This window comes from Danaus plexippus, chromosome 8, assembly GCF_018135715.1.
Source record: "Danaus plexippus chromosome 8, MEX_DaPlex, whole genome shotgun sequence".
Taxonomy (NCBI): domain Eukaryota; kingdom Metazoa; phylum Arthropoda; class Insecta; order Lepidoptera; family Nymphalidae; genus Danaus; species Danaus plexippus.
In genome coordinates, this window is record NC_083542.1 from 9,136,159 (window position 1) to 9,208,247 (window position 72,089).

General features: G+C 28.7%; 1 protein-coding gene across 2 annotated transcripts; it reads left to right on the forward strand.

The window, feature by feature from the left end:
• Window positions 1–9,336: 9,336 nt before the first annotated feature.
• On the forward strand, window positions 9,337–49,938 carry LOC116775506 (uncharacterized). Of its 2 annotated transcripts, XM_061521348.1 has the most exons (7): window positions 9,337–9,538; window positions 20,017–20,189; window positions 21,754–21,940; window positions 22,141–22,280; window positions 22,832–23,051; window positions 23,159–23,259; window positions 49,605–49,938. In XM_061521348.1, the coding sequence occupies exons 1-6, from the start codon at window positions 9,487–9,489 to the stop codon at window positions 23,245–23,247; spliced, it is 861 nt and encodes a 286-aa protein (XP_061377332.1). In that variant the 5' UTR covers window positions 9,337–9,486; the 3' UTR covers window positions 23,248–23,259; window positions 49,605–49,938. The 2 variants fall into 2 exon arrangements, with proteins under 2 accessions (XP_061377332.1, XP_032524283.2); XM_032668392.2 differs by lacking the exon at window positions 49,605–49,938 and having other exon boundaries at window positions 23,159–26,314.
• Window positions 49,939–72,089: the final 22,151 nt, after the last annotated feature.

A 72,089-nucleotide genomic window follows, 5' to 3' on the forward strand; every position in this document is an offset into this window, starting at 1 on the left:
GTGCTCTAAACATATAAAACTGAATTCATACGTTTTTTTATAATTCGTCCCACATAAGATTGTTAGGGATCAAATAAAAGAGAATATTGGAATCAAAAATGTTTAAACCAACATACTAAGTACGACGACGGTTAATTAAATCTTCTATCGAACCTCATCCAACGTTTCAAATATTAATATATGTACAAAGAACAGATAAATTCTCGTTTACTTTCAATATGGTTGTTTAAATCCAATAACCTTAAATGTATTAATCTATAACATTACAAGACTTTTCATTGGCTAACGTAAGTCTTGCCGTTTTATCTTAAATAAGTTATCTTCAAGTGTTTAAGTTGAAATTTGTGTTCTTATTTAGTTAAGATGATAATGCAGTCCGAAAGAGGAATAAGATAATAACATCCTGATGGAAAATGCAAAGTAAGTGAGTTCGGATTCGTTTGTTTCGTTGCTATAAGATTTTCAGCTAATAATGATAGTGAGAGTCGGAAAATAGTACATTCGAAACGCGTCCATGAAAATCCATATACAACGATATCTGTATTAAGATAGTAAAATTTCAATTTGAATATTTATCACAAAATCGTTACAAATCAAAATTTTATCTGATTATTAATGATATCTAAGATTTTCAGTTCAACTCACTTTTTCAGATACTACTCGTTTTTTATTGTCAGTCTGACAGACACTTTCATCTCTTCTGCCCGTGATCACGGTTGCTGTAAAGGAACCGAAGCAGCGTTTCATTTATAACATTATTACTTAACATTACAAATATTTTTATACAAAAAAGGATTTTGTCAAAATAGAAATTAAGACATGAACTTCTTTAAATAAAATTAATAAAAAATAAATTTAACCTAAGCATAATATGGTATCATTTTAACCGATCCATACTTCACGTGAAAGCATTGTTCAACTATACATTTACTGTATGTATACTCGTATGGTCATTTACCCTAATTAATTAATTAATTACAAAAGCATCACTTTGCGGTTAGTTGTGATTTAATTTCTTTATCTGTCTATAAATCTATCATGTACAATAATGTCGATTAAACCAATTATATCGATTTTATGATGGTTGTTGTGTTAAATTTAATTGATATATCTTTGTCGATGGCTTAACATTATTATTTTTAATTTAGAAGTAATCGTTGTTTATTATAAACCTATGTTTATCAGTCCCTTTCCTACAAAAAGCAAGGAACAACGATAATTTTCATTTATAACATTGGTAAATATTTAGTTGTTTACATAAACAACATTACCAAATAAGATCATTTAAAACGACAAAGAAATACTTCTCGATGGGTCAGTGAGTTGCAAAATGTTTATAACGATCCCTACAAATATATTTATCAGAATTGACCGCTTGGTAAAACTGTAGTATAAACAAATAAAAATAAATTACAAACTTTGTTGTGTTATATTAATAATTTAATAATGAATGATTACATTTAAATGATACTAAAACTAGACGAAATTATATCTGTTATTGTTATTATATTACTGAAAACGAAGTTTAAAAATTACAATAATTATTGAAAAGAATTCTTTAAAATATTTTTACACGCTGATTACTAAGAAAGAAATGAGATTATTGGTTAAAAATACTTAAAACATTTAATATATGCTTAAGTTTCACGTTGTAAGGTAAGTCAAAACAAATAAGATACTCGTATCAATTATATAGAAGCATCTTTGTTTATTTAATTTTCTTAATAATTAAGACTGAAATATAATAAATTATTAATAGTGCTGCATAGTATTCGTACGTTTTCGTAATGAACCGCACCAAAAAAGTGTAAAGTGTAAATTTTGTGAAAAATATTACGATAAAATATATACGATAAATCCAATATATTATTTTATTCCTTAAATTTGATTTCAGTACAATTTTAATAAAATGCTCTTTAAAATGATCCGAATAAAGAAAATTGTATCGAAACTGCGACACGAGTTCAATTTCAATCTATGACTGGTCATAAAGCGGGACTTGTGACTGAGTTCAAGCTCGGGGCTTACGATCGTCCACACTACCTCTAGAATAGGCTTCACACAGAAGCTCTGATTACATATTCACGGCTATAAATGTGACGTAGCTGAGCTACTTCTGATTTAAAATTAAATTTGTTACTGATTTGATTTAAAGCTTTAGCTGACCTTTTGAAATTACTATTGAATTATTTATGTTTTCTCTATTGAGAGAAATAATTAAAATATTTGAAACTAGTTAAAGAAACTTTGATTTCCTAAGAATAATGCAGTTAATGAATTTAGTGATGGCAAGCAATTATATTGCCTCCGTTAGTTTTAAAAGTGCATATTTACATCATCTATCAATATGTAACAGTTAAGGACAATCTGTGTTACAAAAATCCTTAATTGTCTATAGTCAAACAAAATTAAAAAAAAAAAAAAAAAATTATATAAGCGTATGAGAAAGCTATTGTTATTATGTACGAGTCACAATCTGCACGATAAATTGAAATAAATTAAATAAAAATTAATAAAGTTTCACTAAGATTTGGTTTTTTGTAACAACTTAAAAAAAATACTGAATTCAATTGTGTGTTTCTTATAATGATTTCTTCGAATATTAACTGATGTTGACGTTATTGTTTTGGTAGAAAATGCTTTTGCATTAATCTCATACAGTTTTTATTGATATTAATGCAATAAGTTTTGAAAAATAATATATAAAAATCCAATATTTGGCTATTTTCAAAATTCTTAGAATATGAAGCTTAAAATATGAAGCTATTATCAAAATTCTTATTTGCATTTTGCTAGGTCAAACTTCTGTGGACGTTGTATATAAATATTAGACAAATTATTTTCGTTGTTTTTCAAAATATTTACTACTACTAAAATCTAACGTCCCTGATGTTGCGGTGTGTGTTTCCTTTCAGTAAAATTTTGTATGTCGACCTAAAATATAAACTTGACTACCTATAAAAAATGTATATATTAAAGAAATGAGACCCTACTATAAAACTACACTTTAATGTACCACCTTTAAAAATACCTTTCAAACATTTAAATGAAACTAGTATTATTCGGATTTACTACGCGGATTTTATTATTTAAAAACTACATAATCCCGACACCTCGTCTGCCCGTGATCACGGTTGCTGCAAAGTAACCGAAACGTCGGGATTATGTAGTTTTTAAATAATAAAATCCGCGTAGTAAATCCGAATAATACTAGTTTCATTTAAATGAATACTCGCGAAAATCTTAGATCTCATTACCTTTCAAACATGTTGCATTTTATTAAAGCAGTAAAGTAGAAATACTAAATATTGTTGAATTTTATTTTCCAGCTACAGTTGTATCTGTTGCATCCGTTTTGTTACAAAATTAAAAAAAAATTGTGTAAATATATTAATAATAGGTCGTTCAGTACAACCAATTAAACAATTAACAGAGATAGTAATTGATTCAATTATTGGCTTTTATCATATAAAGGAATATAATTGTGACTATAAATTAAACACCTACTCGTACAACAAGCAATAAATAAATCATCGTTCTATAAATTTCATTGAGACAAGGTTGACTATTAACTATTAATGGCATCAATGTCTGCTTTCAGCTAAAACTCTAGTTTACAGTTCGAAGAAAATAATTTAGAAACTTTTATTTAAGTTTGTATAGCATCAATATTGGTACGTTAAAGAAAGACATTTAGATCCTCTAAATATAATTTTTTCTTATAGCCCTTTATTATTTATTAAATCGAAGGTTTATTTGTATCCGTAATTGTAACCGGTTGCAAATACCGTGACGTCATGCGGTAGTAGTAAAAAAGCTTATAATTTTTGCAGGCAACACCACGGCTGTGATATTATAAATTATTCTTAACACGTCAATTCCTAACACCAAAAGGACAAGGGTTCACGATTATCAATCTTTGTGGAGCCCTTAAAAGGTTTGAAAATAACGACAATTTCTGTTCTTCAACTCTACTTCATCATAAAAATGTTATAAAGTAATTTATTTTGAGGAGCCTTGGTTTACGTACTACGTTTACTCTTATTTTAGGCATCCCTTATGATTATCTTAGAGTTGAAGCAATTTAGCTTATACTTAATAAAATTTAAAAGTTATTCTAAATATACTTCTTTCTTATTAATCGAATAAGAAGGCAAAAAAATGTGAGTGCACTTCATGCCTACAATTAATAATATAATTGAATCAAAAAAATGCAAGTAGAAAAGTTTTTAAGAAACTATTTGTCTAGCTGTATGACCCTTCAACGCAATCTTATCAGTTTTGATATAAATATATTTACCAATTAATTAATTTATTTTTACATTTTGTTATATCCAAAACAAATGTAGTTTATTTTAAAAGAATTTTATGCGTAATAAGCATTTTTAGGGTTACATTAATTTAACCTAAAAAAATTAATCTAGGTTTTACAAAGTTAGCAACTACGAAACTAGATGCGTACTAGACTCAATGATGTTTTTAGGTTTCTATGTTGAACTTTGATAAGGATCTGATTAATTGGATATTAATTCTAAGGATTTTAAGATAAGGCGCTTCTATTTAGGACAATCCTGTTACAATACTTGGGTTACAATACAATACAATCTATCTACTCACACTACCAGTGGCTGGCGATATATTGTTAGGATATTAATACCCTCGACTTTGAGACACGTGACTTGCAAGGTTGGCGAACGACATACGCCGATAATGAAGTTGGTGTTGAAAAACCAGATTGTTATGAAGGGTTAGAGAATTATCGACTCCTCGTATTATTAACAAGTAAGACCAAAAGAATCAAGAAAATAAGTAAACATATTCAAAACTATCAAGTTGCTTGCTAAAGATTTGACGCATAGTATTTGGAAAGGCAAATAAATATAACATCGCAAAATACAATAAAGAAATTAATGTATGAAAAATAGTTATACAGTACAATCAAATCCTAACTAGACAAAACAATAAGACTAATAAATGTTCAATAGTTGCATAAATATAGGTTACGTTAATATAAATATTGAATGAATCGGAATCGGAATCGGATATTGGTAATCTATTAAAAATCAACATGTTAATTAATTTGTATATTGAACGATAGATTATAAAATTAAGAACGATAATAATATAGTGTACACAAAAAACATTCAAAATTGTTTATAATATTAAATGAGAATACCAACGTATTTTTTTTTTTCCAATTGGTTGACTTAACTAGAATTCATTGAAGTAGGATAATTTTATTTTAAGTTTCTTTTAATATTAATTTTTTTCTCGCTTTTGTATTTAATGTTAGGATACCGAATTTACGAGAGTCTTATGTATCAGTTCTTTGTATTTAAAGAAACAAAAGCCTGATGTAGTTGTTAACCTCTATACAAGGGAAAATTCCGTAACATATCTTATAATTATAAAAAGTTCTTTTTCTATATTTCAGGTCAATAAAAGAGATGATAGTAAGAGAAAATAAAACTTGCTGTTTTGTAAAGTTATCCATTTATAATATGATCTTATTTATTCCAATAAACAATCTCTAACACGCATCGTCATTGGGGTGAACGTAACTGGTCCGCCAACTGGCCACTTAGCAAAAGTTGAATGTGATTGTAAAATTTACTCTCAATCAATTGAGGATGCGGTGTCAGAATGCAGTTGCTTGATAGGTTCTGAATATATTTATACCAGAGAAAACGAATGATTTCTAGTGATAAATTCATCAATACTACTAAAATTTAAAACCTATTCTTCTGGAAAATAAAATTAAAATCGGTCATTTGAGCGGCTTAAATTTTTTATTCAATATATAATTCCATTTAATACGAGCACAATATTTTTAAAATAATAATGAATCATATTTATGCATCTCCTTTTTATTCTGAATATTAAATTACACGTCATATTTTTATTTTTTTATGTCTAAATGACTAGTTATTTCTTACTGTCTCACAACATATGGTAAAAACTTTTTACAGTTAAAAATGATAGCGAAATGTAAAATGTATTTAAAAAAAAAAAGTAATTTTGTTATTAATATAAATACAGTAAGTTACTTGGATTGGGGGTACTCATAAATCATAGATGGTCATGAAACAAATCTAGTGAGGACAGCGCTTGCTCTCCGTTCACACTACAATGCATTGCTCACAATTGCTCTGATTACGTATTCACTGCGATTTTCGTGACGAAGTCAAACTACATTTGATTTGGCTGTCGATTTGACAGTGTTCAAATCAGTACCAGTCTTGTTGTTCAACCATAGAAAAAAAATGTTAAGGGTCGTGATTTGGTAAGAATTAAAGACACGAGCTAGTGTGCAATATGCATGCGTACACATTATGTGTTGTGTATATGAATTATTTGCTTACTTCGAGATGCACATATATCTTGGAAGGATGTAGTAAAGGAATAACTTATCAGGTCACCTTTAAATTGCCTCAATAGTTTACTATGGAACATTCATATAACGACCTGTATAGGGATTCAAAAAATAACAATCACAATTTGACTTTTATTGACATTTAAAATAGATAAATATGCATATTAAATCTTTAAAGTTGTTTTTTTATTTATTTTGAGGCGTTTTATAAAAAAAAAATGTAACTTAAGAAGGAAAATAAAAGGTGGCAAAATGTTCTATCGGCATACCTGATTGCTGATATTATCAATTTATCTTCAAAATATCTTTCGAAATTACGTGTGGAATTTTGGGGGAACTTTAATTTGGTAAATCGACCACCGTGTAATTAATGGCACAAGATAGCAAAAGGGCACACTGACTTAAAATATCGTTATATACAATCAACCTATTATTTATCAAATTTAGTGTGTTTATATATTGTTTAAATTCCAATACTTTATCAATAATAATAATAATAATTTAAATATAAATCTATCAAAAAGAGTGTAGTGTTCAAAAACAATGCTCATGATTTTTATCCTTTGTATAGTAAATAAGTTGAAATTAATTTATGTATATTTGTTATAAATATATTCTTCTTATTTATGAGCCATTAAATGGCACAAAACTTTAATCCAGAGATCCGTTAAGAATAGACACCTTTGTGATCATAAAAAAACATATTTGGCTGTCGTTCGTGGATTTGTGTATCTGTTGTACCTTTTATACATCTTGACGCCGATATCTCATACATTAACTGAAATGCATTACATTCCGCTAGGTGATCATACAGATAATTAACGTGTACATGGTACAAGTCATTGTGTTTCTTGCGCATAATTTGACAGTCACCTTATTCAGAAAAATGAAAGTACAGTATCCTTAAAATATATTAAATTCCTTTCTGGTATTGTTACTGAATACTGAAGAGATTGTCGTATTTCTTCCTGTGGGGCCGTGGTTTCGCTTTAATAGTTTATACAATAGACTAAAATGTGTTTTCAAGTCATATTAATTATTTTATTCAATTTTGGACAATTTAAATTTTTAGCGCTTTGTGGTTTGTTGGCTTTTGGTTGGAATTCTCTCTCGCATATACAATTTTCGCCACATCCTAATATAAAAAAAAAAACAGGGAGTTATTATATATTGTTACAATTTTAATTCCATTGATTGAACTGGATATTTTGTATTTAATGAAACTAATATTTTTCGGATGAACTACGCGTGATTTATTTTTGTAAAAAACTACATACTCCCGACGTTTCGGTTACTTTACAGCAACCGTGATCACGGGCAGACGAGATGTATTGTATTTAATCTTACTGACAGTTATCTATATTTTTTAATGTGTTAAATTAATGAACGCTTTTTATGTACAGTTTAATTTTTTTCAGTTATTGTAATTTTATGATAAACTTACAATTTATGTATTTGAAATAGTCGATTTTAATAGGGCTCCTAATTATATATTTTATCAGCATTAAAAAGTGATTTATATTTACAAAAATAATAAAATTAAATAATTAGAAATTTTAATTATAGCTCCCTATGAAATTATATACTGTTAAGCTATACCGTTATAATTGCCCCAATTACGGAGGCTTTATTACTTTTTACGTCTACGGCAGTTTCACACAAAATGAGCAAATTGTATCGTGCCGTCTTGCAAGTTAATCACGGACATGGGATTAAATATGTTTTAGATGTCCACGTGCCATGAACTTGTTATAAGGAAATGTGTGTTTTTTATTTAAATACTTTAACAATTAATCTTGGTTTAACTTGCTTTCACGAGTGAACAGTACGAGAGTGATTGTATAAATTAATAAAACTATTTAATCAAACAACAAGTAGTATGATAAATATTTGTAAATAATTGTATGTTGTAAAATAGACACGCATATAGTTAAAATCTTAATAGTAATAGGCATGTTACCTCATGGCGCTACAGATATAAAGCTATTTTACCACACAACCTGTTGCGTCCTGAGAACTAACTTATGAAAGTTTGATAAATACTGATGTTTATCTATTTATTAATTTATATACAATATTAATTTCTATTAGGACATTAAATATCAGGAATATTTGTTCGTATCGTTGTAATTTAAATTTTTACCAAAACAGTTTTTAGTTCCATCTACTAGAGGTTTAATTTTTTTTTTATTAATTTTTTTATGCAATGGCATAAAACGAGAAGAGGATGATATTAACATTATATTAAAATTTTTCATCGCTATGTTTGTGATGAATTGATCTCAAAAAAATAACAGAAATTATAACAAGTTTTGTTTATTAATCCATGAAGACTTTAGGTATTTATGTCTGATATGTGATTGAAAGTTGTGGTAAAAAGCAAAGTATCTGAGATTTGAGATGGTAGAATCCCTGTAACTTCGTAAGTTTTTTTCACTTAAATTTCATAAATAAAGATATATTTAAAAAGTTTTTGAGGTAAAATTAAGGAAAATGATTTTTTTTTATGTTCCAAACTAACCTATCGGTTGGTAAGACTGTTTCACTTACATTTAGGTACGCATGCATTTGTCTAATTTTCCACTTAAAAATCTTACTAAGATCTAAAACGTAATATAAACATAATATTTTATAAGAAAAGCCTTTTATATACATAAACTTTCTCTAAACGTTTGTCTTAAACACAAATAAAATACTCTAAGACAACTCTTGTATGTCGCAACCTAAACAAAGTGGTGTTGAATTTCCAAAGTAAGAAGGCATTTTATTTCTCTCATACAATATATCCTTCTAACACATTTCTCTTTTTGCAGTAACATTTAGGAGGCTAGTCTTCAATAACTCGAGTGGCGGCTATTACGTACGAAAAAGCAGACAACAACAATGACATTTATCTAATTACGGGATCGTGATAACGGATGTAAAGGGGAAGGGGCGGGGTGCAGTGAAGCTGGGCCGCAGTCGGCTCTTAGCGTTTGTCGGCATCAGACGTCCACGAGATCTCGTTCGATCGAAGCTCTTAAACTAACCGCGATTTTGGAATGGCTGTGATTAGTGAATAAATGGTTAAATGCGCATAGTTGATTCTGTATAATGTGATGTGAATTAAGTGAATGTATAAACATATGAAAATGACCGTTCTTCTTGTTTTTGGACTCTTTGTTGGTAAGTTTTCTTCAAAATATGTGGAGAGAGCAAAATTTTTTTACTATTAAATAAGTTATCACTTGAAAATATTATTAAAAAATCAATGAAAAGAACTATATATATATATATTGTATACTACTTACATTGACTTTTTTATATTAATTTGTTTATATTACGGTATAATTACCTAATATAACTAATAAAAAAAAATGTAAAAATTTTAGATTATAAACTTATGTGGCGAACTATTCTTTAGTACTGAGATAAATTCAAGTCCTATACCATAAGAAGGATTACAAGTATAATTGTTTCTAGCATCAATTAATGATATTATCAAACAAAATAAGGTACCTTTTACTATAACATAAATGTTGTAATAAATTTCGTCCAATTAACACGAACATTTGTTTCTGAAAGAATGTAAATCAAAGTATGAATAATTATTGCGTTGTCAAAGCTACGAGGACTAACGCTACGTCTAAAGAGGTTAAAAGTCATGAAATATGTGCCGACCCCAAGCCAAGCCGTTTTATATTAATCTCCAAAACGCTAACGAAAAGTTAGTTATTTTCATAAATTAATAACTGCATTATATTTTAACTGGCAACTAGATTGCTAATTGATTTTTATAATATAGATCCAATATTAAAACAAAGGGTTTTTCAATAACCTTTTAATGTAATTTAAGATATTTTTTTTCAATACGAAACAATATTTATCGTATAATTTTTTTATTCTCATTTAATAAAGAGCACTTGTGAGTACTCCCTAATATTAAATTCCCGAAAATCCTTATCTTTTCCCATTTCATTTTACATGAGTCGTAATGAAATGTTTTCTTTTATTGAAATAAATTCACGGCAAGAGTTTGATCTCAATTAATTTATTTGCTTCCTCTTTTCGTTTAACAACTATTGTTTTAAAATATCTTTAATAATTAAAAGAGTTTATATTAAGACTTGTTTGACAAAAAATGTGTTTAATGTGTTGTAATTATATAAATTATGGTCATAGATTGTGATAACTAATTTTAAGTATCTTAGATAATGATTGTTACATTCAGCTGACATTTTAATTTATTTTAAAATTGCATATTTTTTATAAGCAAAATTGTAAGGTTTAAAAATTTTATCCTGATCTGAGTTATTGCTTGCAGAGTTTAATATTTTTTTAGTTTTTCATAACGGATTTTTGAAATTACTTCAATAGTTACTAAAACAAAAAAAATCGAGTGGCCAATAGCTATTGAAGACAAGTAATTTGTTTCTCATCTTGTCTATCCATTAGAATGAAAAGACAACGCAGTAACCTTCATGTTGAAGAGACATATGTACATAGATAATATCAAGTAAGGATTTTCTTACGAGTCTATGTTAAGATTTTACTTAAAGCTATTATTGCTTAGGGATAAAATATCAACTCACATTTTAAAATAAATGACAACCTATTAACACCGAATCATGGCTTTGCATTAATGGTGACTTCTTATAAAATATTTAAAAAAACTTCTTTTTTATTCAAATCCTAATACCTTTTAAGCCTAGAAGATATAACGCGAACAGATTTAGATTTATGTACAATTTTTAATTTATTAATTATGCTATGAAATAAAGAAAAACCGGACTATATTACCATTAAGTATCTAGAGGTAATTTTAACATGTTATCAAGCAATATTAATAAGTGGAGTATTAGTTGGTGGGCTAACAGCTAGTTAATTAGCTCCGGTAATTTTAATTAATATTAAAATATTATAAAATCATATGAAATGATACAATATTTTAAAACGTCTATTACTTAATGGATGTTTGTTCTTTAAGGTGCAGAGAAGGCTTTATAGATTTAAATTCAAAAATTCGTAACTAATATATAATTCATTTAAAATTTCAATACTATGAAATAAAATAGAAATATTGAAGCCCAATCGCGTTAAGAAATATCATTACCATAATCATACTTTCCCATTATGCTTATTTTATGATCCTCCTATCTAAGGCACAAGACGCTCCTATATCAGGCACAATATACTATCTATAATAGTTGATGAAAGGCCTTAGAGGTTGTGTATGTCATTTGGAAAGCAATGTCGTGTCCAGAAATTAGATTCCCGATGTCTGAATTATTGGAATATAACTATGTTTTAATGTTTGAAACTTGATAGGAATAATTAGCAATGTAGTCTCAAATATTAATAAAGCGAATCTTGCCTTATCTTTGCTACATGCTGTGTATCGTACGTAGACGAGTAGTCTATGTTCGTGCATACACTAGTCATGTATAGATTATATTTTGTTATTAACGACTAGCTGTTCTCTTTAACATCCTGCCTGATTAGCTTGCTTGCGTTGAGTTCGATTACGATGAAATTTGAAAATTTTCCGTCTCATTTAACTATTCCCATTTGGTTTTCTCATCCCAAGCGGAGGTTTCAATTTCTGGTCTTCTAAAATGGGAATATGACGTCGATAATTTTGTTCTTACCCTTACATTACTCAAAATCTGTTGAGCGATGCGCTCAATTTGCCGTCTGCGCCATAAAATTAAATTATGGAATATTTAATTTTGCCAAAATCGTATTCATCAAGTACATGGAATATGATGTATATTTACACACAATTTTATAATAAGAATATGTAGATCTTTTTATCACAATATATGTAAAGCTTTATATTTTTTGAGTACCCGTAAAAAACGCAAGAAAAATTAGATCTGTAATATAGATTTTCTTTCACTAAACGAGGTTCTTTTAATAAATATTAACTAGAGTGCATAGTATGAGTTACATGAAACGTGCATTCTCTTACATTTCTTAAATAAATCAAGAAAATTTTATTGAATCGTAGCCAGAGAAACGAAGGCATCGTCAAGATTGGAGGTCTTTGATATGACTGAAACTAGGTTACAGTCTAGATCTCAGATTTGATTACTAACAAGTTTATGATATTGATGAAACTTCGAGATTAACTTTCAAAGATTGTGAGTTGCGAAGACACGCATATTTGATTGTCGTATTTGTAAAGTTTACAAATTGAAGCTTATTGTAACATAGCAACTTAATAAGGCAAAATAAATTCTGAAAAGCTACCCTAAGTAATGATGATTGACGACTTTATCTAGAGGAAATATAATAACGAATAAAAAAGATAAACAATAGTATTTCATAAAAATTCCTCTTTGAAAATCCGATAAGAGTGACCTTTTGCTGCTGAATTGGCTTTTAGCTTTGTTCGTGGCTTGAATACTACGGATATCGACTTCTTACGGAACATGTAATAGGTTATTCTCAGCGGAGCTTTCAAAATAATAACATCATAATATATTTTTCTTTATATCTTCTAGGCCTAGTAACGAAAACGTAAGTGTCAAATGTGTATTTGAATTATGAATTATTTCGATTATGAATTATATTATATCAATATTTTAATTCTAACGGTTTGGTCTTCTCTTTCATTTCTCATTATTGACTGTGTTTTTAAATTATAAGGAAAATAAACAACGTTATACAAAAACCTATTGACATTAACATTTTTTTTATAATTAAATAATATTTTTAACCAAATATACATTTTCTTTTGATGAAAGCAAAAGTATTGAGGCCCAAGAAAAATAAAACAAAAAAAATTATTACGAATGTGAATAAATGTCAAATCCAAATTAGTTCCGTCTTCAAAGTAAAATGACTAACGATTTTCTATAAAATTACGTTAAACAGCACTCATGAAACGCGTGGAGAATGACGTGTAAAAGTCAAGAGTGTTTGAAATAAAACTTTTCTGTCATAAAGTTCTGCCTTACACCAAACTGAATAAATATGGATTTGAAATTTTTCTCAAAATCTTCGTAAAAAATAAATAGTATTTTAAAATCTGTATGCCTCTTATGGGCTAAAGATTTGGTTTTATCTCGTATTTCATTTATATTTATGCACTTTTTTGTGGTTGAATATAAAATACGTTAAAAAATACTTAGTGTGTATAAATAACTTTAAAAAAATTTCGATGCCAATATTTCAATACGGAATAAAAATTATAACCCCTTCAAGATATATTGATATGGATAAACAGGGATAATTTCCTTAAGGTCTATTTTTCAGTACTGTAAGCACCAAACATCATTACATTTGAATATATGATAAGCAATAATCTGGTCATTAGCATAATTTTGAATATCATATTACAATATAGAAAGCTTTTTTCTTTATTATTCAGAAATGTGATGACTTGTATCTATTGGCTCACGGCGTCTACAGATATCAGTCAGTAATAATATCACGTGATTATAAAAATCATATTTATATTATACATAAATATTTATGATACTTTGCATCTTAAAATGTATAAGATGGTAACAATCTTAGAACTGCAAATATATTTGTTATGCAAAGCCGGCTTACGCAATGGGACATGCTCTCAGGATCCTGGAGCTCTCGTAAGCCCGGATTAGCAATGGCCACCGTTTATTTAAAACAGAGGAAGCCAATGATAAGAGCTTACAATTAGCTAATACTAATGTATTTTTAATGAGTATAGACTAAAATGCTAGGGAAGTTATTTTACATAGCAGTTCATTCCCTTTTTATTCAAAAAAGAATTGAGAGTTTAATTTGTTTTTTACATATAATTCTTGGAATTGCTGTCAAAGTGGTTTCCATATCATCCACATATATTTTATGAATATTTTCTTCTTATTTCTTATTGTATGAATTCTATATCGTTTCGCAGACCGCAGCCTACGTAGAAAATACATTAATACGTTTTAACTTTTATATTTCCATATACATTTATATATGAAAGTGTTTATTTAATTGTTTTTTTATATATAATTAAACTAGGTATCACTTTATAGGGAAAATGAGTATTGTATGATTAAAACAGTCATCATATTATAATTTAATCAGCACATTGTCGAGTATAATAACAACAGAGGTGTAATTCAATTTATTTAATGTTGGTTACTTGTTTCCCATACATTAAATATAGTTTTAGTTACATTTAGGTAAAACTGAATAGCTGACTCACGAGTACTTCAAAGACTTTATATTAAATAAAGCATGAAATAAAATTGTATACAAACTCACATACTATAAATATCTTGTGAATCTATTCAGATACAAAGGTTCCATTTTCTTCTATATTTTCCTTTGCATGTACCTTCCAAGGCGTCGATGCGAATCATTTATTGGTTACTCTTCAAAATAAATATTTCTTAAAAGAAATTCTTGGTATCTGATTTCATTAATTTTGAGAAAAAAGAATTGTATATTGTATAATACTACATAATATTATATTTATAATAGTATAATATATATACTATACGTGACATTATAATATCCACTTGACCTTTAAGATAAATAAGAATTACTTACTGAGGCCGTAATGATGCTCTCTTAACTATAATTGTGAGTAGACCCAAATTATTGTCAAAGTCACACAATGAACCCATTAAAGGGAAAAGTTGAAGCGTTTTTGTTACAACTGCAGGATGTCCGATTTAAGAGGAAATTTATTTGAAAGATTTATTCTCATTAAAATTAATTAAAAATTGATGGTAGTGATTTTACAATATAATTATAACATCAATATTTAAACTATTCTATTTATTATGTAAATTAAATGCATTAACAGTCAATATGAATTAAGTAATTTAATTAATGCCGGTTCATATGTGATTTTTTTTTATCGTTTATTGTTACAAATAAATGATAGGTATTTTTAGGATTTGTAACATATATTTGTAAGGATTTATTGATAAATATATATTTTTTCTTATGAAATTATTTTTTTATCCAAGAATAAGAAACTCAATAGAAAAATCTATTATGATTTATACTGATTTTATATGACCTCAGTTTTCCTACGGTATATATCATGTAGTTACTATTTTCGAAATGGGACGACTAAAAAAATTTTAAGATTATTCAAATACAAATGGATGAGTCGTAATTTGTTATGATGACTGATTTGCTTTGTAACGATTGTCCATTTATTTTCTAATCCTTCCCCTTTTCCCACCCTTTCAGATTTCCCAGCCTTTCCTCTTCTTCTTCCCCAAATAAGGCTGGCAATGCATCTGCAAAATTTACTGCGGATGTCCATGGGTGACAGCACTACCTCCATTAGGTAGACCGTCTGCTCGTTTTCCCCCTTTGACATAAAAAAATATCGCATTTTGTTACCTTAAACAAACAATAATAACAAAAACGTAATCGTATAAGTTTTTCTTCAAAAACAATCAATTTTAGGGACTAAAGCTTAAAACAAAACGAACGTAACCCGTAGCAACTTTCAGGGATACTCATATTTTATGTATAAAATGTTACCATAAAATAGTAATATTAAAAGTATAAATTATATAGTATGTTTTATTATAATTTTAAATAAGATAATCGTTCAAGTCCCTTCAGAAAGATTAAAACTCCTGCATTTAATAGTTAATATGAAATTATTCGATAGAATTCCTGAACGGTATTTGCCATTATGATTACAGTTTAAACAAACTCTAACAGTTTCATTCAAGAGACTTGAACAATTCTGAATTCAAAATTTTGTCGGAGTTTTGACGTTGTTAGTGAAAATTAGGTATTTCAACAATACTTTTTTTGTATTGAAATATGCTGAACAAAGTTCGGATGAGAAAATTCTAAACTTGATTAACAATTTGTAAAATTCCTGGGTACTTTTAATATTTTGAAAATAAAGAATTTTGGTGATAAAGCTGTCCATAAGTCCATTAAAATCAATTATCATTGCGGTCATGTTGAATATATGTATAGGAAAATAAGGACATTTCTTTTTAAAGGTATCCGAAAAAATAAAATATTTCACTAGTAGTATTGGAGGTTCGTATTTTTTAGGATATAAATGGCAGATAATAGTCAAAACTACGGTAACATCCTAGAATAGTCCTGTTGCTAGGCAATGATCAGGATAAAGTTATGTATCAAAAAAAGAACAATACTTTATTCAAATACTTAAAAAGTATAAATTTACACGTGTTATATTCATGTTTATTTAAATATTTTCCTGTCTTGAATATGAAAGGAAAATTCATTACGTCTTATCCCTACTATGCTTTATGAATTTTTTATTTTTGTATAAGCGTTAAAAGCCGTAGAAGGAAATAACCAGCCTCTTGCATATTACATGGAGTTAAATAGAGGTGTTTTAAACGACTTAAGATGTAGGTCAATGTACTATATTTTGCTTCTACTATTATAAAATCCTATTTTACTTTCTAGAAGCTGATATTATATGCAATCTAGAAATACTAACTCAGTAAATACACAATCGTAATGTATTTTTTTTTTGTATTCGATTTAAATTGATTTTTTAGTGAACGCACTGTAAGGTGACGGGCTATTTCTACCTCGTATAATTTAGTAAATAACGGATTGAGAAGCTTCGTATTTATTGTGAGTAATAGCTAAGAAACTAATTACATCAACAATTGTATTATCGCATCGAAAATAAACATACTACAATGTCACAAATTATGGGGGTCAAAAAAATTCATCAGAATACATAAAAATCTAATTCTACTGATGATCTTAGTAAGTATGTATAGCAAGTATAAATACTTTCATTACGTTGGAATTGTAAAATTAAACACCAGATGCTTTACTTTCAAAATACAGTAGGTTTTGAATTTTTTTTTTAATTTGAATTAGGGGCCACAAAAGGCGTCGGTTAATTTTGGTTTTGTGTGAAAGCTGGATCGGTATTTAAAAGACCTTTTGAAAATTCAATTTTATCTTCAAGAATTCTGAATTTTGTTAAAAAATGCACGAAAAACTAAACGGCCTAAAGTTTGGATCGTAATTCTATTGATAAAATCCTTTTACATTTTTTTTAACGCTTTATATATACGAAAGTTGTTTCAAAAATATTTATTTCCGTGTTTTACAAGATAGTGTACAACGAAAATTGCTTGTGTAGGCGTTATTGCTTGCAAATTTTCTATATGAAAGATTCATAAAGACTTTAAAAAAAAAAATGTGATAATTGTAAATAGTTTTCAGAATACAAATTTTTAAATATTAATTATTACAAATGTACTTCAGACTAGAAAAAAAAAAACAAAATCGTTAAAAACAAAAAGTATCTTTAGAATATATTCCAATAATTATGAGAAAACTCATATGCTCATTTTATAAATTTTTGATAATCTTTACTTAAAAACTAAATATATTAAAAGAAAGATTTCAAATACCAAAGGTGAACATAAAAGAAGAGATATTGCTTTAAAAAGCATCTTAAGAAAATGGGACATTATAATTTTTCCTTAACTTTTAAGATTCGTAATAAAAAATAATATAAAAAAGTTCCGGCACAATGATTAAGACTTAAAATACTTAAACATATTTGTTCCATGTATATCAGTTTATTGTACTAATATGACATACACATCTTAAATAGCACAAATGAGAAACGTATTTTATAAAAAATAAAGCTCATTATCGGAAAAAAGATAATTACATACATTAAGTAATTCTCTCAAAGTGGAATATACATAAATGGGTCTTAAAATTATCTGCGTTCAACTGAGCTTCTATAAGTCTCTTTCATCTTACACGAGCATCTCTGTATGATTTCATATATGAAATTAGACTCATTGAATGGTAGTTAATTAGTAGTTGAATTAGAGGTGTCTGCGATGATACATATATTGAAGTGCCCAGTAATTGTTACTTTAAAACTAACCTTTCTTGCATTTGTCTTCGTTGGGCTCTTTTTAATTATAGGGTTGTTACTCAATCAGCTAACTTTTGCAATTTCCATTGTATAATAGAGAACATGTTGATGAATAATTATGTAGGGTTCTATTAAATAAATCTTTAAAAAATACCAAATGGTTTTATTTTGTCTGAAGTCACGATTATTGCCAAATAAAGATATGTAATATATAAAAATATACACCTAAAAGAGATCCATTTGCCTGAACTAAGACATTAAAAAGATAATACTCAGATAAATGAGCAAATGAATAAGTGAGTTACTTTATGCCGCCTTCACGTTTTAATTGTCTAATTTTAATAAGACTATCATCTTGAAACTTTGCATACATATCAATGTCAATGTTAGCGAGAACCACCTACAGTGCTTGTGATAACGCAAAAATTACTGAGTCAAATAAAATGTTTCACACTAATGGAGAACAATTTAAAAGTTAATTTATGCCAAAAGCGTGTTAATGAAGGTACAATACAATAAAATAAGAAAACCTTTATTCACTGACCATTTCCAGTTGATCAGTTTGTCTATAGACATAGATCTCTCCCACGTTCTTCCACCTTTCTGTTTCCCTGGTTATTCTTCTCCATCATTTTGCCAAGTCGTCCTCCCATCTTTTAGTTTGGCATCATCGTTGCCTTTTTCATTCCCCGGATACCATTCTATTTCATCCTTAGTTTAATTTTCTTTATCAGTTTTCATTATATGCAAAAAATCCGTCCAAGTTTTTTTAATTTTTGTCCAACGTCCCTTACCTTTTTTTGCTTTATTTTTAGATTTGTCTATGTATAATGTATGTAGTTTTAAGCACACTACTTTCGATGCCGTATTGGCAGACTTATCGTTTCTGGTTGTTTTGTTAGTGGGAGGTACTAACAATTGAAAATTATAGGATACTAAAAATATCATGCCAAAAGGAATAAATTCGTATACTGAGAATTTTATACAGTTCTGTCATCATTTATTTGTCGTGCAATTTCTGTATGTGTCATGTGCAAGTGGGTGTCGGGATATTATTTAATTAAATTATTATTGAAAACTTCCTATATATTAATACATCACGTTTATGTGACCTACTGGTCAATTAAAGTAATATTAATAAGAAACATATATCATCTGCTTTACTTACTTTTTTTATGTATTTATATAATTAAAAAAATACAAAAAATAATTAAATAATCCAATTTCAATATATCAATGAAAATATGTTATATGTCTATATTCGTTTGCGAGGCTTGATTTATTTCATCTAAAATGTAATTAACTTTTAGCGTGTATTGAAAAGTACTTTATGTCACATGTACATAATACTCGTTGATTAAATTTATTTACACTCATATCTTATGGCGAAACAAAAAATTTATTGGGTAAATAATACAGCGTAATATTTTTTTTTTTGTTATTTATTTAAGTTTTAAATAATTCTAGTTTTTGTTACATTCATTATTCGCAATTCCATAATTAAAAAAGTTTCAAACTATGCACTTCAGTAAACACGACAGTTTCCAATTCCTATTAATATTTTGCACCGTTTTGCAGTATTTGTAAACGATTGGTACATCTACGGGTTTTTGGTTAGTAAGCTCACTTTTTTTATTCAAAATAATTGAGCTTTTTCATATTTATTATTTTATAGATTCGTATATTAAGATTGAATCACAAGTTATACATGTATCACTCAGTTTATTATAAATGCAGCATACGATCGTTGTTTCTTCAGTTTTTAGTTGTATTTATACGTAAATATTAACAAAATATTTCTTTGCAGTGATAGTTACAGCACACAATATCACTTATTTGGAGGTGCCCCAATATGGTGACCCACGACGCGATGCCGACCTTATTTGCCACTATGTCAACGAAAAGGGTGACCCACCACTCCACTCTGTGAAGTGGTACAGAGACAACAACGAGATATTTCGTTTCACACCCGAACAACAGGTAAATATCATAATTGATTTCGTTGCGAAGGAAAGCTGTAATTATATTATTGATACACTCCACAAATACTATGAAATATTAACGCGAGTTCCTATTTTTTTTTTAAACATATCGTTAAATTGTATAAATAAACCGTTACCCACTAAATGTGTGAGTCGGATTGAAGCACGCCCCATTAACCAGTGATATGAACACAAAGAACAATCTTGATTTTAACAAGGTTGAGAACATATGAAATTATTATGAAAAATGTATTTATTATTAAGCGCCTACAAAATTGGAGGTAAAAAAAAATCTTTATACATTCAAACATGTTCGCGACGTAACCAAAACAAATATAAAGAAAAATTTTAATTCCAATCACAACCAAACAATATATGAATACCAATTAATTTGTTCAATACTACTGATTTATATGTTCATATTGCAAATATCAATACGATAGCTATATTTATAGCGATATGTGGGGCTTATTTGAATGCGATTATCATATACATTTATTTGTGGTCTTACCAACCCAAATGTTGTTATTAATATCACATTATGAGGTAGGATTTGGAATATCTTCTTCGATGATGCCATAACAAGCTATAATAAACTTTATGAAATACAAAATGCAGTGTAAATTCTAAACTGTAATAGGACTTCTTATATTCATATAAAGATATGAATGACTGATAAGTAAACCGTATAAAAATTTAAAAAGAAAAACTATAGTTATTAAATAAAGTGCATTTAATATATATTTTTTTATTGTATTTTATTTTGTTATACGACAACCACCGCACACAACGAAAAAAGTTGTTTGAAATTCTTACTATATACATACATATTTATGTATGCAATTTCATTTAGATTAAAAATTCATTATGATGAACAAGAAATTATGCTCGTGCCAATTTTTTTATAAGTTGGGAGCTTGTTTGAACAAAGGAAGATTGCTATTTATAAATGCAATAAAGTAAAACGAGTGAAATAAAATGCAGGCTCCAGATCTTAGGTACCAACCATTCTAACGTTTATCATTTATATTTTATGTGAAATATTACTTATTTTCTCCACAGTATTTATTTGTATAGATGTCAAAGGAAATAAGTTTGTGGCATGATATAACATACAACAATAAAAATATTGTAAAGGCAACAAACAAAATTATATTACTTTTAGATGTTACGACAACATAATATTTTTTAATTGGATACAAAAAAGATATAATTCAATATTCCGTAGTGCTTTGAAAAATTTTAATATATTCTTTGTCTGTAATCCTTATCAAATCATGTTACTTTTATTATTATATCAATTTTATGAAACTCGGAGGACAAATATAGCAGTAATTCAAGGACAAAAAATTTTACCTTCATCCTTTGGAACATAAGAGTTACATTTAATTTATAAATTAATGGCACGAAAGACTAATGCAAGTATAAGCTTGACATTAGTTATAATGGTGTTAAAAATATAATCATAGTATTAGCAATTGCCACATTACCTGTTTTCATTACATTACATTACACGTTAGCTATTTCATGTATTGTTTTCTTTAAAATCAACTTTCCACAAGCCTCCAACCCGAACATTCAATACGACGGCTGGTGGTGTGTCTCGTGGTTTCTGCAACATGCACAGCTGTTCCATCAGTGTGGTACTACCAAAGAAATACAACACCAGGATTTCTTTCACTTGCGAGGTTTCCACCGAGGGACCGCGGTTTGCTGTTGTTAATCAGACCAAGTATCTGACGGTTGCTGGTAAGTTTATTGATTCAAAAATCATGTAATATATTGAGCATTAGAAGTAATGCTGTATACGAGTATACCATCAGGATTTATGAACCACTAGAATAATATATATAACTATTGCCTAAACTTAAAATAATATATATAAATATTGCTTATATAAATATTGCTTAAACTGTTAATATTTATTGTTTTATTTGTCAAAATGCCAGTAACTCTAAAAGAGGATCCCGTCATAACTGGAGCTTCGGGAAGCGTTCAACAGGGTGAAGATGTTCTTTTGAACTGTTCCACCAAGCCAGCGATGCCACCAGCAAATATTGTTTGGTTTATAGACGGAAGGCCTGAAAAGGTGTGTAGAAATACTTGTCTCGGTTCAGAGGCCGTGTGTAATAAATTATATTTTGAAAATATATTGAAATGTTTTACTTGCTGAAGTCAAAAAGGCTAACATTTTAATACGTATTTAAAAATATATTAATGTTCGTTTGTTACTCGATAACGACAGGCAAAAAGATTACAATTATAAAGAATATAATTTCGCATAAAAGTATTTTTTTTTATTACAGAGTTTATTTTAAATTAAATACTTTTCTGCAGGAAATATTATAAAACGAATGTGAATCTGGTTCGGATAGCTTGTAACGCAAATCATTAATATTTTCTACGGCGTGTTTTTCTTTATCGTTAAAACGACATCGATAACAAATAACCGTACTGAAAAATGAAAGCGTCTAATTTATGTTACAATATAAAAACGTTTATAAAATTAATTTTTATTACCTTTTTGATATATTATATTTTTTCCACAATCTTTGATAATTGTTTTATATCCTGTCTGTCCAATTATTATTAATGAAAAATAAAATATGATAGATGTTATGAGTTTTAATATTTGTTTAGCACGAGCCTTGGATAAATGATAACACTGAAGAATCGTCGGCTGATGAATTCGGTCTTCGGTCCAGTTGGCGGGCGCTCAGAGTGAGAGCGACCACTATCAAAGGTTACATCACTGTGCGGTGTGAAGCTACACAACCCACCAGGCCGCCTTACACACGCTCGTCGAATGCAACTCTTAACATAGCCCGTTCACCTCACCTGTCTATGTATACTGCGTCTGGTATGTACTTTGTGGTTAGCATTGCTATGTTTGTGAAATGTCTATAAATATTCAATAGTGGCGTAATTTTAATTATTTCATAAACTGATTGTAACTTTTGCCGGCAGGTTCCAGTGTCACCCAAGCTATCGGAGTTGCAACTGTATGTCTGTCACTACACATATTCTCTAAATTCAGTGCCTTGTGTAAAGTGTAGTCGATGATAGAGGTTGGTGATTGTAAAAACGATTAGCCTTTAGTTAGATACATTTTTCACCCACGTCAAGGACAATTTGTAAATATTAATAACGTTGTAAAATTTTTATTACCCTATATTTACATCCTATATATATTTTTTTGTTTTGGATTACTGAACTCAATGTAAATAAAATAATCGAAAACAATTTTAAGTAACCGCTTGCAGATTACAAAATTAAAATAAACCTAAACAATGTATAATGAGATAAATGTTTTTGAAAAGAGTTTCCTTTTTAATTTATCTGTTTTGTTTGTTTTTATTGCTATCAAAAGCTTTTAGTCTGAAGCCCCGGGCTCTTACAAAAGAAACTCTATTAAGATCAACTCGATCCAAACGGTGCCATTTTGTTGTTTTATTATTATTATTATTGCACTTGTATCCCTTTTGTTTGATACCATGACGTGTTAATTAAAAATATATTAATGTAAATCATTCCAACCCGTATTATAACACCGAAAAACTATTGCAGTAACTTTTCTCATATTAATGCGTAACTTCTAAATGTATTCCTGACGTGGGCGAAAATAACAATAAAGAAATATATAAATGAAAATTAAATTATTCTATAAATATAGCAAGCACTGAATTTCGATGTTTTATTACACGTAAATTTTGTAATTATATTTACATATGTTGCGGCGAGCCGGTGTTGGAATTACTGTAATGTAAAGATATAAATGTTTTTAATATGCTAATTCTAATTTGCAACGAGATGTTCACTTGTTTATTTTTAAGATTTATAGATGTAAATATTTGTTTAAGATGTTTAATTTAAATGTAGCCATCTAATGATTCATATTCAAAAATTTTGTTCCAATATGAAAAACACAAGGAAAGTATTTATTCTTATCATTGCTATTAGGGTTAATGATCAGGATTCATTTCTATTAAATTATTGGCTTACGGTTATAGCTTGTTATAATTTACTATTCATAACTCGACCCACAAGCGTGCGATATGTTAAAATTACTTAATTCTATTAAAAAACATACAATATTTGCATACCAGGTCACATTGAATTTATCCGTCCGCAAGCAAAATTTTTCATTATCAAATTTCGAATAAAACAGGCAAAGGAACAATCGTGATAGCACAAAAAAAATGTTTCTAATTTTAATCTCTTTATTTCTTTACTGATAGTCATCCAATATATCTTCTTTAATAACAACTGTGTTGATAATGTTCGTATTACTGCAAAACATTGAAGTAGCTGAAATTTCAAATAAAATGCCTTTTAATAATACTGAACCCAATTTATATTTTGAAAGATTCAATTCCAAGAGCTAGTAACATTTTTGATCGAACACACTGGTTGTGTAAGCATTTGAGAAACTTCTATATAAATCTACAAAGAAATTGCTTACTGAAAAGAAAATTCCTGTCATAAATGCAAGTATTTTTGGGTTTTGTAACATATGTTATGGAATTGTCGGAATACAATGCATTTTAATGTTTTACTTCTAAAACGTTTGTTCGTATACATTCGATTTAGAATATAAAGTGCTGTTTACAATGTTATTTACGTGCGCGAACTATGTACAATTTTAAAAGATATTTTCGTCAATTTTTAAGTCATGATCAAAATTTTTAAAAGCAGAATGCAAGCAAAGTAGAAAATGTTATGTTATGTTTCGAACGGTTTTCTTTGCTTTTTTAGTTTCATAATAACAAGAAATAATAAGAGCAACTTATTAGTCTTAAGCGGTAAAACTGTGCGGATCTTGTTTATATATTTCAACAAAATACCTTAATTCGTTTGACCTTTCGATGGCTGAGGGCGGTCATCTATTAGTTGGAACACTCAATGTTTTCAGGGCAATGAATCTAAACTCAATATAATATACGTAAAGACACACTTTTATTATTACTAAGTTTATATATGCAGAATAGAAACAAGTAAAGCGTTCTATGTTGTAATATGTGACGGTCTGAGATAACTTCCTATACATTACGAAGACGCCATATTAAAAGTACGCACGACTGAGAGAAAGTTGGATATACACAAGATATTCTTTATGTCTTAGTTATAAATTGTGAACTCCACTATCATTCAAATGTTAACGAAAAATAAATTAAGGGTCGAGTTACCATCGTGCCAAAATCTAAATTTAAATACAAATTTACTGTAAATACAATTTATGTAAATCCATTAAAATAGAAATTAATACGTCTTAACTAATATAAGGTTGAATTATGTTTGAATATAAGATGGAGATAAATTACTGAAATTTAAATTTAGGTCCTAAAAAATTAAATTTATTTTTTAATACACGATCCAGTAACATTATTTGTGAAGTGATCTAACTAATTGGCATTATTATAATATAATTTATTAGGAAATCGTTAAATTTCTAAAAAAAATGCATTAGTTAGCAACAAATCTTATATTATTTAGAGATGAAAAAATGTGATAAAACTGTTATTTCTAACAAAAAGTATGCACACAAACGATGTTGAAGGTTAAGAGAGATTGACCGATGGTTGCGGTGGATTCAGGTCATGACCCAAGAGTCCAATATTTGCACCAAGATACGCATATTTGCCCTGGACCCCGAGTAGGTACGACTCGGCTTAACATTGTAATATATTAATATATTACGTGATACGTTTCATTTAATAAATATTAATATATAAACATACATATGTATGTACTTTAGTAATTTATCTCTAATAAATGTCATGTGTTCTAATTTGTGTGTACCGTGTTTTGTTTTATCATGTGATCGTCTTTTTGATGCGTATAGTCAATTTCTAGCACTATCAAATTGTTCTGTGATACATGTGTTTATTAGTTTGTATAAAATACGGACTATTCAACCATTTGCTGAATAAACAAAACACGTAAATTTAATTACAATTCTTTGACAGGCTACATGTTTATAGTCTGTTACATATGTTATAGTCCGTTATATTTATAATGTAACACTGTATCTAACTCATTGTCAGATGGTTGAGTAGACTTATGTACTTGTGTATTACATAATATATATTCTTAATGGCGGCAAATAAAATTCAACTAAATAAAGGTCATTTTATTGCACAACTACATTTGTATTTAGAAAGAAGGATTCAAAGTGTCACACGGAGCCGTTGCATTAAGCAATTGAAAAGCTTATTAATATTAAATAAAAAACTTAACTTTCATTTCATAAGAGACATACATTTTATGTTCAAAATATATTTTCTTCACAAATAAATATAATATTATATGTGACTCTACGAGACGTTTGAAATAGCATTTTGAGATGGTATCGTGCGAGCCAGCGCTGTAGGGAAGCCATTAGAGAAACAACGATAAAGCCCGATTAAGCCCGTCTTTGGCTTTAATAAATTTTCCACGAATTGTCCTTGAGATAAGTAAAAACGTATTTGATAGTTTCATCTTCTTTATTACTCTGAAATCATTCTGATAAACTGATTTATGTTATATTAACGCATATTGTTTTGGAATTCTCAAGGCACTCTTGGAACAGAAATGCTTTTAGAGATAAACATAAACACAATTTATACGAAACATAAAATTTGAATTTGAGTTTTATTCGTTGCTCAAAATGTGTTATTATTGAAAATATATATACTTTTAATAAATAGACTCTGCAATGTAATTAATATTACAGTTTTCATTTATCAGTTATCATGAGAAATTTAATTTCACATACTTCTTAAAATATTTTAAGCCTCTTTTCATTGTATTCTCCCCTTATACATCAAACGACTAAAATGAGACAGTGTTACTTTTTGTCTTTGTTTATATTAATGATGTTAGTTACTCTGTTGGGTTTGTTGAGAACAATTCAAAAAAAATATTCATGAATTAAAAAAATCGTTTCATCTTTTCCACTTATCGAAACGAACGAATTTTATAAGCACTGTTTTTAATCTCTTAAATAAAACATATTCCTTTTTAGGCCATCAATGATATAATTAATAAAATACTTTAAGATTTCTTTTATTTTATTTTATTTAATAATAACCATATAACAAAATGTAATATTTTCCTGTTAGATCATCTATTACTTTCTATTGAGTTTGAGGCCTCTCGAAGATTATTATCGCTGCCATAAGAGCCACATGTGGCGATCGTATCTACACAATGTGTATATTTCGATGGAGAATATTTCTCACAAAAATTTCTTTTACATATCTTTTATACTTGAGTACATTGTAACGCAATCGAATGCCCAACAAAGCCCACATATTTCCGGGAATTTTTTATTTCTCTTTAGAAGTGAAATGGTAAGTTCCGTTAAATAAAAGATCATCCTTCATATTACAACGTATCATTTCCACATTCAGATTCACAAACACATACACATTCAGATTTGCTTAAATGTAATGATAATTTTAAAACAATAATTTTTTTGTGTATAAATTTTTTACTATTCATCCAAATTTGCAATTGGAGCCAAGGATGACTTATATGGCTTAAATTTACCAAAAATTTATATAATTGAAATAGTTTGAAGTCTAATATCTACGTTAAAATTAAAGAAATATGTCGTATATACAATAATAAAGATACTGGCCATTTAGCAGGTAATCTAGGGATAAACTAGAAATAAAACAATATAATCTAAAATATAAATTAATACGTTATTAGACTGCTTGACGAATATAAAATAATTAAAAAGTTTATTTTGATAACTTAATTACAATGGTCATGCATATAGTACAAATTAAATTGACAGAAAAATTACCTTATTTCATTTAAAAGTGACAAATATTGCCTCTTTACATTAACTCACTGTTCTAAAAAGTAGAGAAAAAATATTTTTTGTTAATATCTTCACGACACATTTATTTCTTATTCAATTTCCTTTCATTATATCTAAATTGCATTATATCCAAATAATAAATCTTGCGAAAATAAAGTTTTGATAGTATTAGAGCTTTTCTGTCTCAGAAAAATGTAAAGGAGAAATTAAGGATAATTGAACAAAAACCATCTGAAGGAACTGCGTTCGAATACATTCCTCGTAACTATAGAAAAATGTAATGAGTTAGATAAATGATAGATAAAAACATAAATTTAGGTAAAATATTTTGTCGTTTTATAAAAGTTATAATAATTCAAAGTAGAAAGAATTTTATTCATAAAACTAAAGTCTTTGTTCTTACTTCTCTTTTTAATTTCTTAACTTCTTTCTCAATAAACTTGATCTGTCTATTAATTATTCTTATTGTTTTTATAAAACAATCGTTCTGTTGAGTAAAGTCATAAAATAAAAGGTTCTTAACGAGGAACATTATTCCTTTCCACTTTACCTGCATAAATGTTGAAATATTTTTCTAAGCTATTTTGAATTCTTTATGACAAAAATGCTATCTAAGCGAAAGGGGTCGCAACTTCAAATAAAAGAAAATGCGAGGATAAAATTTTATAACTTTGTAGCAGGCCGCATTGACTTCGTTCACTTGACAATTGAAAAACATTTCCCTTTCTTTTCCTTTTATTCTATAAAAGAAAAGAAAAACAAATGTTAAAAGTTTTATACTCTAACATATTAAAATAATTTTTATATTGTCGTTTTTAAACCTTTGAATATAAAATATTTTATGACTTGACAGCACCTCGGTTTAAAATAAAGTTAAAATTCAAATTTATTAGAAGCTAGAAAAATTTCGTCATGCAAGATTTAAAAAGTAAATTCCCACTTCTTATATAACCACTTCTGACCTAATCCAACAGAACAACATAAAAATGTTAACAAACGTATATGGAACGGTCTGCAATAAAATTCTATACCTAGCACGTTTCCACATGCATTTTTAAATTTATGGGTAACGTAGCACGTCCTTCTTATACCTTCATATAGGAGGCGTTAAAGATTCTGGAAGAATAATAAGATATAAATAATAAGAAACTGAAATTTTTTATATTATTGTTAACAAAGCGTAAAAAAAACTTGTCAAAGTATGTCAATTATATCAATACTTTTAAAATTCAAGTAGATTTCAAATTTTGTTTAATTTTATTAAATCCTGTTATGGACTTAGGTAGATTTATTATTAAATACTTGCCATACCTGTTTAATACTCTCCTGTAATAATAATATATGTTCACAGGCGATTATTCATAGAATAAGACCGCAGCATTAATATAAAATGACAACTCGCAAGGCGTTCTATAGACCAGTTAGAAGGCAAGTTGGCACATTTTCGATTCTATTTAAAATCGCTGAATTCTTAATAAACAGCTCCGTGAATGTTATTCAGTGCGATGTCGTTTTAATTTTCACACCTTAAATTGTGTAATGCTTGTTTTGTAATCTTATGTGAAACCTCTTGAAAACACCTACAAGATTATTTGAATAAAATGGGTTTCTGTTGTTTATTACGCGGTCGTGTATTTTAATTTGTTGCGGTTAGCTGGAGTTAATTGAAAATAACCTAACTATAAGAACCCCTTGGAATAAGTTTTGGTGATTAGTTCTTATAAATCAAATGAAATTTCGTAAGATATTTGTTTTTAGCTTATCATATGTCAAGCAGCCGATCATAATTCATACTATTTGTGGTGTGCATATCTATTTTAAGTTATAGAGCTTCCAATAAGTACAGTCTTTCAAGCAGCTTTGAGAAGCTCTTCAGGTGCCCATGTCGATCAAACCTTTTATAGTTACGCCAAGTCTGATTAAGCACCAACCTCATACACACCCGATCATTAACACTCTCACCCGATTCTCAAATCAGCTATCGTATTAATGTCATCTCCAGCTTATTTTTTTTTATGAGAAAGTGGCAATCGGTCACATGGCCTACTTGATGAGCAGTAGTCACCGTCGCCCATGGACATCAGTAGCATATCTTACATTGCCCGTCTTGGTTGTTGAAGAAGAGGGAGGGTTGAGCATAAGGAGATGGCAGGAAAGGGTGGGAACAGGGAAAGGGAAACTAGTTCTCTCACATCATCAGACGAAACGCAGCCATTAAAGACTACTTCACGCCGATCCTCTGTGAGAGGGTGGTACTGGCCCGGTGGATCCAGCCCATGTTCGAGCCCTTTACCACAGCTAGGCTCAACAATTATAGGCTTATCGAAGTGTCAACAATGTATGTATATGGCCTTAATTCTTAAATATTATCCAAATGAATCAAAAATTGGGATGAATGAAATATTAAATAAAAACAGTAGGAGTAGGAAATTTTATTGAACGAACATTTCCTTGTCCTCAGTTCTATCAGTTTTTGTATGAGTTTATCTTGTCAACAAAATACTTCCTAATAGGTTTAATTCATCAATCTTGATATAAAATTATTAAAAATTGTGATAAAAATTCGTTATACAATTTTTGTTTAATGTTGACAGTTAAAAGTTAAATGCAGTTTTGTAAAGTCAATGGTTAACCATAACGTCGGCAAAGAAAATAATATTTACTTCTATCGAAATAAATTATAAAAGACATCAAAAGGAACATACGCTACAAGCGGATATAGAGTAGAGGATTGAAGTGTAAAGTGAATTGAAACTTTTAGGTAGAATAACCAATTCTGTCACGAGTGACTTTTATTTGTCAACACGCTATTAGAAATATTAAAACTATAAAATATAGCGGGTCTGTATATGTTTATTACGTCATTTCTTTTGACAAGTTAAACAATTTTACTTTTCAGGGCTTGGATTCTTCCCGATGAAACAATGACAGATTTATGATGAAACATTTTGTGGCAATCGTAATAACATTTACACTTGTCCAATCATAACTTTGTTTCTTAGCTGAATTCTGAAAAGTAAGACAATAATTTATAAAAAGTGATATAAAACTACTGGATAAAAAATATGTTTTGGTAATGTACATTTTTTTATCCTCTTTATTTAAGAAAATCGAGTAACCGGAAAAATCTTATTATTATTTAATTATGTTTATAAATTTCGTAACAGTTAAATTTTCTACTTTTAATAAGCCTTTGAGTTTATAATAAATAATAGTTGTCTCAGTTGTTGTATTCGATTCTTTCGACTGAGCCTTTTTGATAAATTATAAAAAACTAAATAGTTGAAATTTTTGTCTTCTGAAAAGAAAAAGTTATTGGCATAAATGTGGTGGGGTTAGAAGTTCTAAATTTTATACAGCAGTAAGTATTAATTTTAAAAATGTGAATACTTAATTTAATGTTAAAATGCTTTCAATTCCTTTTTTTTTGTTAGTGTGTTTTCAAAATTACAAAATAAATAAAAGACTTGATATTTTTAAAGAAAAAAAAAACTAAAGTGAAAATTTAGTTCTGTTATTATGAGAAGGAACGAGACAAGTACACAATAACTTAAAAAGTCCCATCATTCTAGTTTCCCGTCCCTTTAAGGTGATGGAGCGTAAGATAAACATGAAGCTACTTTTGAGGTACCTCAGCAATTAGTTTAGAGATGATACATTTGCTATTAGCCACGGTCGCTTCACTGGTGATCTTTTATTTTCTCTCGCACACCGCTGGGCTTTCACCAATAAGAGTTAAGTTGAGGCTTCAGCAGTCAACCTTGACGTGGCGATTTCGCTTGATGAGATCTAGCACCGACAACTTCTATCAGAATTACCATCGTATGAAGGCCTGCAAAATACATGCGTTTTATAATTGATGATATTAGACTAATTTATTGCGAATATTGTAATAATTATGGTATAAAATATAAATTTTTACAATATTTATCTGTAAATTAATTTCAAAAATATACATTTCAATATCCAATCTACCAACACTTATGAAATTGATAATTTTAAATGGAAATCTCTCCAAATCTAAATATAATACAGGTCCATCAATTGTTTCCATAAATTCATCTCACAAATACCACTTTATCATATTAATATACCCTTATATGTATTTACATATATGAAAGTTACCAATAGGCGATAATATATATTTGAAAGTGAATTTTGATATAGATTACCTTCATCCTAAGCTTTGTGATATGACTAAACGATATGTCATTATAAGTAGTAGCATGATTGGCAGGGATCGGTTGACAGGCCTACGTAGCTCTGCTCCAATTTATAACAGCCACTGCCATCAAACAGCAGGTAAAATTATTAACAGCGATTTACAGCAGCTCTACAGCCATATAAATTCTGCTCCACAGTGTTAGTTCCTTTTGATATAGATTAATTGAGTTGGAAGTAAAATTAATATTTGTGCTACTGATGTTAGTTTGCGGGAGGTTTATGTTTTGTTATTAATCCTACGGCTAGACTGTTGTAAATATTTGGATGTATTTCATAACTTAGTTTTCTAAAGCAGATTTATTATTTTAAATATGGGAACATTAATAATGATCTGATACATCTTTGTATTTGAGAAGAAAAGATCATAACATTGTGAGATAATATACTCATATAATAAGTTATTATTTAAACTATGGTGAGAATGTTAATTATTCCTACCCGTTTATTGGGTGCAAGGAGGGTATATGCTGTGTCAACATCTGTTTTATTATTGACCCTAGTAGAACATAGAAGTTTTTATATTGTGATCACAAACATAAATTTGCTCTTCAATCTGCTTGTTTATTTTGTCTTATTTAAACCCAATAAAAGATTAAATTTTCGACATATAGATCAAAGATGAAATTACGTTTCTTAACTTTATATTTAGACTGTTATTAACGAAGTGTCAAAGACGTTTTCTATGAATTGAAATATTTGATCTTTTTAGATTAATATAATTACGGAGAAAACATAACATATAATAGGTAATTAGTCGTACTTATAATCTGGAATGACTTCTGAATGTATTACAAAATATAACCTTTTTTAACCTAGAACACATAAATAAGAATAAATGAATTTAAGAACATTGAAATATATGATGTTTTAACATCATGAACCTATTAAGGTTACAACATTACTGCATCGCACAGATCTTTCATAATGTGTCAGTGCCGAGTGTAGCGTACTTCCATAATTTGTACATTTGTTTTAATGTAAATATACAATTTTTAAATAAAAAAATAAATATGACTTCAGATGCTTGTTTATAGCAAACTAGGCTTGTTTGATGCTAATGCCTAAAACTAGGTAAGTTACATAGGGTCGCTGTCAGTTCAAGAATAATTTGAAGACTTAATGCTTAAAAATTTAATTCAATCATATTTAATATAGGAATATGTGGTTTTTAGACGGAAAAGAAAAGTCTACGATGAAGGGAAGAATATTCAAAGGAAAACTTCTTTACTCATCTAACAAAAATGAAGCATAAGCTATAAGCAAGTAGCTTGCGAGACCATGATGAAAAACTTTGAGACAGTCATGAATATGGCGTATTATGTACACTCCATATGTACACATGCAGTTTATATAAGATCCTCAGTAAATTTATTTCATCAAACGCCGAACTGCCTGTGATTAACAAGATCATAATATGTACGTAGATGCTAAACCATTAGTTTTTTTGATAATTATAGGGGAAAGATATAATTTAATTCCCAAATTTTTTGTCATGATCACCACAGTTAGTCTTTTTGGGCACAGATCGCACGTAATCGTGCTTTCAAGATTAGGGCACTTCTTCGGTCTGAAATCAAGTTAAAGTAAAAGTGTTTGGACACTTAGCGATGCGTCGAGTTGTTAAGGAAAGTGGTGGCAATTCTTCATAGGTTTAGCTCGGATCCAAAACAACTACATTTTAAAATATTAATTTTCATTCTCTAGTATGAAGGAATAGCAATGGTTCAATATGAATTCCTTTTAATATATCTGATATTATTTTTTATATAATGACTGTAAAGTGCTGGATTATTATTGTACCTATTTTTTGGAAGAATGGAAGGCTTAGATGATGAATGCACTATTTCAGTAACAGCCTCTTCACTGTAGTCTACGTTAAAACGATTTTTCTTACCAAAATGAGAAGAAAAGAGATTTTATTCTGTTTATCTATAGACATTGGAGAAGTATCACGCTTTGCTAGAGGAGTCAGAGTAGGCTGGCAGATATTAGCTTATACTGTCATTTTGGCCAAAGACCAAATTGCTTTTGTCAGATGGTTAGTCAGAGAAATTGTAAAGTCTTAATCTTTAGAACCAGCAGATAAATAATGTATACTATATTTAGGACAGTCAGTCAGACTTGACTCACTTTAAGTACACTTAAAGATGAACAAAAATATATATTAACGAAAGGTTATGTTTCAGATGAAGTTTTGTTTAACAACAAAAGTTTCATTCTTATTGAAACGTGGCAATGATATATGTGAAAATGTACTTACTAAGTATTTTAGGTTATTCTAAAATAACTCACAGCTTCTAAGCTGTTATGTGATCTATTTTATATTATTTTAACCACCACAATATTTATGCTACTTTTCCGTAATGTCACTGACAGTTATTGACTGGTATCTTATTTATTTCACTAAGATTTTTGCTACGTTATTAAAATAATATAACATTTTTAAGGCAAATTTCAATAAATTAAACAATATCAGACAATAGAAGTTAATAAATACATAATGAGATAGATATGAATTATATTAATTTTCAATATTTAATAATTTTAGGGCAGAAAAAACGAATTGAATTAATAAAACTAAAATTTAGAGTATACAAAAAATGATGCGGTACTTTGAATTTTTTATTCTTGACCTGAATCAACTGAATTTTGTATAACCTACCGTAATTGAGTTATGGGTTTTTGTTCATGTGAATATTTAACAACTAAGCTTTTTAAATGTTTGTTAGAAACAGGTTTCGTTCAAATTAAAAGCATCATCAATATTATGAATGATATGAATTTAGCTAATAAATTAAAATATAGCACTTCAATATAACATTATTAGGTATTTAAACGAATCAAACAGAAGTTTGACGTTTTAACTTTATTTAAATTGTAAATGCATAATATCTGAAATCATTCACACAAATATTTTATTTAGCCCAAGCCACTTCTGCAGTAAAGATAAAAGTAATGATACTTTACATGTCCGATGCAGATGGGTAAAAAATATCTAGGTAAGCACCCAGTAATAAGCCTTACACATTTTAAGCTTTAAATTTGTATGGCATTTTAAATTCTGAAAAAGTAACTCAAAATACATATGTCTAACAATTTCATAAAATACTATTAAGTTAAAGCAATCAAAGGTAATGAGTATTACATTTCAAAATACAGAGATTGGATCGTATGCTCTAATTAAGCACTCCTTTGCAAGAGGACGAGTTAATTGGGCTCCAACGCCGAAAAATTTTGCCGGTTCAAAAGAAATTCTATGCTATTTGTTGAATAGTAATGTTGATTTTACAATTTAACTGCTTTTATTAAGCACATGCATACAGCACGGAAATGAATGGATTGAAATACCTTAACATATTAATTAAATTTTACATTAAGATTATGAAACAATTTGTGGTATTGAAGTGAACATTTTGTTTATTTAAACCTCATCTTTTTAATATCAATAATATAACATATATAATTAAGTATATGTGCGTACGTGGGTAATTAAAATCCGTATACCAAATTTTATAAGAAATGTGCAAAAAAATATTTTTCTTCACAAAAAACCTAATATCGCAAAGATTAACAAACGATTTGAATGAAATTTTTATATTTCGTTCCAAAAATCCCGAAACATTAACTTCATTAATGCAAACAATTAACACGCGTAAACTTCTTTTACAGAAGCCAAAGCGGATATGTAAATGTAACACAACCAGTTTAAATGTTTTATTTTTCATCATTAACAGCTTTCATGAAAGTTTTTTTATAAGGCATTTGTTAGTTGAGAATGCATCAAAGGCTTACGAAATTGCTGAGGCAAAGCTAATAGGTCCGATAAAGGGAGATAATTCTCGTTCTACAATATTAATATCTTGAAAGCCTCATCGATAATCTCTCGTTAATACAACGGATAATTGAATTTGTCGATGTTAGCTGTCATAGGAGATAAGACATATTGTACTTTAACACCTTATATTTTAAACGTATCGTATGTATACCTTCATGTAAAGACATTTAAGACGTTGGTGCTATTTTAAAAATTGTAAAAATATTTGTGAAATATATATATATTTCAGATTCAGACAAAATCATTTAAAAAAATATAGTTGTCTTATAAATCTTCAACTTTGTAGTAACAAATTAAATCAAGTTATCTTAAAGACTTTTAACAAATTATTATTTAAAAAAAAGAAAAATCATCAAGACAACTTCTTAGCATTCAATGGATTCACCTTGAGGGTGCCGGGTCCATCGCTTACAGGGAGAGGCAATGCTGGTGACCAATCATTGATTAAGGTACGCCATATTAGAGCTAATGGAATGCAATAATCTCCTATGTCTAACCATTCGTTTTGCATCTCTAAACTCATTGCATGGTTCTTATATTTATCATTCTCGTCTTGCCGAATAAAAGACTTCCATTTATTCATATCTTGGGCCTTCTTACTTGATCCTAACCCTAATCAGTTACTTTGTGCTCCTGTCGTAAATTGCTTACGGAAATGAAGTCTTGATTCACCTTTGGGCCATCATTGTTTTTGGCAGCGATGTAACAACGTCATCATGGGATTTCCTCAGGATGTATCTCTTGGAAATCTTAGGTGTTTATAGAACTCCGATGCCCTTTTTAGTCTCATCCCAAAACTATTGAGAGCCCTGACTAAAGCTGAAGAATCAGATGATAGCAAAACCCCGAGCCACAACTTCAAAATATTTATGACACCTGCGTCTAACTGTGACAAAAGAGTGTTATTAAAATGACAGAGGATGAAATACCAATTTAAACATTAAGTTAGGTAATTATCGTAGATCCAAGATTATTTGATATTTATCTACCTTGTTGAGATCGTTTCAAAAGATATCTACTATTCTTCTAACGATGGAGTACGATATATTATCAATCTTACGACCGAGGAATATAAATGGTGCATTTTCCGTAACCGTAGAAAGCATTGACCACCTAAAGATCCCGGATAGTATGAGGTATATCTGGTATTCCACCTACCGAGACACAGATAGTGACATTTATTTGGTTTTTTCTTAAATCACTCCGTCTACTCACAGAATTTATCCACTCCATCCAATAATACTTGACAGTGCCTGGGGTTACGTGTCAGTATTGCGAGAGCGTCAGTGAAGGCTGAAATGGATTCTGTGTATTTATTTTTAAACTTGAACCGATAGCCCCATTTTTTCGTTGCTTATTAGGTTGTCCACTAAGATATTAATTACAATATTAAATACTATTGGAGACAAATAACAAACTTGAAATAGTCCTACGTTGTAACTCAAAGTTTTTGAAGGCCTTCTTTAGTTATTATAGAAAAATTTAATTTTGAGTAATATGAAGCGATCATATCACTAACTGGGGGTGAAAAGTTGTACTATCTTAGCGCGAATATCGTTAATTCAATTTGTATCGACCCGAACGCGTTCTCTAAATCTATCCAACTAATTGTAATTTGCCTTTCGCTTTTTCTAGCATCTTTTAAATTTATTCAAACAAAACTAACTTACAGAATAATAAGATTACCTTAAACAAATTAAATTAAATTAAAAATAACTCTCACAAATCGCGTCGATAGCTACCTTCCTGCGCAAAAGTTAAAAAGCAAATATCGGTATCATCAATTCAACGTCACTTCGTGTGCTTTCCTGAATTTCTTTTAGGTTAGGTTCGAATTAAGAGCGTGTTCCCTAAATTTATATATAATATATAAAATACTAATGCAAACATCCAATACTACTGAAGTTTTATAAACTGTGGTGTTTTGCGTCAATAAAAATCATTTATCTAATTTATTTAAGCGAAGAACATCAAGCTCAATTCCTAAACTATTTTAACTATTTAATTCAATTCACAGCTGAATAGAGGCATTGTTTTATTCATCTGATATTTATTTTTAAAACATAATAAAGCATTTTGAATCAAGTCAGTCCTGTGGATTCAATTGAAGATTAAATATCGTCAGTATTACGCACATTGAAATTAAGTCACTCACATTTCACTTTATCGTGATACGAGTTCCAGTGGATACTAATGAACATAAATTCACTTGTTGAATATATTATTTAACTTTAATTATTATTCAGTATAGTAAATTTTTATATTATTATTAATACCATTATTCGAACCAAAAATGATTATTGTCGCATAGTTACTCTATATATCTACATATCAAAGCACAGCTTGTATAACATGGAACACCTTCTCTCTCCGACAAAATTTAAAATACTTAATAATTATGCCATCAACACGTATAGTACTACCAGCGAAATCACTTACGAAATTCCTTATAATTTGAACAAAGAAGTCCCACTGACTGAAATATAATAATTAATAAGAATTAAAATCGAATCTTTTTTTAACAAACTAAAATATTTTTGAATCAAATTTGTCTACGTGCATAGAACTTGAGTATGTCGTCTGTTTGTGGGTTTATTTTATTCATGCATGAATTCAGAGTAAGTTCACTTAAAACTTTCTGAGGTTTAAACATGGTTATAAAATCTTTTTAGTTATGAAATACTAGTAATACTCGGTAAAGAGACGATAAAACCGAAACTATAATATCACTTAATCTGTGGCGAATTGGGTGATCAAGATTAACCAATAAAAGATAGACTTACAAGAATACGCCCTATTATGTACCGTAATAATTCAAATTTTCAACAACCATTATTTGGATTAAAATTTCAATAAGGAACAATGCATAGCTTTAAAGTTAAATTAAATTGAATGTTTAAACATTACAATAGCTCCTTTTATATATACAAGTGAAACAATTGAACGGATCATGGAGAGAAAGTACCTTGAAGATTGGGAAATGAAAAATTTTACTCAAATTAAATGAATTTCAAAAACATTGATTATTTTGTTCCCCCATATTTTAAAGATGCAATGCTTTTTCCCAAAAGAATATTATTAGTTTCGCAATCTTTTTTGTTAAATTTAATAGTGAATACAAAATTTTATTATACTCAGTATATATTCGGCTTCTTAGAGGACATGTGTAGATATGTGTGCAAAAACTAAAAAGTATGTTTTAATAATTTATAAAGGTGATAAATTTAAGATGTCATCGTAATGAAATTACCTTGATAATTAGAAGCACCATCACTTAATTATAAGAAATATCTGTACGTATCATAATGGGGTTTTCAAAAAAATATATATGCTTGAAATTTTTATTACAAATATTTTAGTAAGTTGATTAATAACAAAAAAAAGTAAAGAAGCAAGTGACAATTACATAGTTCAGGTTGTAATTACAGCAATCAGTAAAGATACAACTTTGAAATCAATTTTCATTTTTATTTTCCGCTAGTACAATATTATAAAATATTTTAACTCATCTCGTAGTAGGTGAATCATAAGAATCTTTTCAATTGGAGCAAAGCAACGAGGATAACTTTTAAGATTTTACACTTCTTATAAATTTTACTCTCAATATATACACATATATTGAAAGTAACAAAAAAAATTAAATATTAAAAGTCAAAAATAATTTGTTCGGGAACTATCAGCATGTTTTCAGGACTAGGCACAAATATGCTTATACATATATTTTAATTAATATAACTTCTCGTTATTGAGAACTAAACTTTGTAATATAATATTTGCATTTGTTGCAAGAAATCAATGAATCTGTTAAGCTTTTTATTCGCACTCAATTTTTCAATATTATACTCTTATATGAATTGTTAGAAAAATTCGATACCTAAATCTGCTTACCGTTAGAAGATTTACAAATGCAACTTATATTTGCCGTCTATAAATACTTGTGATTTGTTTGGTTTATTGGCATGTAATGCGGATGAGATAATGGGAAAGAGGAGCTTAAGTATTGGAAATTTGTTGTTACTTAATGTCTTGCAGGTGTGCAACGGTCATTTTGTAAAAAAGTAATTGAAAAAATAACGTTTATTCCCTATTTTTCCACTAACTTTGTACTGGTTAACGTAAAAAAGTGACCAAATGATTGACTATATAAGTATTTAGTTTAAGTTTAGTAAATTTAAGTCTTTTATATACTTCCAACTTGAAACTGTACTTGGTATTAATAACAAGAAATCTGCCGAAACCTCAATTGAAAGGAGATTTCTATCTCTTTGATACTTAGTAATCGACGACTATATCTATATATTTTTACTAACATACCATTTTCTTTTTGTTACTGAAATAATACGGTACAGTTAGCTAGGCATGTATATTAAATTTATTTTTAATTACTGTTTCATATGGACAGCTTAATATTAGACATTATGTGTGAGTTTAAATGAAGTCATATTTAATGTAATTTTTCAAGAACGATTGCCCATGTGACGATTAGATTAACTATTGGAAGCGTAATGTGTCAACAAATTTCAAATTTTTGAATATACCGACAACTTTTCTCCATACAATGTTTATTTTTCCTGCTTCTTATTTTTCGATCTTCTTATTTTTATTGTTCTTTATTGTCCTTTATGATAAAATATGTTATGATTATACGGTATTAACAAGTAGAACAAGTGACATTTTTTGCCAAGTTGACTACCTCAGTCAAACATCAGCTAAGACATTTTTCTTTAAATTTAGAACTAAATTTGATACATTAAACAGGTTTATTTGAGTTTAAAAGAATACATAGCTGGTAGCTTTCATAACAACAATAAACCAACCAAATCACCACACTAAATGGCACAGAACTAGATTTTAAAAGAAAACGCAAAAGTTTTCGAATAAATTGACTTGTTATGTTTTAACTTGCACAAAACAATACATCATTATGAAAGAACGATCGTTAAAATTTCGTACTTGTTCTTGTAGAAGGTAGGACTGTAAAGGAAATTATTGGTTATTTTTATAAGGAGTCCTAAATTTTGTAAGCATTCTTTATAGCTTTTTCATAAGACAAGAAAGAATTCCATAATTCTTTTGGAAACATTTATATAACATGGTAATAAAACGAATACTTTTTTTTAAGTCCAGCCTATTTGTGCAACAATATGCGATGAAGAAAGGGTAATGTTTTTTGCTGTGTTGCTGGAGGCTAATTTTTCAATGCTGTCAACACCACGTTTATAATTTGGGCCATATGAAAAAATATCTCGCCGGCAGTCTCATTGTACGTGGAAAGTTTCCTTTGTAAATTTTGTCATTTGAGTTCTAAAAAACTGCCTCTTTAGGAGCTTTGCCAGCCTTTGTAGCGTTAAAAATCCTTGAAATTATGCAAATTACCCTATCTTTTACCCTAGTGGTGTAATTCTTTATATTTGCTTTTCTGTGCTGTATTTTAGGATATTACACATTCACCGTTTTCTATGTAACATATTCGTTATTATGTTTATTTACTTTATTTCTATTTTTTGCAACCACAGGTTAGAAATAAAAGTAGTCTCTCACAGGCTACTTATAGAAGAGGATATTTGTATTTTTTTTATTTATTTAACATAAGGGCAATTTTGTTATAATAATATTAATAAATAATTCTAAATGAAAAAAAAATACAAATGGAATGTTTCTTATACCTTCAATTTTATAAAATATTACTTCATATTTATATCACACCTTAAGGAAATTTTGGCAGTAGCCGTAATGTATATTTTGGGATAATATAATTTTTTGTCATTTTTATACTTCCATTTGTCGTATTTACTTTGTTCATCAGAAATACTCATAAAGATTTTAGAGGCAAAAAAGTGGAGCACCAATTTAATACTTTGGGTATTTATTATTAAGAAAGATACTTCGTTAGCCAAGATAATAGAGTGAATAGGGTTTTAGTGAGGTCTAAGGCTTAAATTCTAATTATCAAGAAGTGGTTGTAAGCCAAACACTATCTATTTCCAATTAAAAAAAACTGAAAAATGTATCCTATAAACAATATATAATATTAATGAGATCTAAGAAGACTTTAGCGAGTATTCATTTAAATCAAACTAATATTTTCGGATGTACTATAGCGTTTTTTATTAATTTAAACTACATACTCCCGACGTTTCAGTTAGTTTGCAGCAGCCATGAAAACTAATGTTTTATTTATATAATATTAGTTTGTAGGCAACCGGCATTATTTTTGAGATTTCTATATTCGTAATTAGTTTGAGCGATTAATCTATTTCTTAAATTTTAGGATATACGATCAAGATCATTGATTGAAACGAAGCGAAAATGACAACCAATAATGTAAAATATAAAAAAATATAAATTTATAACTAAAATATATTATTATAAAATATATTGTATAAAATATTGATATTAATCATGACTGCTTGTAGGTTACAATTTCTACGTTTATTTACCAAACAAATAATATAAAATAAATTTCTGTATATATGAAGTATGTAATATACATTTAATTACAATATCCAAGTTGGCCAAAGTTGTGTAGTAAGCAGCTGCACCCCAACTGTATGTAAGGTTGTTCAGCAATTTCAAACTATTTTAAACTTAAATTATATTGCTATTGTCTGCTTTTGTTTAAGCTTAAAAACGGATAAACTGGTTGAGCTGTTTGCGGAACGTTTCGATTGGACGTCGTTTATTTGGTTTCCGAACTCTCAATACAGAAATTGTTGTTTCATTTTAAAAATACCGTTATTAATTAAGTCTAATGATATCTTTCTTGGCAGTAATATATATTTTGTAATCCTTATTTAGCTCTAGTTTGATAATGGTTTTGGTGTCAGATAAATAGCATTTCACCATCAAGAAATTCTTAATCTAAACCTTTATCTAATTGTAAAATATTTTTTGTATATTTTACAAAATAATTTAATAATGTTATTTAACTTTATGTGTGTATGCTACCACGCTATTACTGCAAGGCTCTAGACATAAATATTAATTTAAATATAACAAGTATAATTTGCAACATTTATATACGTTGTATTAATATAATACAATCACAATGTTAATATAAGCGAATTTAATTCAATAAATGTTAAATTGCGGTTAAATATCCAAAGGCCAGATAGTTTTGATGTATATATTTTCTTTTTTCTTTAAATTTCTTGTTTCATTAAATCACTTTACCGTCACAATACTTGGGTAATTATACGTATCCCCCACTGTACGAGTACTGATCACCTCTCGAAACGATTGGATGCGAATGTGTCGAATGCCAGTGCGACCATTTTTTTGTTACTGTCTGGTGGCGCCAACGCAAATAACGGCTGGCCGGAAATATTTTCAAAACTACCAACTGCAGTACGTCATCTATAAAGTCTCTCATTAGTAATATTTCTAAGGTTACCCACAGTATACACATAATTCATGACATAACGATAACATATTTTTTTACATACTCCTGCCAAGCCATTCAATTAATTAATTCTGTTTTAACATTATTATTATAAAATAAAAAGAATTTTGTAAATATTTCATTCATAACTTTTTTGGTTCAAATTAAACACTCTTGTTTGTATAAATAAAATGAATGTATAGATGAAAACTTTTTAATGGGCAGTAGTATATTTCTAAAATAAAATTAAAATTGTATTTGATACACTAGAACTAAAAGCGTTAAAGTTTTGAAATCAAATCCTTCATTTTGGATATAGTTTCTTTTATGTATTTTTATTTCCATAATATACATTTTACTTTTACTCGGTCTAACTACATAAAGCTAAGTGCTTTCGTATTACATGTGCTTAGTTATAGGTACCATTTCCTTTTGGTTAAATTCATCATTCATCATTTAAATAAAGGCGATTAAATATTTTCCCCCTCGAAATACAATACATTGAAAATATAACACGGAATATAAAACCAACCATAAGGTTTGCAACACTAACACCTACACTTTAGCTATCTTACCATTAACCTCACCTGCTCGTGGTATACGCTATAAAATAATTTTGAACAAAACACAGTGGGTAAAAGTTAAAATCCACTATCGAAACTCTAGCAGAGATAAAACGAAGATACGAGGGATGGTTAATCCCTCACCATCCGATCGTCAAGCTCTTGGCAGGAAGGTTAAGGGATTAATAATGGGATGCTTAAGAACAGCAAAGACTCAAAATATCTAAAATACGATAATTCGGAATGAGGATTTTAAAGTCTTGGCCAAGTCCTTCTTTCTGTTGTTACCTTTGAAAACTTAGTACAGTTACACAGATTTACACTCGTCTCAAGACTTCCTTCTAGATGCCAAAGTACGGGTAATCGACATGCCAATTTGAGGCGCCGCCGTCTCGACATCTACAACATGGGTGAGATTACGATAGCCATTAGACAACTAACTCGGGCGGGGTGGGGGGTGTTTGAACGGATGTCTTAAAGATATTTGATTCAAACAACATACCACTCACTGAGAAATATTTAGGAAACCTGCAAAACCTATTTAATGAACATAAGGCATTGTTCCTAATATAGATAGGATTTGAAATTAATTTATGAGCTCTGACGCTTGCGATTCTAAAATTAAGTGCGATGATACACATATACTATTTAGAACTTTAATTACAGACGCTGTGGACAGAATTAATACGCTAAAATGGAAATGCTTTGGTCACATCTGAAGACGTTAGGATAATCGATAGAGTCAAAACGTGTAGAAGTGGAGATATTAGGTAAACCTAGTGTAGGATAGGTCAATGGAGAGACGATTTGAAAAAGTGGGTGGTAGAGACTTGATAAAGTTTGCTCAGGACCAAGACCTTTGGTGAACTTTGAACATATCAGTACAACTATAGTCGGAACTGATTGATCAATAATTCATGTAGAAACATTTGATACTAATATAGATAAGACAGTTATAAAATGTTCTACTAATATTAAAAATGCCTTTTGAATCAAATGTATTTTTACGTAAAACGAAAACAATAAACATTTTGTATATTAAACATATTTTACTCCAAAATGGAAGTAAGCACATATTTTATTTTTCATTAATATAAATCCGGACAAATTTAGGTATGATCAAACTTCCTTTATCTTTGACTCTCTATAGTCGTATATTTGCGTCGTGTAAACATTTCAGATCAGGTTAAACTACTGCTTTACAGGTTTGTTGTCAGTTCCAAAATATGTGAGTCTTTCTTTTATCAATTAATAATTTTATTGCAATCACTTAAACTGCGTAGATATACTAAATTTCAGCTAACCGTAACAAGTGAACCAGATTTATATTCAAAATGTAATTTGATTTTAATTTTAACTTGTTTGACTATGGCACTTATTATAAATGTGGTCATTCAATTGCTAAGCTAACAAGTTAGACTAGCAGAAATACCGTATTATTCAGTACAATAAAAGGTCTTAACAACCAGTCATCATTAATTCTTAACTGCGTTCTGGTCTAACTTTGTTCCCAATATCTGGTTTTCAATGTTAGACTTGGGGTTATATATTAGTTAATTTAAACAAGCACAAATACTGGAATTTTATTTTCAATTACAAAAAAATAAATTCATGAAGAATGTTCAGTTATTCTACGCAAACTTTAGCTACAGCCAACCTAATTGTGCATATTAGTAATGTCATCTCAATTCAATTTGTTCGTTTCGTTTTTATGTAAAGGATGTATGTATGTATGATGCTTATAATGACGTGATAAACATCGAGCTAGATATTAATGTTAAATAATCCAATTTGCTGTGGAGTATGTCTAAAAAAGAAATTATATTTTTTTAAGGATAAATATTACCAGCACTATTTTTTCTTTAGTTCGGTGAGGTCCTGTTTTCTGTCATTTATAATTTTATTGAATGTTATAGTCTGTTAAATGCCTCATTTAGGTATATATAATATATCTATCAGTGATTACGTTACGGAAAAAGTATATAGATATATAATTTCCACACAATATCAATAAAGTTCAGGTTCATTTCCTAGAAATGTTAGCAATAGTTACCAACTCCGTGAGAATAACACTTCAACACTGATATAATTTACGCTGAGCCGCGTTTAAGGTTTCATAGCAACTTGAGATATATATCTCTTGATATGTATATATTTTGAAATAGTTTTGCATCTATTTGATACATAATAAAATTAAAGATTAATTTATCGTTTTTGCGCTTTTTAATCCATCCAAATACATGTAACAAAGGAATAATTATAATACATCTTAATGCTTTTTATTTGCTTCACTACGATTAAATAATGAAACATAAAGTATTTAACGAGTGGTGAACAAGTGTTTTACAACGTAATATTGTACTGAAAAGTTGTGATAAGTTCATTAAAGTTCGTATAGAACCTATTCAGTGAAGTACCTATACAATTGCCAGTGTCATAGTACCCTTGAAGCATCTCCTGGGAGTCTTATACATCACTTCAAACAATAATGATTACCCTTTTAACGTTTGCTTTGTTTAAATAACAAAACTTATATGGGAATTTAGTATATCAAATGAGGAAGAACAGTAACTTTTCTTTCACTTTTTAGTTTAATAAAACTCATCACACTTCCCTTCTACTTGGATATCCAATTTGTTTCTAAAAATAGAAACAGAATTTTAACAATTTTTATTTTCCTGAAAATGTTGATACAAGCCTCTGGCTTTGTATAATTGAAACAGAAATTATTTTAATTCACGATACCCAGAGCTTCCTATTCTTTGAAAAGAACGCAAGTGTTTTTCGCTGAGTTATTTCTCAAACGCCACTAATTAGTTTAACTTATTACAGACAATGGTTTTAAAAATTCCTTTGAAAAAAAGAATTTTTTTATTAAAGTCATAGCATTTTTTATAAGAAAATATTAAATAAAAAAAACATTTTTGGATCGCAAAATAAATTTCCTCCATATTTAAAAAAAAGAATTACATATTTACTTTTTGTGAAAAAGTTTAAAAAACAACTATAAAATTAAAAGAAAACAGTTCGGACACACAGCTCTTGTAAAAAAAATACGTAAGTAGAAATATTAAAAGAGCTGAACTTTGTCGTTGATGTACTTCTAGAAGTCGATACATCAAAAATATTCCAACACTAAAACGATTTGGCTTATCAGTTCCGCTGAGAGGAAGAGAAAACATTCAACGTTCAAACTTAAATAACTTGAAAATATTTCAAGGTTTTAGGTGTATCAAACATGTCTTTGAAGAATTATTGAACATGGCAAAATCATCACCGATTTTGTGTCATCTTTATAAATTTTAAAGAAATAAATACCTTCCGTTATTTCTACGATGACTAAATCATTTTAATTTTGTACTCCCTCAAAAAATGTATTATTTCCGCGGGCTCATATTTTGCTCATTTGACAAAATGATGAAGACAGCGCGTAAATATTAAGCAGACATAAGCTAGATTTCCCTAAGGTACCAAAACGTGTGACCTCAGATAAATTGCACGTGAAAACTATGTACAGCACTTATGCTAGCAAATATTAGTTATACAAAATTATATCTCATATTTTCGTAAAAAATTGGATTTTTCCAAACTCAGTCGATTTACATCGTCGGAAAATGAATTTTATATCTTTCTCCATAATAAAAAATTTAAAGAATTAATTATCATTATTTTGAAGCAAGCTAAACTTCTGCATTCTCAAGTTGTCAGTTATCGAGCTAAACAGTTAGTCATACTTTCACAAACTTCACTGCGTTGAGATAGCTTTAGTGGAATATGATACTTGTTAACTGTATGAAGTTGCCCACCAATTCCAAATATTGCATAGCAGTTCGCTTTGACAATTATAATCAAATAAGAATGAAGAATAAAAGCTTTCGAAAAATTATATTAATAAGTTTATACAACATTTATAAATTCGATTCGTGGTTTCCATTATATTCCTTACTGCTAAGACAGGTATGACCGAAGTCAGAGACTTACCACTACCAAGTACCAACTAACTAACATATACTGACAGTAGACAGTAATGTATTAGTGAGAAACTTCAGAAGTACATTGGAACTTGTCTCCTCATTATCTTATAGCGTCAGATAAACTTTAACGGTTTAATATTTATTATAAATATAATTAATGTCTAAAAATAATGTTACAGTATGTATAATTTGTTGGAAGCGTGGATAAATGTAACTATTATCTGTAAATAGTTTATATTTCTAAAATCATAATTATGAGGAATCTTAAATAATGTCGATTTTTAAATAAGTTAAATAATTTAGTTAGTTTAATATTTAATAAACTATCGGACATTGGTAATAGTATTTCTATTATTATTATAATACATCATGTTTTGTTCAAATGTTCTCATGACGTTAAGAATTAACGAGAATTGATAAAATATACGTAAATATTCGTTTGTTTCAAAGCTGAACACCAACGAACGGTAAAAAATTTGAGCTTAGAAAACCTCAAATACCCTATTTCGTTATTACAGTCATAACGAAGAGGCAAAGACAATACTACGAAATATAAACAGAACTGAATTTTATATTAATTAAATAAACAGTCGGCGTAGTTTCTGTGGCATAATCACAATCAGTAGTAGAATATGTTTAGCAAGAATGGCTGTGATAATGAATTAACACGGAGTAGAATAGTTACTTATTTTATCACTGTCAATTTGTAAGCGACAGTCTTATTGCATATTTTCATTTTTGATGACAGAATAATCAGATAATTAACAGTTGATACATATATAGTTGACCTACTCTTTATATATAGCTGCCAGTTAGCAATTTATCAATTATTTATGTCTAGTTAATGCGTATTGGGTATTTCGATAAAGAATTTTATTTTAGAAAGGAATTAGTCTTTAGCAATTTTCATTAGTGGGTATTCAACGCTATAATTTATGACTTAAACCTCTACCAGTGCCGGCTGTTTAGTAAGTCTAGGAGAGTTCGTTACTCGATTAGGCGCCAGTTAATCAGCGTCTAGCAGCAAACAAAATGTATTTCGAATGAATAATTCGCTGCATCGTCCTCGTCAGCTCATTTACATTTCCTAATGAAACACATTCTTTGCTTGATTCATTAAGGTATGTGCTCACTTTTCATTTGTAAAACGTGTATAACTTCTCGATTATAAAAATTTATTCGCTGCTACATAAATTCATTCGTGGCTGAAATGTTCCGAGGTTCAAGTCTGCTATAAATTGTATTGAAAATAGCTTCAATCGTCCATCAAAATTGAAACTAGCTAATCGTCTTTATCCCTAGCCCGGTCTCGGGCAAATGCTACCGATTACAGATTAACATAACAATGCGACAGTTTAGTGAAAACACACGGGTATATATTAAGAAATAATATGATCATGATTTTGTGTTGTGTATTAATAAAATGGCTATTATTTTTGTATAAATTTTTTAACTTCCCAATTATTATATAGTTTATGACGATTAGAATTTTTTTGAACACTTTTTCATAAAATTTCCTTTACTACAGTTTAAGGTTAACTTAATATGAGAACAAATAATAACTTACATTTAAATGTAATAACTTAGGATACAATTTTCAATTCGTATATTTTTCTTTTGCAGAGCAATATAAAGGCAAGGCGTGATTCGGGCTTGGAATCTGCAATAGCTTTTTAATCCCAAAAAAGTTTTGTTGTGGTGTAGAGAGCGTTCAGGTCTCAGGTGGATAAGGACGCATAAAATTGAATTAGCTTTGAAATAGGGCAAGTGGCAAACTTTTTGATGGTAAAAGTTAGTCTACCTGTAATTTTATACCGCACGCTTATATTTTTTCTAGTAGATTTATGGGAATACTAGTTAATGATATGTCGGGTTAGATTACCGTTTTTACAGGATATACATATTTATAGTGTATATAAAATTATATAACAGCGAATATTTATGTATATGATCTTTAATATTGAAAAGCTAAAACTGTTTTAATTGTTTTCTTGAAAAACACATTACCTCGAAAATTTGTATTTTATTTTGTTTTTTATTTAACTAGTTATGAAATGATAATGTTTAACTTTCTTTAGAGTTTATATTTTAAACGGTTACTTTATCTAAATATAAAATTTAAAATGTATGAATATTATGTAATATATGGCTATTTAAGCTGAGATTTGTAGTTATGTAAAATGCAAAATACAAGATAATCAAAATAAATTTTAAGTAACTTCTCCGGATACAAACTTAAAGTTCCACGGAGAAATAAGGATAAACTGTTACGAATTTTTAAACAAGCCATGGCTAGTAATGAATATATTTATATATATTTTTAAATTCCATAGGTTATATGTTATGTAAAAAGTTTCATTTCAATAAAATGAATATAATAAAAATATCCTTAAGTAAATAAAGTACTTGAAATAAAAATTTATATTTATGAATAACAACAATCTTTTATTTTTGTTATTAAACAAACAAGCAAATTTTTAATTATGTTTTAGAAAAATTACACTTTCAGGCACCAAAAAACTGAATCGTCTAACGTCTATAGTCCGAGTTAGAAGTGTAGCCCTTCAATGCTGCCTATGTGATAACCGATAGCTAGCCTTTCCAAGCCTACCAACTCATAAGTATATATTATTAATAAAATAATTGAAGAGCCGCAGTCTTTTATTAAAATGTAGAGATTGTATTCTAAGAAAAATAACCTTGTTTATTACTCTCACGCCATGAATGATAGACAGAACTTGTTTACTTATTTTTGAAATTAAATAAGATATAAAGTAAATATAAAATGTAGGTCTTAATGCTTCCTTGAGTAGGAATGATGGTGATTATATTGGCCCACAATCGGTAACTTATTATTTGTTGCCTCCGGGTCTTAGAATCATGCTGGTCGTTAATTGGTGAAATTGGCTCGTAATGTAAATGGTTAACCCGCATTGTTGTATGAAAATGAGTCTATACGAGCACTAATCTCTTATTAGAAATACAGTTAAAGATGATGAAATTGTAGCTTTTTATTCCCCTTTTATTTGTTGTTTTGTTGTGAAAAGTTTAATAAAAAAGTACTGAAAATAAAATATAGGACCTAACTTTAAGTAGGTAGGTTTTTCGCAAAAAAAAAAAAATGTGACGCACATTTATTAATATGTTACACTGTAGTATATAAAAGTAAAAGGGATATCTGTAGCAAAAAAAAAAACATTGTAAGAGATCTCAATTAATAACTTCGATACAGCTTTATTAAACAGAAAAAAATTTCTCTAAAAATTTTGCATCCTTGATCGAAACCTGTCCTCCTGTTAATGGAAAATCCTGTGATTGGAAAACAATTCACATGATACAAAACCAGCATCGACTTTATATCGATGTTATTTTGTATTGGCCTTTTACACCATATGTAAGAGCGATTTAATTATTAACATATTATGTGCAACCGTTATTGAACGGTTGAGTCCATATTTGTATGAATTAAATAAAATTTAATTAAAGTTAACTTAAATAATAATGAGTGGCAAAATATATCATAGCAAGAAATTTCATATTAACGATTTTTATAACGTATATAAAAATGCAAATTGACATAATTGTAGTTCTATTTACATAATACCTTATAATTTATATATATAGGCATATGTATAGATTTTTCCGAAATTTTTATTTCAGTTTAAATATTCAGTTTCAATATTGAATGGTAGATTAGGGAAAGAAGTAGTTCAACATGGATCCAACCCAAGTGGCAACCTCACTAATGGCGGCGATTAGTGGAGGCAGTTAAGTCCGTGATACTTCCATCTAAAAACGGACCGAAATTTGGCATTCAGTCTATGACGGATTAGCCAGCACATGTCTATCTTAACTTATGTGGTATAGAAACGGCCTTGAAGCGACTTTTGGGAACAAAATTATATTCTAAAAAAGCAAAGTGCAAAACGCATCGGGCAACCACTGCACTATTTTTCCTATAATCGTTGTGATAGAAAGTAAGTAACAACACTACCTGCGATCTGGGTAATACCCAGCCTTATCTTACTAACGGCAAGCTGGCGCCCAATTTGCTACCGGCTATGCATACCAGCCATTCCTCTTGATCGTGGAGTTTAGCGGGATCCGAAGACGGATGATCCGCTGGCTTTCCACAGTCATAAGGGGCTCTAATTAGTGAACTAACCACCCATGAAAGGCTGCCCCCCACCAATTGTGTATAATCTTATAGCGTGGTTCTACAGTCACGGTTGACGGCCGGATGAGAGGATCTTAAGCATTATATCAAAAATGAAAAATCAAAAGAAGAAAAGTAAGTTTATACAGCGGCCACACTTTTCCCATGTTTAAAGGTGCATCTCCATAACATTGGAGGTCTGCACTGTAATCTCTCATAAGTCCCCCTAAAAACTGAAAGAAAACTAAAGAAACTTTGGCTGTTTCCGCTTAGGATTACTAACCACCCTGGGAAATAAATGCTTCAGGGTGCAGTTTGCGTAGTCATAACGCGAGCAAAGCTAGTGGCCCAGATAATGTTCCAACCATAGTGCTGAAAACATGTGCATCTGAGTTGCCTTCTGTTGTCTTATAATTTTACTGCCTCTTTTAGTGACTGGTATAGTTCTTGAAACTTAAAGGTGTAAACTTTTAAGTTTTACAAGGAATGAGCGCATGGGCTGTTACCGAGATAGTGCGATCATTACCTACGACTTTATTTCCAACTTTCCAAGGGTGGAATGACAGTGAAGCCCTACACAGTCAAAATTGAAAAGAATGCTGCGAACGTAGTATTCGTTTCATTAACGTGTGATATGCAAGAAAATGTGAAAAATATGTAAATTAAGAAAGAAAAACTTGGTTTTGCAATCAACCGAAAGAAGACAAAGCTAAAAAGGGTTTACACTTATTAGCTTTCTTAAAGATCTATCGTTTCGGTCTTCAATTTGAAAAACATACAATTATACGATCATATGTATATACAATGATTATTATAGGATCCGTCAGATGCAAGGAATAGGCAACTTGTGCGAGCCTTTGTCTTTTTGACATTTAACTGGAGAACGGAAATTCGGAACATCAAAAGCAGGAGACGTATGAATATCTTGCAGTACAAAACGTGCCAATTAAATCTTCTTTCTTTTTTTTTTTAGCCGATCTAGCAATAATTGGAACAGTTAGTCGCTAGGTACTTGGAATACAAAAAAATATGAGGTCGTGTGGATGATTACCAGCGCGATGGATCAAGTAACAAGGAATGTGTACATAAACCACATGTATTTAATATCCTTTATTGCATATAGAAAAATCTGAACAGTAGTTTCCATAAGTCAAACTATGTAAGAAAAGGTGTGTGTAGTATCTAAAAGTATTAATTCATTATTATTGTAATGCAAAGAGAAATAATTTGATAAAATTAAATAAACAACGACAGCTTTTCAGCATTCCGTGCGCGTGCCGGGTCCATCGCGTTGCAGGAAGAGTAGCCTCAACAGTGCCTGGGACTTGCAACCACGGTTTAGGTTTAGGGGGACCCTATTTAACGCGCGTGAAACATTTATCTCCACCGTCCAAGGTCCTCTATCTACTTAACCAAATTTGAAACGAACCTATTATGGCTGCCTTCGAAGTACGTTCTAAGAATGAACTGACGTTAGTTCTGCAGAGGCCCAAGTCTTTAAATAAGTTGTATAGAGATTTAGCTGCTATTCTTTCCGCTCCCACTTCTACTCCGTACAAATTTACAACGAACCTTTCGTAGTGACTTCATAATACTTATTGACCTTGATAGTATGGTCTTTGGGGATGTTGGTTTCCCAAAGAATCGTAAGCTATATTTACACAACGCGTTTTAAAATTCGAGAATACACAGTTATGTTTGGTCTGGACGCCGACGCACAAAATCCCAGATTTTGTATTGTTTCTCATACGTATTCATCATAACAGTCCAATCCGGAGCCGTTTTAAGGACAGAGAAAGGCTTGACGTTTGATTTTGTAAACTTAGTGCCTTCTCTTACAAAACCTATTAAATATCTATGTAAACATACATTTCTTAATATAAATATTATTACACTAAAAATACATACATCAATATAAATAAACAGACATATGATATGTCATGTGACCAGTAGAATTAAAATATAAGTAATAAATTCATGAATCAATTAATCAGTAGTTTTGCCAGGAAATTCTTCTGAAGTAGATATAATCATAATACCATTTTGACCAGGACTATTCGGATAGCGTTAGGCAATTCATTTCCCAGTTATTTAGCAACTAAAGCAAATGATTCGCTTATGAAACTAGTGTTATGTTTAGCCATTGTTAAATTCAGATTTTGATGAGGCTTAATGGCCTGTCATGAATATCGAAACTTTAACGAAATATTTTTTAAAGATAAATATAATATAAAATATCAAATATAATAAAGTCCGCCATATTCCTACTACAAGTGATCAGTACACCTAGGGTCACTTATAGTTCGATCATTCAGGAGCACTTATTCCATAAACATTAGCTATAAAACCTTCAAAACACATACTATGTATTCAAATTCAATACAAACTCAATACTTTAGATCCCTTATTTTTAACATGATCTTCGATAATTTTTTAACGATCGGTTATAATAATTAAACAATTACACAAACTACGTAATATTGTGTACAAATTCGTATTGATTGTATAAAAAGTAAATAAACCAAATAGAAATTTGAGAAAAGCAAGCTTGAAAACAAATCATAAAATTGTTAAATGTAGCTGCAATGATAATATTCCGATGAAATTTTATGATACGGTAATTAGCGTTTTATTTTCGAATAACTTTCATTACAAACTTGTGCTGTCTTCAACATTGTACCAATAAAAATAAACAAACTTTATAAAATCAGAACAAAGTATGATATATTATATTTCGTATTAATATTTAGAAGCTGCTACGTTAACATATTACATATCAAGGCTGGCGTTATTAAAACCGCACCGTCGACAGCGTACACAGCACCTAATTATTAACTCTGTATACATGTTTATATTGTATTTAAAAGCCCACTGAATATTGTTTTATAGAAAATTACCCCTGCAATCGATATCCGTTGAGACGTAATATGAATAATAATAGAAATAAAAGTTATGAGATCATTTTCAATCAAATTTTGGTACTCTATACCTTTCGAAATATTTGTCATACTGAATCACAATTTTACTTTCTAATTGCTGTATCCACGATATTGTCCTCATGGTATTATGATTTTGACAACATTTTTGAATAATTATTTCTTAGTTTGGTTTCTAATCAGTTTTGTTTTGTTCTTAAAAAACTTTACAATAATGTTTCTCTATGCGGATATTTATGTATAGTCATTGCCATTAAAGCATACAGGTTACTGGGACTGCGAAACTCGGACAGAGCCATATCAAGCTACATAAAACCATTTACATATATTTTCCATATAGAGGTAGCGACACACTCAGACACATTATATTTCATCATATGTTTTGATTAACTTTTAAGACGCGTTAATCTAACTTAACAACAAATTAACACACACTAAATACATTCAATATGAAAATTGTCGAAACCTATAAAGCTGTGACGCCCAGTCTTACCTGAGCCAAAAATCTTTAGCTTCATTATATAGACCAAAGGTCAAATTATATTATATAACAAAATTTTCTAAAATCAGAATTGTTAACTTCTTCTCATTATACTTATATTTAAATTATGATCATAGTTTATATGGAGTAAAGTTTCGGTCACTGTTACTTAGCAGAGAAAAGAAATAACAGTTATACAAATAATTAGGCGGTCTAGGAAGGAAATACGAAGAATATCCGAACGGGATGGCGGCGTACTATGGGGGCTCTCTGCGACATCTAGGGGACATAGGACCAAGAAGAGAAGAGGGGAAGGACATCGCAGAACTTAATTATATTATTAACTAATCAAAATATAACTTTGTTATGAGTATCTTGTATATAACTTTATATAGATATACTTTATAATACACAACATATTTATCTAATATAAATACAAATATATAAAAGAGATAATAAATAATAAGCATATTTAATAGGTTCTGAATTGTTCCAACAAATACTTTGTTAAAGTTCTCTTGAAGGTCAGTAGGTTGGTAGAGAGCCTGATATGTTCTGGTAAGTTATTCCAGAGTACGATTGCGTGAATTGCGAAAAAATTTGAGAGGTAACCAGTGAGATGCGAAGTAGTAAAAAGTGGGAGTCTGGCTGAAAAATGGAGTTGTAAGTCTTTAGAAGTTCCTAGTAAATGAAAATTTGATTTCAAATACTGTAATGATTTAGATTATTTTCGAAAATATTAGAGCAATATACATAAGCATAATCAATAAAGGGATTAATGAGAGAATCAGTGATTGTACAGGTTTTCATTAGAATCGTTAAAAATGCTTGTGGTGACACAAAACGCTAAATCAGCCGGGGACCTTATTACTTTTTTTTGTTATTTTAAATTTAGTTATTTTAAGTTATTTACAACGACCTTATAAACTAAATACAGTTATGTTAATGCTCAAAAACAAATACATGCGAAACATTTCAAAGCCCAAAATTGGATTTGCAGGTTAGGTTTCAGCTCGAATTACAACCTTTCTGAAGTATATATTTTCTCAAATTCAAGTTAAATATAGCAAGTTTTTATCTAACAAATTATACCACTTGTATGTCATAATTTGTTTAAAAAAATGTAATAAAATAAGCATTCTTACAAATAATAGCCATTAATAATAGATCTAAAGTACCTATTATTATTAGTTAACTGTATGCATATTTAGTAAAAAAAATATTAAAAAATATTTTCATTTATTTTGTATTTGAGGTATATCAGTAATTTCAAGCTCCCTGTTTTTATAATGTATTCAATATCATGCCACAAAGCCTCTTTCTTAATGCATGTAAGAAGCACCGAAATACTCAACTACACCTAGGTAAATACAACCTCTTAGCGGTCTAGTCCGAGTAAAGTACAATTCTCCAACTGGGACTTAGCTGTAACTTCAATATTACTTTCTAGTGTTATTATTATATTCCAAGAAAACCAAGTACACTTGTTCTTTATTCAGTATTTTTATGATTTAAACATGTCAACATTCTATGCTTCTGGTAAATATTATGTGTAAATCTGTAGCTTTTCTCCGATCATTTTAATGGCTGTTATCCAAAGTCATAACATCAGCAACCCTGAATTCTAATAAACAGTATTCCACAAAATGGCATTGTAGCGCTCAATTTAGCGGTTTAAGTTCATTTACCATACCTTTGAAGCTGGTCGGACTCCATTATGTGGGATTTTCTCGTTATTAGTAACTATATATTAACAAAATATTGTATATCATTGCAATGTATCTAGTACAGTCAATATCTTTTTATGTAAAAAGTTACATAGCTGACTTATATTTAAATGATAGATGTTTATGAAACTGGTTAAGGAATTCTTTTTATGGTATTTAATTTCAAAACATTTCAAAATTACACAGTCCTAAAAGTCCTCTATCGATTCGATTCCTCTAATTGCATAAAGAAGAATTTTCTGAATGTCATACTCTGGACAAATTTTTAAATACATAAATACCTTTTATCGTAATAAATCCCTTAATATTTAAATTTTATTGACTGATTTCAATTCATCTATATAAATTTGCAATATATGGTAAACTATTCTGTATTAAAAGAAATTCTTTATATTGCATTCTATATCGGATATTTTTATTAAGTGTTTTGATGTTCGTGTCCTGATTTCTTATTATTTTTACACTTACGTATTCGCTATAAACATGAGATACTACGAAATTTACTAGTGAAAATTTATTTTTTATACATTTATAATTTTCATATGGACACTCCTACTAGAAAATACAAAAACATTGTCACAAGGGAACCTAATTTACGTGTTTCAAGTAGAGTTCACTAGTTGAGCAAAACATAGTGCAGAAAATAACCAAGGCTAAATAATTTATCCAGGCACTTGCAAACTATATAAAGTCTTTGGTCTCATGCTTTTACTGAGTTCTATAACGCAAAGAAAAAAAAAATTATCAAATTTGTATTAATATAAACATAAATTAAGTAAATAACTAAACAACTAGCAACTGAAATTCTACAAACAATCTAATAAACGTGTTTGACAACTCAAGAAACAAGTAAGCGTCTAACCATTTAAATAACTATATAAGAATACTCAAAATTAATTGAAATAAAATAGTTATGGTTATAAAACTATAAATACATTTTATCTTAATGATAAAAGTTTAATTTTAATCGCGAATAAAGCAATTATAAAATCTAAACCAAGTTGATTTTTCTTGTAGAATGTACATCAGACGAAAACACCATTTAAGTAAATTTTATTACTAAACGTGTTTTGGAAACAAACCGTGTCGAATATTTTTTGTCAAATTACTATTCGGCTTCACTCGGAATCAGTTCAGCATTCAAATTTTTAAGTTATATTTTCACAACGATCCCTATTTTTTATTTTATTTTTAATGATATTAGATTAAAAATTAAATTAAATTTTTAATCTAATATCAGACTTCAGTTAAGTAAAGGATATTATATAGGTTTTTGCGTGATTAGCAATAAAGGCAGTGACTATTAATAAATTTACGCCTTTAATTATAGAAGGAATATAAATGATTGATTTTAGAGAATGATTTTTTATGATATAATCTGCAAAAACCCACTTATACCCCTCACCTTTAAACGCACCTGTATTTTTTTTAGATGAGAAATAGTTTTTATTCAATATAATTTTTCTGGTATAAAAACTGTCAGCCTCATCTCTGTGGTTTGTGGGTTCAATCTTCTATCGAGGAAATGTGTCTATTACATACATCTATTTCACATTTTTTCTAATTATGGTTCTACCATTTCATAGAATTTATAAATTCTAAAAGATTTTTGTAATCACTATGTGAGTGATTGAATTAAAGCCATCCCATTTATTTCATTCAATTATATACCAATCTTATATGAAAAAAATATATTTTTTTGTATTTTTGTATATGAACGCTTTAAATAAATAATCATAAAAAGCTACAAATCTTTATGAATTTTAACCTTAGGTTTTTAATTATTTTACACAATGTAGTAGTTTGTCTAACTTGGTCGCAATAATCTCCAAAAAAATTATAAACGGATGCCTTGACTCGATTAGTCGTGTTCTTAAAAAAGGATTCCAAAAATGTATCTCGTACAACCCAGCTCGTGTACCTATGACGGAATGGAAGCTATTTTTCACTATCTGTCAACTCTATGGCAATTTGAGTGTTATGGTTTGCTCTTAATAAATGTTTTGCTAGTGGAACCAAATACGGAAATTCAATAATACATCAATAAATAATTGATTTTTTAATTTAACATAAATAACAACACATATTCCTATTTAATATAAAAAATAACAATTTAACTGATTTAATAATAAGAATATAGAAATTTTTAAAACAATATATGCAATACTTTACTTGAAAGCTTTCAAAAAACTCTTTTAAACTCTTTAAAGCCATGTTATCTTATCTCAAAAGGTATTCAAAGCGTAAATTTCTCCCTAGGATTAAACCAACGTACAACTCCCACTTATTATTACAGTAGCGACTTTATCTTTTTAAATCTACATTTAAAAAATATGAAAGACAAATTTGAATACAAGATTTTAAGAAAACATCGAATAATATATTCACTTATATCCAAATAAATTTTTAAAGAAAAATCTTTTATACTCATACGTATTCGTACATACCAATCGTGCCGTCTCTGGCTAGGTGGTACTCTTTTGATTTTAACTGCTCAATGACATTTGTTATGAAAATAGATATATATTTTAAAACAATTTAGTTAAACAAATAAAAATAAAAAAAATATCACAGCGCCGGTTTTTTTCAAAATAAATCTTTCACATTTTATATGGATTAAAACTAATCAATAGAAAAATAACAAGAATTGTGGGACAAAATCGCAGTTAGTACTTTATGTTATACTTTGTTCACACTACTCTGGTACAAGACGTTTGCCTCGAAACAGCATAATCTGCTTACATCCAGAGCAGTAAAGAAAGAAATCTTTGGGGACTAGTGACAAAAATAAGACTACGTGGAAGACACTCTCATTTCATATAGCCGTGATCATGACTACTACAAAGTAATCGAAAAGTCGGGTAGATGTAAAATATAAAATTGGCGAAGCAAATATCCTCTGACACTGTTTTATTTAAGTGTATGTTGCGAATTCATTATGTCATATTATTTCATTATGTCACATGTCATGTCAAACGTCATTATGTTAAAGTTATATTAAAAGTTGCCACAGACCAAACGTAAAACGTAAGGAGAACACTTCAACAAACTTTGTAGAACTGACGCCAATGTACATATACAAGTTTCCACTAAGGTTTCGTGACTGAATTCAGTTGATTAATTTAAATAATAAGAACCGAAACAGTTGCAAATGAATCAATATGTTTAATAGAAACAAACACAAACTCGACACTCTTCTAATTACGTAACTTTACAATTCTAATAAGTAAATTTTGTAAGAAACGATTTCATGAACTTTATTTTTAATATGCAATAAAAAATGTTAAAATAATTCCCAAATATTAGTCTATCTGACTAAGTATAGAAAATGTATTTAAATTAATGATCAGTCTGCAAACCGATTATAACAGGACAGATTGGGTTAAAACTCACTAATGGCTTATTTCTGTTCACATAAACATGATATTTTAGCATTTATGCAAGGGTATTAGATGACGTTATGTGAAATATCAGATTACGTATCTATATAGCAATGTGAGTGTAACTATTCAAATCTGGTAAAGGTTTTCCCTCCAATTTACTTCGCATTAAATATTTCCAATTAGCTGATATTGATTTTTTTAAACTATTTTATTTTGTTAAATGATCTAAATTTATTTGAGTATCATAACGAATATTTGTAAGAAGGATTTTTTGTATTACAAGAATTTTTTAATTATCCAAAATCCTTGGTAGTAGTACTGTATTTTTCTCTTCATGTTGTTACAATAGACAAACAGAGAGATAACAGTTTTAGAGTGAAATAATTCGGGTCCGTCATGACTGTTTTAAACATTCTACATATTAAATAATTTCAGGACAGATCACATGCAAAGTATAATTTATATATAATTCTCAATATAAACATGTTTATCACGCTCGTTACGGTAAACCGTCTCTATATATTTCATGTATCTACTGTTTACTGATTCAATATTTTAATATATAATAATAAGGTAAAATGTAATGGAGTAAGCAATTCAATACCCTCAAACAATTCAGAACACCAATTCCTTATTAATCAGCTAATTTATATAAAATATACTATGATTTATGGTAAGTATTTAAATTACATAATAACACATTTTGTAGAAATAACAGCCCTATAATTTCAAAAGTAGTTATAAGTCCTGGACCCTTTGACAACCCCAGCTTTTGCTAGACAAGATCCCTTTCACTGCAAATAAATACCCTTTTCATTTATGAAATCCTCGTACGTATACCTTGTCTGAATAGTTTAAAATATAATTAAAATGAGTTGCTTTTACTACTTTTTTGTTCCTAGAAACGTTGATAAAGACAAATTGGAATTAAATTTTTCATTGTTAAATATGCAACAATATAATTCCGAATAAATTTTACTGTAAATGACATTATAAAATAATGTACATTTTATACATCCTAATTAACACAACACACAATATTATAGATATTTTAATTTTTCCGTCATTATTTAACCAACAAGATGAGACTACAAATATATTAAAGATGAAAGCGTAATAGTGAGGTTATTTTTGATTACTATTTTCAATTTATTTGAGATTATTTATTTCGTAAATTCTTTGGTCATATATATTGACGATTATCTAATTATTTATCTATATTATTTTTTAAAATAATAAGAAGCAATTAATAACAATTAAAATTACCTTTCTGTTCAAACATATACAACTTTATATATTGACGATTATCTAATTATTTATCTATATTATTTTTTAAAATAATAAGAAGCAATTAATAACAATTAAAATTACCTTTCTGTTCAAACATATACAACTTAAACGTCAAAATATGGCTTTTTGATAAGCACTTATTAATGGGTTAACTATAGTTGCAAAATTTATTTATATACTATAATACTCTTTATTCCTTAAAATTTATAATTTGATACTGAATTATTGCTTCACTCTAACAGTGATTAAGACGAAGAAAATATTTTATTTATATCACATCTCGTAAAGACAGAAAATTATTATGATATTGTTATTACGGGAATGCATAGTGAAATAACCAATGCACTTCGTATCTTAGCATACGTAGCAGTAAGATAAACAGCTCTGAAATAAATATTTTTATGATGATCATATATTTTTTCCTTAGCTATTTTACTGACACTAATTTTGTTAAGTCGATGCAGTCAATTTGTCGCAAAAGAATATCATTCCTGATTGATTTCAGAATTTATTAATATTTTTTTGTTACGTGTATACTGTCAAAATTGAAATTTTAAATAAGGCGCAGCTTTCTCGTGTAAGAATATAAAATATAGCAAGCTGTCATTGAAATGTTAGTTATTTCAAATGGATTTTACGATGCTGGCATGGCATTGACAGGTTGTGTGATTTGTAAAGGACGCTATTAGTTGAGGCAAAATGATCAGCATGTCAAAAGTGTATATGGTATATAACTGAACATAGAACCTAAACTAGAATATAACCTCACTGAGATTTCAATGTTAAAGTGGTTCTTCTAAGCGGTAGGCTTCAATATTACCAAATATATTAAGAGCAGTTAACAATTAAAAAAAATTATTAAGAACCATATCAAATATATTAAGAACAGTTACTGAATTATTCGCGCCAAATTATACAGAAGATGACTTATTATAAATTGAATAAGTTTTTTTTAAACCAGAATTGTTAGGTTAGTAATATGAAGAAATCAATAATTTTAATAACAATTAGTGGCGGTGAGCCGGTTTGACTGAATACAGTTGCGTCAGCAAGTGTTGTTGGTAACGACAATTATGTGCAATAATTACATTGATGAACCTATTCACTCCCCCAACAACTTGTAGCTTAAATACATTTTTTTTAGAATTTATGTAATGTTTTGTTAGTTCGGGTTTATTGGCACATTCTTATTCTTTTTATCTCAAGTCAAAACAGCAAAAATTTATCATACACAATAATAACTACATACACATCAAAATTCACCAAATTTTCACCACAAATTGAAAACCATAAAAAAATATAAAAAAAATTACAAAATACTTACAGTTGAAATATTGGAATTGTATTGTTAAAGTTAATATAACTTTTTTTTTCTTTATCAAAGGTGGTAAACGAGCAGACGGCCTACTTGATGGAAGGTAGTCACCGTCGCATAAGTCGCCCATGGATCATCTGCAACACACGGAAAGGAAGCGAAAATATTTTCTTTTACTATTAAATTCAATATCACTTATATTCTTTGCTCTTTGTATTTTGGAGTGTTTTTTCTAGAAAAAAAAAAAATCTCCGAATCTTACAATATTATTAACATAAAAATCTCTAACCGATAAGTTTTTTTTCAAGAATCATTCAGATTTGAGTGCTACGTGTACCTAATGCCAATAAACTCTGTGCCACAAAACGAAAATTAAGTATCCTATTCGTGGTTTAAGTACATTTACCATGCCTTAAAATCTGTTCGAACTCTATTACATGAGATTTACACTTTATCAGTAGCTATGTGTCCATAATGCCATTGCCTAACTGGATACTATAGCGGCTAGTAAATTGCGTAGCCGAATGTTGCGTGAAAATAAATGCCTATGCATGCTATAGTTTTGGGAGCTATTTAAGTTATCAGGATCTTAGAACAGTCAATGCTGAATTAAATTAATATTTTAAAGATTTTTGTTTGCACAAAGTTCAAACATATTATCTAAATCTGATGAAAATGAAATTAGCAGTTTGTGAAGAATTTTGTATTGAAAAAAAGAATATCTTTGGTACAACAAAAGTAATATGCACAAGTTTATCGATCTATATTAACTAACTGAAACATGATATGCGTACGTCTTTCTGATGTTACACAAAAAAGGCTATCGAAAGGTATAGCATTTCAATTGAAATCATAAAAGCTCGAAGTGAATATAGTACTCATATTTCTTCAGTAATTTATAAATAAAAGAATATATATAATAAAACAACGAAAGTTGACGTAGTTTAGGTAAGGTCAGAAATGTTTAACAAGCTCGATAAACAGGCTTAAATTGACTTCCTTTTTCTTTAAAAATTTTATTATTTTAATTATATTAATATAAATTTCTACAGACTAGTATTAAATACATAGACTATTTTAATTAGAAGTAGCTTTAATATGAATAGCATGCAACATTCACGTAATATCATACAACTTTCAAATAAGGAAGCAACCTCTTTCTTAAAGAGAAAATTCAAGAGAACTCCGTAGATGTTGCAGTTACTAATGACTACTGTTTTATAAACCTAAGTTATTATAATAAAACCAAAATTATAACTGTGATTTGAGCTAGCATTTATATATGAAAAGCATTTTATGCAATCTTTTGTTTGTATTTTTATATGTTGTAATAAATATCAATTGTAATTTTGTTGCTACTGAATACAGAAATATTTAATTGAGTATTCAAAGTGAATCTATAAATTCTCATAGCTTTTTTATTAATTAGCTAATGGGCATAACACAAACGTTATGTAAAGTTTATCTCTACACAACAGTGAAGACAAATTAAATGAATATCACATTTATGAGATAAACGTGAAGCAACGCACAGACAAACAAACAAAAATTCTAACATTTATTGTTTTGCTTTCTGTTTGCATTAGTAGAGGTCTTAAAATAATTTTTTCTCACATAACTGCCATGTACAGATAATGATTCGTAAAATTTTTGTTATACATAAATATTTTAGAATGTTGTCTTAATCTAAAAAACATGGTACATATAGTTCAGAAATGAATTTTGACTTGAATGATGAACAAAAAAATATGGAAAATAATGTAAGGAGTTATTCGAAACGGGTGTCATAAAAGTCTGTCTGATTGTAGTTAGTATCCACCTAAGTACATCCAAGGTAATGGTTGTAGACGTATAAGAGAATCATTTTCTTTGTTTGGATCATTGATTTGAGATAAATAAATTTTTAAAAAAATCTTTTGCAACGATATGTTAGTTTGTTACGAATAAAAAACGGCTTTCACAACGGCAAAATCTTTAAATATCACTTGGTGAGAGTATTAATAAAATGGAATTTAACAGAGTCAAAGTTTATAGGAATGCTGCAAGTTATTAAAATAAAATTTACACGCACAGCCGTGATGGACATACAAATATAATTTTTAATATAAATGTCTGAATTGTCGCTAAACAACAAACATGATGATATTTCTATTCTGCTACTGAACTTGATTTGATAAAAAAAAATGGTAGAGTATAGACCGCCCGGCGATATTCAGTTTTGATTGCTAATAACCAATTTAGCAAGCCAAAGGGCTAATGGGGTTAGACTTTGGTTAATCAAAGCATTGTTGTACCTCTATATAACTTAAAGGTTATAATAGACTTGGAATTATGAACAAACTTACCTCAAAGGCTTACCTTACTTTGTATAAGGGCGGTATGAATTTTTTTATAAAGAATTCGAAAAGAAAGTATAATTACTGAAAGCACTTAAGAGTTTCCAATCTCCAAATTAATGTGTGCCAGAATTTATATTAGACCGGACACAGTATAAACAAATATTACAATTATAATGCAAATAATATTAGTTTTATAACCATAACATTTGATATAAATATTATCTGACCAATTAAAAATTATTTCGTTAATGAAATCACATACAAAATGACAAAATAAAATTAAGGTAAAGGCTTGTTAAAATTTAATTTGGATGCTTATGGTATATTAAAATTAAAGCAAAAGTTTTTAATTAAAATTAAGTTTGATCGATTCAGTTTGAATCATATTTTTGACAAAAATTTTGTTGTAACCTGTAATTTCGTAAGTGACTTTAAAAGTGATCTGTAGTGAGATTATGATTCTAACATATGTATATAGATTTAGATATTAGAAGAATCCTAATGAGATCTAAGACTTAAGCGAGTTTTCATTGAAATGAAACTCACATTTTTCGGATTATACTAAGCGTATTTCACTATTTTACAAAACGAGATCAACTCGTCTGCCCGTGATCGCGGTTGCTGCAAATATCCGAAACGTCGGGAATATGTAGTTTTTTAAAATAATAAAATACGCGTAGTATAATCCGAAAAATATTAGCTTCACTAAGAGAAATTATTTTTGGAATTTAGTGGCAGATATCGCACTTTTAAACTGGATAAAAATTTAAAATTTTGCACATGTATATGATTCAGAAGATATATTATCTTATTTATCCTCAAAGATATTATTATGTATAGAGTAATAATATATACTATGTTGTATACGAGATGGTTGTATACTAAGTATTAGAGGTAGTAACATAATGAAGGTTATAAATATTATATTATTTACAAAATAATTACATTATATTATATATTATAATTAAAAATAAATACAGGGATTACAACTGGTTCATTTAAAATAAATGACACATTGTAATCGTTTATGTCGTAGTTAACAAGAAATCATTTTTTTATTTTAATATAAAAACAAATTAAGAAAAGCTTAGAGGAATCATTGTGTCTTCCGCTGTTTATAGCCAGTCAAAAATAGTTAATATCATTTTCTATGAGTTCTGTAAATTACTATTTTTTGTGAATTATTGTCGAACATCTAATTTATGCAATATTATTAAATTTATTCCGTCTAAAAAGTTAATCGATAACGTCAAAACAACACTCTAATATAATTATAATTTCGTCAAACTAAAATCTAAGTAATAATTATTCGTCGGATATTAATGATAAATTTCGTTGGTTAAGTGTTAAAGTATCAATAGCTTTGTTCAACCGTCGCTCATTAATATTGTCTTTGTTAAAAGTATCTTTAATGGATGAAATATCCGAGGTAAGTGAGGAAAACATTAACTTTCATTAATTTGGATATTATAATTTGATCCTTTTGTAAATAGAAAACATATTTATATATAAATATCTAGTTGCCTTTTACATTCAAACAATATTGTTTTGGTTTTCCTGATACAGCGTGTGCTAATCTTTTAATGAAGAGTTGATATATATGTAATTTAAATATTTTAATGTTTAGTAATTTGCACGTTTTGTTTAAAAACAAACGGAGCGATAACGAATTCTTCAACTTTTAAAATACCAGCTGGTGTACATTTCCGAAAAAAAAAAATCCAAATAAGTCTAAGTCTTCTTTAAAGAAAATGTAAGGGATTTGGAAAATTTAGAAAGTTTTGGGATAAATATTTGGTAAGACATAAGATCTTCAAAGAATTTTATATCTTCCTCAATACTTTCACTTTGATTGGATTACAAGTTGATTGAATTAAATTTAATTAACTAAGTCATTTTTAATATTGCATTAAAACTTTTATGTACCTTTGAATATATTTTAAAGCTGGCTCATACAAACATTATTTAAGGTAAACGTGTTAAAGCGATGTCTAGATGTTCTTAAAGACTCCAAAGATTTTTTGCTTCTTGTGGAGCGATTTCAGAGTTTAACTGACCAGACCGTGAGAGGACAGTTACAACTTTCGATGTAACACAAAGACTTGATGATTCAGTGACTATTCATAGATAGAAGATAATGTTATAAATGAAACTGTTATAATGTTTTATAATAAGGAGTTTAAAAGTTAGGCCGGTTTTGAATAGTTAATGGCTTTTTTATAGCCAACCTTAATAAAATACTTTTTATTACGAGTTTATTACGTGTAAAAGAAAAATATATAGTAGATAAAATGTAAATACTTACGTGGAGGATAGAATTGCACTGATTAATTTTAATTACGGAGGTATTTCAAAAACGCTGGGACAGTGGTTTGTTTATTGAGTATTGTTTTAACATAGGTGAAATATAGAAAAGGGTGTCACAGTTTTTTATATAAAGTGTGAAGTAATAAAAATGGTTTAAATTTAAAAAATAATTAATAGTATCATAGGAGTAATTTTATCAATTACAAAAAGCATTTATCATATTATTTTATATTTATTCAGTATTTCATAGTATACTCTAATATATTAAAACTTGTACTTTAAGCGATATAACTTAAATGCAAATTGTCTTTAGCACAAACAATAGCTTAGCTTTGGAAGATAAGCTGACTCAGCTTATCCCAGAGTATGAACTAAATTAAGTCCTCAGCCATTTTCCACCTTGTGTTTTTAATAAACAACTTTCACATTTGTTAGAAAATTTTATTAAAAGCTCGATTACTTAATGAATTTAGATTCATTGTGAAATTTCTTTATAATGGATGATGAATGATTATAAAAAATATATTTAATTTGCACTCTTAATATCATAAAGAAAGTCTGTTAGAGATAGTTTCTTATTAACATATTTTGTCTTGTCAAATTATTGAGCATTTTCAGTTACTACATAAGTGCATAACCGACCTTAGAATTTTTAAATTTTAAAAATAATCAATTCTCTATATATTCATAACTGAGGGATCTAAAATTTAATATACCTCCATATTTACCACAGCCTATTAATTATTTAGTGAATAGTTAATTTAATTTAGTGATAACAATGATTCTATATAAAAACTTTAGAAATTATAACATATAAGACAACATATCTTCTCGGCCTCCCAAAAGCGATTAAAGAACTTTTATTTTCATGGGTGAGCTACAACACGACAGTGGAATTTGCAATGGGCACAAATTACCATCATACTGGTGTGTTGGTTTTAATGAAAAAAAAAAGAATCTTATGGGCATATGTATATTTATTTTATGGAGAAAGAAAGTCTTCAGAACTCAATTCCTTCCTGAGAACCGATTGGTCTGAAATTTGGTTCTAATGACAATATAATGCACGGCGGCACTGTTTTTCACGCAATCGTATGCTTCGGTGCGAAATTAATGTAGAAAGGTCAGGTCTACTTGGCTCTTAGTAGAGTGAGATCTCGTAAAGGATTAGGTGTCAAGGAATTAGAATGTAAGAAATTAAAGGGCAAGAAACATATATAATAACATTTCAAATAAAAAAAAAACTTTTCATTTATTTTGGCGAGTTACAAAGACTATACATTAATATAGAAACATTCCTTAGAAAATGTTATTAAAACACATTAAAAAAAAACAGTTCACTATGCCCTTATAGCTGAAAATTGTTGAAGTTAATATAATAAGCTTATGCTGAAGTTAATACTTTATGATACTTCACTTAAACAATATAACGATATTCTTAATTCTAAAATAATGGTTTAGTATTTCCTTATTTTATTCAAATTACACGAAACTCTCCCATTAACTAAATGAAAATATCAAACGAGATTTAAGCTCAATAAATTTAATATAAATCTTGATGTTCAAATATCAAGAAAAAGGTACGTGAATATGCTGAAAATTTCTGTGAAATTTGGCTTAGATACTTATTGGACTTACCTTGGACTTGCAGACTTGAAACAAAACTTGAATAAATAATGGCATAACATTAAATATGATTGTGTGTAGGGACAAGGTAAAAGGGTATGTAAGTTATTAATGTAATATAAATACGCAAGTGTTTCATAATATAGACCACCTTAAAAACTTTGGTAAGTTTAATCATAAAAAAGATTTTGAGAAAGTATTCTATTGCTATTTTTAATCTGTTTTTTTTTATTGTCTGGAGGTGGCGGAATAGGAAGACATGTGCTGAGTTAATCTCCCACAGTCAGTAGGGGGATCAATTAGTAGGCAAGCTATCTATGAAAGGCTATGTTTAATTCCAGGGTTATTCCATTGAACCAGTTGACCACCGGATGAGAGGAACCACCTGATTTTTATTATTGAGAGGTTTCAATTTTTTCCCCACATTCTCCATATCAAACAATCGACCATGGCTGTGTAATAGGCCTTTATTAACAAGACTGTGCATTTTCCATATACCATATTTTGTAATTGCCCCAATCAAAATGAAAGCTTCCCAGAAAAAAAGTAAGTTTGGATACGGACTGCCCTTCCTCCCTTTAAAAGTGCACCTTGCTAAAGTTTGAAAGCTGCACAGTAATCTCTTGCCAGTTCACCACATTCTCAAGGCTAAAATGCCACACTTGCTTCTATTGGCGGAGGCGCGGATTCTATATCCTAGATTCTTGTACATAAAACAAGAAAAAATATTATTTTATTTCATCTTCGTAAAAAATATCTACATCTTATTAAATATATCGAAAGCACCTCTATGTATAGCTGTAATAAATTTTTAACATTAACATTAACAAAAACAATAAAAAAAGTCTTACTTTTCTGTCTATCTTTAAAATAGTTTCGTACAAAATATTAATTCTTCATCTTCTCACAATGTTTTTATGCTGCACCTTTAATATTGACAGTTGTGGTGTTGCTTCATCTAAAACTACCATTTTGCTGTAATAATTTTGTGAAACGTTTAATTTTCAGCTTCAGCAGTTGAGGCCGGAACAATAAATATAGAGACATCCAAAAATAATAGATTACAGACATAGCGTTCACAAAATAAATAAATTGGGAGCTTATGGAGTGGAAGAAAAGGTTAGTTATTTATATCATATATTAACAATAAGCAGAACACTACCCACCTACTTACTTTATTTTCGTCTAGACTCAGATGTCTAAGTCATTTAAGTGTTGTTGCCAATAATATTTGGTCTCTACATGTAAATGTATCTTCATACTATTAACATTATAATGAAAAATATTAATTTAAATAAAAAATATAAAAATTTAGTCCACTTCTTATATGAGACAGTATAACATAAAACTTTTAAAAAAGTAAATTATAGTAGGATCTTACTTTCCTTCATATAATATCTATGAATTTAAATTTCTTAAAGACTTTATTTTAATTATATTATAAACAAAGACAAAAATTCAGAAATAAAATAAATTAATTATAATCAATATAAAAAAATAAAGTGTCCCAAAGTTAGTAAAACTACTTTTGTAACATATATGATGAGTTGGGATAAAGCAAAAAGTGTCACAACTCACGGAGAAACGTTTTAACTTTGCCATGATCATAAAACTGCTTTGCAGCAAAGTCTCTTCAAATAAATGGAAGTACAAAATTTAAATAAGCCAACAAATTTATTGAATATAAAACAATTAACTGTTCTCCATGTTATAATAAAAATTTGAAAGTAAGTTTTATATAATATAAAAATGTTTGCTTGTAATATTATTCATAGAAGAAATCAAAGTAAACAAACCCTAAAGAAAATTTAAACTTTCTTATTCTTAAACCATCCAAACAATTGTCTTTTTTGACAGAGTCAAACGTTTACAATGATTTTGTAATAAATTTCATTTACAAATATTTTAAATATCTTGTTCTTAACGTAATAATAGGCGAAGGAAGATATTTTAAACCAGTAAATACGGTTTAACTGAGCAAAAGTATAATAAAAGGGATCATAACTCTGCTGTTATTCTCTTGAATAATTCAGGGATTAATTGCAGCAAATAACCAGTTATAACATCAGCGAGAGAAGTGATCCCATTATTATTGTAAAACCTATTATAATAGTTAGATTAACTCGATTTACATTATAATTCAATGCTATCTAATACCGTATTATAAATGTTTTATGGCCAATAAATTAATTTCCGTTAAGCAGATAAACAGTATAAGTACAAAACAATTTAAGCACTAGAAATAATACAGATAAAAATCAACGTATACAATAGAAACATAAATTGGACCCTAAAACATCTATTCTTACGTTTGCAAGTTGTTTAGCAATGTCGTAATATTAATAATGAATTTATTTTTTCTATAAATAAATCAAACTTCGTTTAAATCAAAATGCTACAACACAATATTAGCTTTATATTATATTCTACAAGCTAAATAGCACATTCCATTAAAGTTTAAGGATAAAATGAATAAACTATGACTAGACATAATCTCCAGTCATTATTTCATCATGTTCGAATTTCAAAAAACCCAAAAATCTTATTA

Coding starts and splice junctions, on each gene's coding strand:
- LOC116775506 (XM_061521348.1), top strand. CDS start 9,487: ATGTATAAACATATGAAAATGACCGTTCTTCTTGTTTTTGGACTCTTT. Junction 21,941..22,140: donor CAAGTATCTGACGGTTGCTG/GTAAGTTTATTG, acceptor TCAAAATGCCAG/TAACTCTAAAAGAGGATCCC. Junction 23,052..23,158: donor GTCTATGTATACTGCGTCTG/GTATGTACTTTG, acceptor TTTTGCCGGCAG/GTTCCAGTGTCACCCAAGCT.